Genomic DNA, 70,801 nt, shown 5'->3' with positions numbered 1-70,801 from the left:
TGAGGTGTTGTGGTTCCAGACAGTAGGACAGTTAGCCCAGTGAGGTGTTGTGGTTCCAGACAGTAGGACAGTCAGCCCAGTGAGGTGTTGTGGTTCCAGACAGTAGGACAGTTAGCCCAGTCAGGTGTTGTGGTTCCAGACAGTAGGACAGTTAGCCCAGTGAGGTGTTGTGGTTCCAGACAGTAGGACAGTCGGCCCAGTGGGCTGCAGTGAGGCGTTGTGGTTCCAGACAGCAGGACAGTCAGCCCAGTGAGGTGTTGTGGTTCCAGACAGTAGGACAGTTAGCCCAGTGAGGTGTTGTGGTTCCAGACAGTAGGACAGTTAGCCCAGTGAGGTGTTGTGGTTCCAGACAGTAGGACAGTCAGCCCAGTGGGCTGCAGTGAGGCGTTGTGGTTCCAGACAGTAGGACAGTCAGCCCAGTGAGGTGTTGTGGTTCCAGACAGTAGGACAGTTAGCCCAGTGAGGTGTTGTGGTTCCAGACAGTAGGACAGTTAGCCCAGTGAGGTGTTGTGGTTCCAGACAGTAGGACAGTCAGCCCAGTGGGCTGCAGTGAGGCGTTGTGGTTCCAGACAGTAGGACAGTCAGCCCAGTGAGGTGTTGTGGTTCCAGACAGTAGGACAGTCAGCCCAGTGAGGTGTTGTGGTTCCAGACAGTAGGACAGTCAGCCCAGTGAGGTGTTGTGGTTCCAGACAGTAGGACAGTCAGCCCAGTGAGGTGTTGTGGTTCCAGACAGTAGGACAGTTAGCCCAGTGAGGTGTTGTGGTTCGAGAGAGTAGGACAGTTAGCCCAGTGAGGCGTTGTGGTTCCAGACAGTAGGACAGTCAGCCCAGTGAGGTGTTGTGGTTCCAGACAGTAGGACAGTCAGCCCAGTGAGGTGTTGTGGTTCCAGACAGTAGGACAGTCAGCCCAGTGGGCTGCAGTGAGGTGTTGTGGTTCCAGACAGTAGGACAGTCAGCCCAGTGAGGTGTTGTGGTTCCAGACAGTAGGACAGTCAGCCCAGTGAGGTGTTGTGGTTCCAGACAGTAGGACAGTTAGCCCAGTGAGGCGTTGTGGTTCCAGACAGTAGGACAGTTAGCCCAGTGAGGCGTTGTGGTTCCAGACAGTAGGACAGTTAGCCCAGTGAGGTGTTGTGGTTCCAGACAGTAGGACAGTCAGCCCAGTGAGGTGTTGTGGTTCCAGACAGTAGGACAGTCAGCCCAGTGAGGTGTTGTGGTTCCAGACTGTAGGACAGTTAGCCCAGTGAGGTGTTGTGGTTCCAGACAGTAGGACAGTCAGCCCAGTGAGGTGTTGTGGTTCCAGACAGTAGGACAGTTAGCCCAGTGAGGTGTTGTGGGTCCAGACAGTAGGACAGTTAGCCCAGTGAGGTGTTGTGGGTCCAGACAGTAGGACAGTCAGCTCAGTGGGCTGCAGTGAGGTGTTGTGGTTCCAGACAGTAGGACAGTTAGCCCAGTGGGCTGCAGTGAGGTGTTGTGGTTCCAGACAGTAGGACAGTCAGCCCAGTGGGCTGCAGTGAGGCGTTGTGGTTCCAGACAGTAGGACAGTCAGCCCAGTGAGGTGTTGTGGTTCCAAACAGTAGGACAGTCAGCCCAGTGAGGTGTTGTGGTTCCAGACAGTAGGACAGTCAGCCCAGTGAGGTGTTGTGGTTCCAGACAGTAGGACAGTTAGCCCAGTGAGGTGTTGTGGGTCCAGACAGTAGGACAGTCAGCCCAGTGAGGTGTTGTGGTTCCAGACAGTAGGACAGTCAGCCCAGTGAGGTGTTGTGGTTCCAGACAGTAGGACAGTCAGCCCAGTGGGCTGCAGTGAGGTGTTGTGGTTCCAGACAGTAGGACAGTTAGCCCAGTGAGGTGTTGTGGTTCCAGACAGTAGGACAGTTAGCCCAGTGAGGTGTTGTGGTTCCAGAAAGTAGGACAGTCAGCCCAGTGAGGTGTTGTGGTTCCAGACAGTAGGACAGTTAGCCCAGTGAGGTGTTGTGGTTCCAGACAGTAGGACAGTCAGCCCAGTGGGCTGCAGTGAGGCGTTGTGGTTCCAGACAGTAGGACAGTCAGCCCAGTGAGGTGTTGTGGTTCCAGACAGTAGGACAGTTAGCCCAGTGAGGTGTTGTGGTTCCAGACAGTAGGACAGTCAGCCCAGTGAGGTGTTGTGGTTCCAGACAGTAGGACAGTTAGCCCAGTGAGGTGTTGTGGTTCCAGACAGTAGGACAGTTAGCCCAGTGAGGTGTTGTGGTTCCAGACAGTAGGACAGTCAGCCCAGTGAGGTGTTGTGGTTCCAGACAGTAGGACAGTCAGCCCAGTGGGCTGCAGTGAGGTGTTGTGGTTCCAGACAGTAGGACAGTCAGCCCAGTGAGGTGTTGTGGTTCCAGACAGTAGGACAGTTAGCCCAGTGAGGTGTTGTGGTTCCAGACAGTAGGACAGTCGGCCCAGTGGGCTGCAGTGAGGCGTTGTGGTTCCAGACAGTAGGACAGTCAGCCCAGTGAGGTGTTGTGGTTCCAGACAGTAGGACAGTTATCCCAGTGAGGTGTTGTGTTTCCAGACAGTAGGACAGTCAGCCCAGTGAGGTGTTGTGGTTCCAGACAGTAGGACAGTTAGCCCAGTGAGGTGTTGTGGTTCCAGACAGTAGGACAGTTAGCCCAGTGAGGTGTTGTGGTTCCAGACAGTAGGACAGTCAGCCCAGTGGGCTGCAGTGAGGCGTTGTGGTTCCAGACAGTAGGACAGTCAGCCCAGTGAGGTGTTGTGGTTCCAGACAGTAGGACAGTCAGCCCAGTGAGGTGTTGTGGTTCCAGACAGTAGGACAGTTAGCCCAGTGAGGTGTTGTGGTTCCAGACAGTAGGACAGTTAGCCCAGTGAGGCGTTGTGGTTCCAGACAGTAGGACAGTCAGCCCAGTGAGGTGTTGTGGTTCCAGACAGTAGGACAGTCAGCCCAGTGAGGTGTTGTGGTTCCAGACAGTAGGACAGTTAGCCCAGTGAGGTGTTGTGGTTCCAGAGAGTAGGACAGTTAGCCCAGTGAGGCGTTGTGGTTCCAGACAGTAGGACAGTCAGCCCAGTGAGGTGTTGTGGTTCCAGACAGTAGGACAGTCAGCCCAGTGAGGTGTTGTGGTTCCAGACAGTAGGACAGTCAGCCCAGTGGGCTGCAGTGAGGCGTTGTGGTTCCAGACAGTAGGACAGTCAGCCCAGTGAGGTGTTGTGGTTCCAGACAGTAGGACAGTCAGCCCAGTGAGGTGTTGTGGTTCCAGACAGTAAGACAGTCAGCTTAGTGAGGTGTTGTGGTTCCAGACAGTAGGACAGTTAGCCCAGTGAGGTGTTGTGGGTCCAGACAGTAGGACAGTCAGCCCAGTGAGGTGTTGTGGTTCCAGACAGTAGGACAGTCAGCCCAGTGAGGTGTTGTGGTTCCAGACAGTAGGACAGTCAGCCCAGTGGGCTGCAGTGAGGTGTTGTGGTTCCAGACCGTAGGACAGTTAGCCCAGTGAGGTGTTGTGGTTCCAGACAGTAGGACAGTTAGCCCAGTGAGGTGTTGTGGTTCCAGAAAGTAGGACAGTCAGCCCAGTGAGGTGTTGTGGTTCCAGACAGTAGGACAGTTAGCCCAGTGAGGTGTTGTGGTTCCAGACAGTAGGACAGTTAGGCCAGTGAGGTGTTGTGGTTCCAGACAGTAGGACAGTCAGCCCAGTGGGCTGCAGTGAGGCGTTGTGGTTCCAGACAGTAGGACAGTCAGCTCAGTGAGGTGTTGTGGTTCCAGACAGTAGGACAGTTAGCCCAGTGAGGTGTTGTGGTTCCAGACAGTAGGACAGTCAGCCCAGTGAGGTGTTGTGGTTCCAGACAGTAGGACAGTTAGCCCAGTGAGGTGTTGTGGTTCCAGACAGTAGGACAGTCAGCCCAGTGGGCTGCAATGAGGCGTTGTGGTTCCAGACAGTAGGACAGTCAGCCCAGTGAGGTGTTGTGGTTCCAGACAGTAGGACAGTCAGCCCAGTGAGGTGTTGTGGTTCCAGACAGTAGGACAGTCAGCCCAGTGAGGCGTTGTGGTTCCAGACAGTAGGACAGTCAGCCCAGTGAGGCGTTGTGGTTCCAGACAGTAGGAGAGTTAGCCCAGTGAGGTGTTGTGTTTCCAGACAGTAGGACAGTCAGCCCAGTGAGGCGTTGTGGTTCCAGACAGTAGGACAGTTAGCCCAGTGAGGTGTTGTGGTTCCAGACAATAGGACAGTTAGCCCAGTGAGGTGTTGTGGTTCCAGACAGTAGGACAGTTAGCCCAGTGAGGTGTTGTGGTTCCAGAAAGTAGGACAGTCAGCCCAGTGAGGTGTTGTGGTTCCAGACAGTAGGACAGTTAGCCCAGTGAGGTGTTGTGGTTCCAGACAGTAGGACAGTCAGCCCAGTGAGGTGTTGTGGTTCCAGACAGTAGGACAGTCAGCCCAGTGGGCTGCAGTGAGGCGTTGTGGTTCCAGACAGTAGGACAGTTAGCCCAGTGAGGCGTTGTGGTTCCAGACAGTAGGACAGTTAGCCCAGTGAGGCGTTGTGGTTCCAGACAGTAGGACAGTTAGCCCAGTGAGGTGTTGTGGTTCCAGACAGTAGGATAGTCAGCCCAGTGGGCTGCAGTGTGGCGTTGTGGTTCCAGACAGTAGGACAGTCAGCCCAGTGAGGTGTTGTGGTTCCAGACAGTAGGACAGTAAGCCCAGCGAGGTGTTGTGGTTCCAGACAGTAGGACAGTTAGCCCAGTGAGGGGTTGTGGTTCCAGACAGTAGGACAGTTAGCCCAGTGAGGCGTTGTGGTTCCAGACAGTAGGACAGTCAGCCCAGTGAGGTGTTGTGGTTCCAGACAGTAGGACAGTTAGCCCAGTGAGGTGTTGTGGTTCCAGAGAGTAGGACAGTTAGCCCAGTGAGGTGTTGTGGTTCCAGACAGTAGGACAGTCAGCCCAGTGAAGTGTTGTGGTTCCAGACAGTAGGACAGTTAGCCCAGTGAGGTGTTGTGGTTCTAGACAGTAGGACAGTCAGCCCAGTGAGGTGTTGTGGTTCCAGACATTAGGACAGTTAGCCCAGTGAGGTGTTGTGGTTCCAGACAGTAGGACAGTTAGCCCAGTGAGGTGTTGTGGTTCCAGACAGTAGGACAGTGAGCCCAGTGGGCTGCAGTGAGGCGTTGTGGTTCCAGACAGTAGGACAGTCAGCCCAGTGAGGTGTTGTGGTTCCAGACCGTAGGACAGTTAGCCCAGTGAGGTGTTGTGGTTCCAGACAGTAGGACAGTCAGCCCAGTGAGGTGTTGTGGTTCCAGACAGTAGGACAGTTAGCCCAGTGAGGTGTTGTGGTTCCAGACAGTAGGACAGTTAGCCAAGTGAGGTGTTGTGGTTCCAGACAGTAGGACAGTCAGCCCAGTGGGCTGCAGTGAGGCGTTGTGGTTCCAGACAGTAGGACAGTCAGCCCAGTGAGGTGTTGTGGTTCCAGACAGTAGGACAGTCAGCCCAGTGAGGTGTTGTGGTTCCAGACAGTAGGACAGTTAGCCCAGTGAGGTGTTGTGGTTCCAGACAGTAGGACAGTTAGCCCAGTGAGGCGTTGTGGTTCCAGACAGTAGGACAGTCAGCCCAGTGAGGTGTTGTGGTTCCAGACAGTAGGACAGTCAGCCCAGTGAGGTGTTGTGGTTCCAGACAGTAGGACAGTTAGCCCAGTGAGGTGTTGTGGTTCCAGACAGTAGGACAGTCAGCCCAGTGAGGCGTTGTGGTTCCAGACAGTAGGACAGTTAGCCCAGTGAGGTGTTGTGGTTCCAGACAGTAGGACAGTTAGCCCAGTGAGGCGTTGTGGTTCCAGACAGTAGGACAGTTAGCCCAGTGAGGTGTTGTGGTTCCAGACAGTAGGACAGTTAGCCCAGTGAGGCGTTGTGGTTCCAGACAGTAGGACAGTCAGCCCAGTGAGGTGTTGTGGTTCCAGACAGTAGGACAGTCAGCCCAGTGAGGTGTTGTGGTTCCAGACAGTAGGACAGTTAGCCCAGTGAGGTGTTGTGGTTCCAGAGAGTAGGACAGTTAGCCCAGTGAGGCGTTGTGGTTCCAGACAGTAGGACAGTCAGCCCAGTGAGGTGTTGTGGTTCCAGACAGTAGGACAGTCAGCCCAGTGAGGTGTTGTGGTTCCAGACAGTAGGACAGTCAGCCCAGTGGGCTGCAGTGAGGTGTTGTGGTTCCAGACAGTAGGACAGTCAGCCCAGTGAGGTGTTGTGGTTCCAGACAGTAGGACAGTCAGCCCAGTGAGGTGTTGTGGTTCCAGACAGTAGGACAGTTAGCCCAGTGAGGCGTTGTGGTTCCAGACAGTAGGACAGTTAGCCCAGTGAGGCGTTGTGGTTCCAGACAGTAGGACAGTTAGCCCAGTGAGGTGTTGTGGTTCCAGACAGTAGGACAGTTAGCCCAGTGAGGCGTTGTGGGTCCAGACAGTAGGACAGTCAGCCCAGTGAGGTGTTGTGGTTCCAGACAGTAGGACAGTTAGACCAGTGAGGTGTTGTGGTTCCAGACAGTAGGACAGTTAGACCAGTGAGGTGTTGTGGTTCCAGACAGTAGGACAGTCAGCCCAGTGGGCTGCAGTGAGGTGTTGTGGTTCCAGAGAGTAGGACAGTTAGCCCAGTGAGGCGTTGTGGTTCCAGACAGTAGGACAGTCAGCCCAGTGAGGTGTTGTGGTTCCAGACAGTAGGACAGTCAGCCCAGTGAGGTGTTGTGGTTCCAGACAGTAGGACAGTTAGCCCAGTGAGGCGTTGTGGTTCCAGACAGTAGGACAGTCAGCCCAGTGAGGTGTTGTGGTTCCAGACAGTAGGACAGTCAGCCCAGTGAGGTGTTGTGGCTCCAGACAGTAGGACAGTTAGCCCAGTGGGCTGCAGTGAGGTGTTGTGGTTCCAGACAGTAGGACAGTCAGCCCAGTGGGCTGCAGTGAGGTGTTGTGGTTCCAGACAGTAGGACAGTCAGCCCAGTGGGCTGCAGTGAGGCGTTGTGGTTCCAGACAGTAGGACAGTTAGCCCAGTGAGGTGTTGTGGTTCCAGACAGTAGGACAGTTAGCCCAGTGAGGCGTTGTGGGTCCAGACAGTAGGACAGTCAGCCCAGTGAGGCGTTGTGGTTCCAGACAGTAGGACAGTTAGCCCAGTGGGCTGCAGTGAGGCGTTGTGGCTCCAGACAGTAGGACAGTTAGCCCAGCGAGGCGTTGTGGTTCCAGACAGTAGGACAGTTAGACCAGTGAGGTGTTGTGGTTCCAGACAGTAGGACAGTCAGCCCAGTGGGCTGCAGTGAGGTGTTGTGGTTCCAGACAGTAGGACAGTCAGACCAGTGGGCTGCAGTGAGGTGTTGTGGCTCCAGACAGTAGGACAGTTAGCCCAGTGAGGTGTTGTGGCTCCAGACAGTAGGACAGTCAGCCCAGTGAGGTGTTGTGGTTCCAGACATTAGGACAGTCAGCCCAGTGAGGTGTTGTGGCTCTAGACAGTAGGACAGTTAGCCCAGTGGGCTGCAGTGAGGTGTTGTGGTTCCAGACAGTAGGACAGTCAGCCCAATGGGCTGCAGTGAGGTGTTGTGGCTCCAGACAGTAGGACAGTTAGCCCAGTGGGCTGCAGTGAGGTTTTGTGGTTCCAGACAGTAGGACAGTCAGCCCAGTGGGCTGCAGTGAGGCGTTGTGGTTCCAGACAGTAGGACAGTTAGCCCAGTGAGGTGTTGTGGTTCCAGACAGTTGGACAGTTAGCCCAGTGAGGTGTTGTGGTTCCAGACAGTAGGACAGTCAGCCCAGTGGGCTGCAGTGAGGTGTTGTGGTTTCAGACAGTAGGACAGTTAGCCCAGTGGGCTGCAGTGAGGTGTTGTGGTTCCAGACAGTAGGACAGTTAGCCCAGTGAGGTGTTGTGGTTCCAGACAGTAGGACAGTCAGCCCAGTGAGGTGTTGTGGTTCCAGACAGTAGGACAGTCAGCCCAGTGAGGTGTTGTGGTTCCAGACAGTAGGACAGTCAGCCCAGTGGGCTGCAGTGAGGTGTTGTGGTTTCAGACAGTAGGACAGTCAGCCCAGTGGGCTGCAGTGAGGTGTTGTGGTTCCAGACAGTAGGACAGTTAGCCCAGTGAGGTGTTGTGGTTCCAGACAGTAGGACAGTCAGCCCAGTGAGGCGTTGTGGCTCCAGACAGTAGGACAGTCAGCCCAGTGAGGCGTTGTGGTTCCAGACAGTAGGACAGTTAGCCCAGTGAGGTGTTGTGGTTCCAGACAGTAGGACAGTCAGCCCAATGGGCTGCAGTGAGGTGTTGTGGCTCCAGACAGTAGGACAGTTAGCCCAGTGGGCTGCAGTGAGGTTTTGTGGTTCCAGACAGTAGGACAGTCAGCCCAGTGGGCTGCAGTGAGGCGTTGTGGTTCCAGACAGTAGGACAGTTAGCCCAGTGAGGTGTTGTGGTTCCAGACAGTTGGACAGTTAGCCCAGTGAGGTGTTGTGGTTCCAGACAGTAGGACAGTCAGCCCAGTGGGCTGCAGTGAGGTGTTGTGGTTTCAGACAGTAGGACAGTTAGCCCAGTGGGCTGCAGTGAGGTGTTGTGGTTCCAGACAGTAGGACAGTTAGCCCAGTGAGGTGTTGTGGTTCCAGACAGTAGGACAGTCAGCCCAGTGAGGTGTTGTGGTTCCAGACAGTAGGACAGTCAGCCCAGTGAGGTGTTGTGGTTCCAGACAGTAGGACAGTCAGCCCAGTGGGCTGCAGTGAGGTGTTGTGGTTTCAGACAGTAGGACAGTCAGCCCAGTGGGCTGCAGTGAGGTGTTGTGGTTCCAGACAGTAGGACAGTTAGCCCAGTGAGGTGTTGTGGTTCCAGACAGTAGGACAGTCAGCCCAGTGAGGCGTTGTGGCTCCAGACAGTAGGACAGTCAGCCCAGTGAGGCGTTGTGGTTCCAGACAGTAGGACAGTTAGCCCAGTGAGGTGTTGTGGTTCCAGACAGTAGGACAGTCAGCCCAGTGGGCTGCAGTGAGGTGTTGTGGTTCCAGACAGTAGGACAGTTAGCCCAGTGAAGCGTTGTGGTTCCAGACAGTAGGACAGTCAGCCCAGTGGGCTGCAGTGAGGTGTTGTGGCTCCAGACAGTAGGACAGTTAGCCCAGTGAGGCGTTGTGGTTCCAGACAGTAGGACAGTTAGCCCAGTGAGGTGTTGTGGTTCCAGACAGTAGGACAGTCAGCCCAGTGAGGCGTTGTGGTTCCAGACAGTAGGACAGTCAGCCCAGTGAGGTGTTGTGGTTCCAGACAGTAGGACAGTCAGCCCAGTGGGCTGCAGTGAGGCGTTGTGGTTCCAGACAGTAGGACAGTCAGCCCAGTGAGGTGTTGTGGTTCCAGACAGTAGGACAGTCAGCCCAGTGAGGTGTTGTGGTTCCAGACAGTAGGACAGTCAGCCCAGTGAGGTGTTGTGGTTCCAGACAGTAGGACAGTTAGCCCAGTGAGGTGTTGTGGTTCCAGACAGTAGGACAGTTAGCCCAGTGAGGTGTTGTGGTTCCAGACAGTAGGACAGTCAGCCCAGTGAGGCGTAGTGGCTCCAGACAGTAGGACAGTCAGCCCAGTGAGGTGTTGTGGTTCCAGACAGTAGGACAGTCAGCCCAGTGAGGCGTAGTGGCTCCAGACAGTAGGACAGTTAGAAGGACACATATTCGCATCCCAAATTGCACCCTATTCCCTATGATGGGCCTTAGTCAAAATTAGTGCACTATATAGGGAATAGGGTGCAATTTGAGATGAGACCAAAACAAATGTCTGCCTAATGACCTGGCTAACTCTAGAATCTGAGGAAGTGTAGCCTAAAGCCATAGTGTCAATTCACATGCACTATGTAGCGTATGACAACTTAATGTCACGAGAATCCAAAAATAAACTGTTTTACTTGTTATGTTCACTATTTGTGAATTATTGTTGTGTGTTTCTTTTGACTCACCTTATATGTCCTACGGGAGCCACCATACCTACCTCCTGTTATATTGGCTCATGAATGTGAGAAGAGTTGTAGCTAATACAGCCGAGCAGTTTATAAACAATTTAGCTTGTCTTGTTCTTTCAACACAACAGTATTCTGTCTTGAACAGAGCACACTAAATTGACACTTTAACTATACATGTCACAATTCCAGACCTAACAATGCACAAGCAGTCTATTTTCTGGCAATTTATCCACTCACTTTACCAACATTGCTTCGCGCAAACGCAAGAGAAAAAAATAGACTTGCTTTCTAATTTGAAGCGCATGAAAGCGTTCACCGTGACTCCCAGCCAGTCTGTTTTCTCTCATTCACTGTCGTGCATTCTCATTCCAGCGTGTAGATGCGTTAAAAAAACTAACACTTTGTTTGATTTGGGCTTTACTCTCTCACCACATGGTCACATTTCTGGCCCTATCATCTCCTCACATCTCCTCACTCAATATTATAAATGTACACAAACACTTTGGACCTGAACAAATTGTTTAGGATTGAAATAAAGTAACCGACCTGGGGGCTAGTAACTCTGCCGAGTCACAGGTACGCAATGGCTTCAGAGAAAACACATTTTCCTAGATTTGTTTACTGTTTATACTTCTGTTTGATATTTTCAACATGAAATCAAATTGTCAATGTCACGTGATCCATAACCTTGTTGTTTCACTCCACTTACTGGTAGCCTTCCCTTAGCCATCTGATCTGCCCATCCCTGAATTTCTTCCAGTATCCCAAACAGCATCCTGTTCTCTATATAGTGCAGGGTCCATTGGGCTCTTGTCAAAAGTAATTTCTAAAGGGAATAGGGTGATATTTGGGACGCAGCCTGCGTTTCTGTCCGCAAACCCTCAGTGCATCGTTAGGGCACTGTTATCTCCAATCAGATCAGATCATCCGCCCATCAAACCAAATCAAACACTGTCTGTCTGTCTGTCTGTCTGTCTGTCTGTCTGTCTGTCTGTCTGTCTGTCTGTCTGTCTGTCTGTCTGTCTGTCTGTCTGTCTGTCTGTCTGTCTGTCTGTCTGTCTGTCTGTCTGTCTGTCTGTCTGTCTGTCTGTCTGTCTGTCTGTCTGTCTGTCTGTCTGTCTGTCTGTCTGTCTGTCTGTCTGTCTGTCTGTCTGTCTGTCTGTCTGTCTGTCTGTCTGTCTGTCTGTCTGTCTGTCTGTCTGTCTGTCTGTCTGTCTGTCTGTCTGTCTGTCTGTCTGTCTGTCTGTCTGTCTGTCTGTCTGTCTGTCTGTCTGTCTGTCTGTCTGTCTGTCTGTCTGTCTGTCTGTCTGTCTGTCTGTCTGTCTGTCTGTCTGTCTGTCTGTCTGTCTGTCTGTCTGTCTGTCTGTCTGTCTGTCTGTCTGTCTGTCTGTCTGTCTGTCTGTCTGTCTGTCTGTCTGTCTGTCTGTCTGTCTGTCTGTCTGTCTGTCTCTCTCTCTCTCTCTCTCTCTCTCTCTCTCTCTCTCTCTCTCTCTCTCTCTCTCTCTCTCTCTCTCTCTCTCTCTCTCTCTCTCTCTCTCTCTCTCTCTCTCTCTCTCTCTCTCTCTCTCTCTCTCTCTCTCTCTCTCTCTCTCTCTCTCTCTCTCTCTCTCTCTCTCTCTCTCTCTCTCTCTCTCTCTCTCTCTCTCTCTCTCTCTCCAGTAACGGAAATGGCGGAAAGCTTTTGGTTGGGAAGATGTTGTTCGTCTGCTAACGTCTGGGGACCACGTTTGGTCCGGTTTATTTTCCGCCTTTAAATGGGATGGAGGGATGAGAGATGGAGGGATGACAGAGTGGAGGGATGAGAGATGGAGGAATGAGGGAGTGGAGGGATGAGGGAGTGGAGAAAGCAGAGTGTGAGTCGGGGGGGGGATCCTTCCACTGAGGGCTCCAGGGAGAAACTGTAGAGAGAGAGAGAGAGGGGATGGAGAAAGAGGGGGGGAGAGAGAGAGATAGAGGGGATGGAGAAAGAGGGGGGGGAGAGAGAGACAGAGAGAGAGGATAGAGAGAGGGGATGGAGAAAGAGGGGGGAAGGAGAGAGAGAGAGAGAGAGAGAGGGGATGGAGAAAGAGGGGATGGAGAAAGAGGGGGGAAGGAGAGAGAGAGAGAGAGGGGATGGAGAAAGAGGGGGGGAGAGAGAGATAGAGAGGGGGTGGAGAAAGAGGGGGGGAGAGAGAGAGATAGAGGATAGAGAGAGGGCGGAGATAAAGAGAGGGGGGAGAGAGCGAGCGAGAGAAGGGAAAACACACATCTTCAGTTTACAGCCTAATGCTCCTCTGTTTTCTGAGAAGAGGGAGGAAGTATACTGTCCAATCATCCTCACAGGACAAATTAGAACACAGAGTATCGCCTCAAACATCTGACCTCATATTAATACAGAATATTCCTTTCCATCTTGTTCTTTCATTTCCAGGAAATACAGCAGATTCCTCCTTGTTTTGAACCATTACATAAAGTGTTTATCTGACTTTCATAAAACACCTCACAGGATTACAGGGAATCATGGGTAAAATAATCTCTCTTGAAAAGTTATTCAATAACTCTGTTTAACCTGAACAAACAGAGCAACTATACAGACTAACCTAATAGGATACCACACACACACACACACACACACACACACACACACACACACACACACACACACAGGAGCCAACATGATTTATATGGTAGGTCATAATTCCGAACATACTGACCCAAATATTCTGCTGGTTTACTTACTGATAAATTACAACTGAGTTAATAAATCCCCAAAGAAACAAAGAAGTTATTGTTGGGTTATTACTGTGTAATTACCGTAGAATTTACGGTATTATTATTTATTGCGGTGGATAAATCTGAAGCACTTTTCTCTGTTAAGAGGGAATATTGTGTTGATTTCGAAGGCGAGGGTCATAATTTCCTGAAGAAACCAAAATTGAAATGTCATTCCCGGCAAATATTTTTTGTATAGCTGGGGGCATAACAGAGCCAGGATGAAGGGCCACGCCTATGTAATGCTAGGTAGGAGAAACACTGTATTGTCAGTCACCTTACTATTGACCTCCCATTGATAAAGGCCATTGTGGATGCTGTCTACTACAGTGCCTTCATAAAGTATTCATAACCCTTGACTTATTCCACATTTTGTTGTGTTACAGCCTGAATTCCAAATGGATTCAATTGACCCCCCCCCCCCCCCCCCTCACCCATCTACACACAATACCCTATAATGACAAAGTGAAAACATGTCTTTTTGAAATTTTTGCAAATGTATTGAAAATGAAATACAGAAATCTCATCAATACATGTCCGAATCACCTTTGGCAGTGATTACAGCTGTGAGTCTTTCTGGGGAAGTCTCTTAAGAGCTTTGCACACCTGGATTGTAAAATATTTGCACACTATTCTTTTCAAAATTCTTCAAGCTCTGTCAAGTTGATTGTTGATCATTGCCTGACAGCCATTTTCAAGTCTTGCCATATATTTTCAAGATGATTTAAGTTAAAACTGTAACTCAGCCACTCAGGAACATTCACTATCTTCTTGGTAAACAACTCCAGTGTATATTTGGCCTTTTGTTTTAGGTTATTGTCCTGCTGAAAGATGAATTCATCTCCCATTGTCTGGTGGAAAGCAGACAACCAGGTTTTCCTCTAGGATTTTGCCTGTGCTTAGCTCCATTCTGGTAATTTCTTTTGACCTGAAAAACTCATCAGTCCTTAACGATTACAAGCATACCCATAACATGATGCAGCCACCACTATGCTTGAAAACATGGAGAGTGGTACTCAGTAATGTGTTATATTGGATTTGTCCCAAACATAACACTTTGCATTCAGGACAGAAAGTTATTCGCTTTGACACATTCTTTGGCAGGATTACTTTAATGCTTTTTTAACAAAAAGGAGGCATGTTTTGGAATATTTGTTATTCTGTACAGGCTGCCATCTTTTGACTCTGTCATTTAGGTTAGTGTTGTGGAGTAACTACAATGTAGTTGATCCATCCTCAGTTTTCTCCTATCTGTAACTGTTTTAAAGTCACCATTGACCTCATGGTGAAATCCCTGAGTGGTTTCCTTCCTCTCTGGCAACTGAGTTAGGAAGGAAGCCTGTATCTTTGTAGTGACTAGGTGTATTGATACAACATCCAAAGTGTAATTAATAACTTCACCATGCTCAAAGGGATTTCAATGTCTGCTTTTTTATTTATTTTTACCCATATACCAGTAGGTGCCCTTCTTAGCGAGGCATTGGAAAACATCCCTGGTCTTTGTGGTTGAATCTGTGTTTGAAATTCACTGCTAGACTGAGGGACCTTACATATGTGTGGGGTACAGAGTTGAGGTAGTCATTCAAAAATGTAGGCTTGCCATATCAAAGGGGTTGAATACTTATTGAGTCAAAACATTTAAGCTTTTTCATTTTTTATTAATTTGTAAACATTTCTAAAAACAGGATTCCACTAATTCAATTATGAGAGTAATTGTGTGTAGGCCAGTGATAAAAAAATAAAAAATACATCTCAATTTAACCCATTTTAAATTCAGAATGTAACACAACTAAATGTGGAAAAAGTCAAGGGGTATGAAAACGTTCTGAAGGCACTGTATCTGTCCAGAGTGAAACCAAAAGACAACATCTAGACCTAGTTTACTGTACTGGGAGCAAGCTAGGAACCATGCAATCATAGAGGTTAGAGAGGAACAGGATGGTATGGGAGGTGTGTTATAGCACCAGACATTACGATACATTGAGTAGTCTAATGGTGTGTTATAGCACCAGACATTACGATACATTGAGTAGTCTAATAGTGTGTTTTAGCACCAGACATTACGATACATTGAGTAGTCTAATGGTGTGTTATAGCACCAGACATTACGATACATTGAGTAGTCTAATGGTGTGTTATAGCACCAGGTATTACGATACATTGAGTAATCTAACAGCTGTTTTGTGTGTACTATTCTTCTTGACAGAAAAACAGTGTTTTGCTGTGAATTATGGTTGCAGTAGTGTGGAGGGAGGTTATAGCAGGCTCTGTATGTATGTTACGCTACCCGTCCCCGTCTGTGTACAATTCTGCCAGCCGGTATTCCACTCAGCTTGCTCAAACTGGGTCATGCCAGTTTCTCAGCAGCACATTGCCCTGTCCCATCATGTATGGTCATATGTGGGATCAATTTCTTTTCATGCATTGTGGTGTAATAAAATTGTGTATGATTTTGGAAACGTTTATGTTGTTTGTCCTGGGGATTTGTAAAGAATCTGGTGTCGTAGGGAGAGAGGAAGTTAGTGGGCATATTTACCATACTTACATGGTTAGTCAGTCCTTTCTCTCTCTCTGTCTTCTCTCTCCAAAATAAACTCAAATTAATACAGTAAACTACGGATGGGTTGCACCAACATGGATTAACTCTTAAACTGGATTAAATCAAGGTTTATCTATTAATCTTGTTGCACCAAAATTTTAAACCTGTTTTTAAATTAATCCTAGTTAAATGAAATCCTTCCTCTAACCTAAGTTTTCACTTTAAAATCTAGATTAATTGTAAGCCTGTTGCTCAATGAATTACAAATATATATATATTTAGATTGGAGATTAATTCTAAACTGCCACTTGAGGTGGTCTAACTGATAAAATGGCAGCATATCTACTGTGGAGAGACCAACATGAGTTCCTCAGAGAATAATTAGAAACCGGTTGAATCCTGTTGAGTTTTATGATAACTAACTCATTATTAGTAGGCTATTGACGTTCCCCATTTTGTACAACAATTGAATTGGGGCTTATGATTATGCCCAGCCTTGATACGAATGATGACGTTATGCAACGTGCTGTAACGGGCCTGATAACGGTAACGTTGTAGTGAAATAGCATTAACATTAGTTTTAACGTGCATTATACACATTGATATTTACCAGTTTATTTATGCTTGCTACATATTGGTGGGTTATTCAAGTTGTCCGTCGTCATCATAGGGGTTATGGAGAGGGGCAAACTGCTGGGGGATCATCTCGCATATCTTCTGGGTGATGGGATCAATTCCCTTGGATGGAGGCCCTCCTCTGGCTCCGGTCTGACGTCTGACGCATCTTTTTTGGGGATTTCGCTTTTTTTTTTAACGTTTTTTTCCCAGCACGCTTTCATCCGATTTGGGTCCCTTTTCTCTTTAATCCGTGTCTATCCATTTATATTTGTCACATAAAATGGCACAGGTGTCTTCCTTCTTTTTGACAGTCATGTTTTTTTTATACTTTTTTTTTTTTATCCTCCAGTACGCTACTAAATTCCTCCATCAGCTCCGACAATTTTTTATTTTTTTTCATTAGTGGAGAAATGTGTACTTCTTTGACGTGCCATGATCAGTTGGCTAGCGGACAAATAATAAATGGCAAAATAACTTTAAGTAATCACAATAATAAATAATATTGTACGCTAGCTAGCTTGGTTTATAAACTAGCTAACTACAGTAGCTAACGTTAGCTAACTAATTCGTTTTCTGTCTAGTACTGGTAAATAACGGATTTTATTTCAAATCAGCCAACCCATGAGAACCTTTACCCATGGAGTTACAGTAGTTATAACTTTACATTGTTATTATTTTATCAAGAAACAGCAACTTTATGGCCTCTTTTGTCAAGTAGGCTAGCTACTTCGTTTCAACTCACGAAATACCTCATGTATTGGTGTAACATGTCACTAATCATAGTTTAAAACCAGATTTAAAATGAAGTGGTGTAATACATTTCTGATTATTTATAAATCTATATTTACAAAATCTAGATTGATGTATTCAATTCCTAGATGTATTTAAACCATGTTGCAGCAACCCACCCAATGACTAAACTATTTAAATCCATAATAAACTGTAAACTTTCAGTAAATTTAACAAACTGATCTCAAATCCAGGCACTGCCAGTCTCTAGTCATATTGAGGATATCCCCTGTGCCAATAAGGAACGGATCCTCCAGACCCCTCTGCAGCGTTTAACTCCCATGGCGAGATCAACAACGTTTGGATGCATCCCAAATGGCCCCCAATTCACTTTATCCTGCATTAGGGCACTGGTCGAAAGTAGTGCACTATATAGGGAACCATTTTGGAGGGAACTATTTGTCTTGGCAGTAAAACCAGAGAGTCAGCAGAATTCCTGCCAGCCTCCATTACGAAATCAGTGGAGCGAGGTTTTTGGCTTGAGTGCTGTTCTCTTACCTTTGACATGGCCCCTGCTAAAGTAAATCACTCTACTCACTCACTTCCAGGTTGAAGCCTTTTTGGTTCCAGCGATATAGATATAGATATAGATATATATATATATATATATATATATATATATATATATATTTTTTTAGGGTTCCGTGTAGAACCCTATGTGGAAAGGAACCCAAAATGGTTCTACATGGAACAAGAAGGGTTCTTCAAAGGGTACCCCTATGGGGACAGCCAAAGAACCCTTTTAGCTTCTAGATATATTTCTTTCTTGAAGACAACATGTATGTAGTGGACAACAGTAGTGCACTATGTAGGGAATAGGGTTCCATTTGGGACACAGACAGCAGAGCTGATTAGAAGAAGTAGGAAGTGGAAAGCCATCCATCCCTATGACACCATCATCTCGTTATGGTGCAGCAAAAAAAAGTGAAGAATGTGCAGGATATTACAGAACACAACATAGGAACCCCAGTCCCATTCAAAATCATATTTTCCTTAACCCCTAACCCTTACCATAACCCTAACCTTAACCCTAACCCAAAAACCTAACCTTAACCCTAACCCCAGCTCCTAACCCTAAAACTAACCCTAGCTCCTAACCTTAACCCTAATTCTAACCTTAACCCTAAACCCACCTTGATCACATCTTTACTAATGCTGCAGAAATTTGCTTGAAAACATTACACAGAACCATTGGATGTGGTGATCACAATATAGTAGCCATATCTAGGAAAACCAAAGTTCCAAAGGTTGGGCCTAATATATTGTATAAGAGGTCATACAATACGTTTTTGTAGTGATTCCTATGTTGTTGATGTAAATAATATTTGCTGGTCTGTGGTGTATAATGAGGAGCAACCAGACACTGCACTTGACACATTTATGAAATTGCTTATTCCAGTTACTAATAAGCATGCACCCATTAAAAAAAGAGACTGTAAAAACTGTTAAATCCCCTTAGATTGATGAGGAATTTTAAAATTGTATGGTTCAGAGAGATGAGGCAAACGGAATGGCAAATAAGTCTGGCTGTGTGACCTCCTGACCATAGAGAGCTCTTATTTTCTATGGTAGAGTAGGTCAGGGCGTGACTGGGGGGGGGGGGGGGGGGTTTATCTAGTTTATTTAGTTCTATGTTGTTTTGGTTCTAGTTTCTATGTTGGGATTTTTGTATAATCCCCAATTAGAGGCAGCTGGTCATCGTTGTCTCTAATTGGGGATCATATTTAAGTAGTTGTTTTTCCCACCTGTGTTTGTGGGAGATTATTTTGAGTTAGTGCATGTTGCACCTCTGTCGTCACGGTTTGTTGTTTGTTTATAGTTTTTGTTTGTTTGGCTAAGTTTCACTATATAATAAAGATGTGGAACGATACGCACGCTGCGCCTTGGTCCGTTCCTACACACAAACGTGACAGGCTGCACAACCGATTGGCAAACGTATTGCAAATTAAGAAATCATGTGACTAAACTGAATAAAAAGAAAAAAACTACACTATGAAACAAAGATAAATGACAAAGAATTACAGTAAAAAGCTTTGGAGCACCTTAAATGACATTTTTGGGAAAAACACAATCTCTGCTCCATCATTCATTGAATCAGATGGCTCATTCATCACAGAACTAACTGATATTGCCAACTACTTTAATGATTTTTCCATTGGCAAGATTAGCAAACTTAGGCATGACATCTCAACAACAAACACTGACACTACACATCCAAGTATATCTGACCAAATTATGAAAGACAAGAATTGTATGAAGCCATGAAGTGCTTTGAAAGGCTGGTCATGGCTCACATCAACATCATCATGCCGGAAACCCTCCCTGATCCTTAACACTGGGGCCCCTCAGGGGTACGTGCTTAGTCCCCTCCTGTACTCCCTGCTCACCCACGACAGCGTGGCCAAGCATGACCCCAACACCATCATTAAGTTTGCTGATGACACAACAGTGGTAGGCCTGATCACCGACAATGATGAGACAGCCAATAAGGGAGGTCAGAGAACTGGCAGTGTGGTGCCAGGAAAACAATCTCTCCCTCAATGTGAGCAAGACGAAGGAACTGATCGTGGACTATAGGAAAAAGAGGGCCCAACAGGCCCCCATTAACATCGACGGGGCTGAAGCGGAGCAGGTCGAGAGTTTCAAGTTCTTTGGTGTCCACATCACCAACAAACTATCATGGTCCAAACATACCAAGACAGTTGTGAAGAGAATACAACAAAACCTATTCCCCCTCAGGAGACTGAAAACCTTTAACATGGGTCCCCAGATCCTCAAAAAGTTATACAGCTGTACCATCGAGAGCATCCTGACTGGTTGCATCACTGCCTGGTATGGCAACTGCTCGGCATCAGACCGTAAGGCGCTACAGAAGGTAGTGCGAACGGCCCAGTACATCACTGGGGCTAAGTTTCCTGACATCCAGAACCTATATACCAGGCGGTGTCAGAGGAAGGCCCAAAAAATTGTGAAAGACTCCAATCACCCAAGTCATAGACTGTTCTCTCTGCTACCGCACGGAAAGCGGCACCGGAGCACCAAGTCCAGGACCAAAAGGTTCCTTAACAGCTTGTACCCCCAAGCCATAAGACTGCTGAACAATTAATCAAATGGCCACCCAGACTATTTACATTGAAACCCCCCCCCCCTTTGTTTTTACACTGCTGCTACTCGCCGTTTATTATCTATGCATAGTCACTTTACCCCTACCTACATGTACAAATTACCTCAACAAACCTGTACCCCCTCACATTGACTCGGTACCGGTACCCCATATAGCCTCGTTATTGTTATGTCATTTTCTTGTATTACTGGTTTGATTTTATTTTGATGTATTTTTTTCACTTAGTTTATTTACTAAATATTTTCTTAACTCTATTTTTTGAACTGCATTGTTGGTTAAGGGCTTGTAAGTAATCATTTTATGGTAAGGTCTACACCTGTTGTATTTGGCACATGTAACAAATACAATTTTATTTGATGTGTAATTTTGAATTCTGTAGAGCGAGTGTGGAAGAGGTGAAAAAATAATTGTCTATCAACAATGATAAACCACCGGGGTTTGAACACTTGGATGGAAAATTACTGAGGATAATAGCGGACGATATTACCACTCCTACCTGCCAATTTTCAATATAAGCCTACTAGAAAAGCAATTCCTCAACCTAAGAATAGTAAAGCCCCCTTTACTGGCTCAAATAGCCGACCAATCAGACTGTTACCAACCCTTAGTAAAGTTTTGGGAAAAATGGTGTTTGACCAGAAACAATTCTATTTCACAGTAAACGAATTAACAACAGACTTTCAGCTTGCTTATAGGGAAGGACATTCAACAATGTATTTTAACTTAATATAATACATCAATAAAAATCTATTCAGTCTCAAATAAATAATGAAACATGTTCAATTTGGTTTAAACAATGTAAAAACACAGTGTTGGAGAAGAAAGTAAAAGTGCACTATGTGCCATGTAAAAAAGCTAACGTTTAAGTTCCTTGCTCAGAACATGAGAACATATGAAAGCTGGTGGTTCCTTTTAACATGAGTCTTCAATATTCCCAGGTAAGAAGTTTTAGCTTAGAGGAATTATAGGACTATTTCTCTCTATACCATTTGTATTTCAAATACCTTTGACTATTGGATGTTCTTATAGGCACTTTAGTATTGCCAGCCTAATCTCGGGAGTCATAAACAGCGCTGTGCTTCAAGCATTGCGAAGAGCTGCTGGCAAACGCAGGAAAGTCCTGTTTGAATGAATGCTTACGAGCCTGCTGCTGCCTACCACCGCTCAGTCAGACTGCTCTATCAAATCATAAACTTAATTATAATAAACACACAGAAATATGAGCCTTGGGTCATTAATATAGTAAAATCCAGAAACTAGCATTTTGAAAACAAAACGTTTATTCTTTCAGTGAAATACGGAACCGTTCCGTATTTTATCTAACGGTGGCATCCATAAGTCTAAATATTGCTGTTACATTGCACAACCTTCAACGTTATGTCATAATTATGTAAAATTCTGGCAAATGAATTACGGTCTTTGTTAGGAATAAATGGACTTCACACAGTTTGCAACGAACCAGGCGGCCCAAACTGCTGCATATACCCTGACTGCTTGCACAGAACGCAAGAGAAGTGACACAATTTCCCTAGTTAAAAGAAATTCATGTTATCAGCCAATATTAACTAAATATGCAGGTTTAAAAAAAATATACTTGTGTATTGATTTTAAGAAAGGCATTGATGTTTATGGATAGGTACATTTATGCAACAATTGTGCTTTTTCGCGAATGCGCTTGTTAAACCATCACCCGTTTGGCGAAGTAGGCTGTGATTCGATGATAAATTAACAGGCACTGCATTGATTATTTGCAACGCAGGACAAGCTAGTTAAACTAGTAATATCATCAGCCATGTGTAGTTAACTAGTGATTATGTTAAGATTGATTGTTTTTTATAAGATAAGTTCAATACTAGGTAGCAACTTACCTTGGCTCCTTGCTGCACTCGCGTAACAGGTAGTCAGCCTGCCACGCAGTCTTCTCATAGAGTGCAATGTAATCGGCCATAATCGGCGTCCAAAAATGCCGATTACCAATTGTTATGAAAACTTGAAATCGAGTTGCAGTTAGTTTCAGAGTGGGTAGCAAGGAATAATTTAGTCCTAAATATTTCTAAAACTAAAAGCATTGTATTTAGGACAAATCATTCACTAAACGCTAAACCGCAACTAAATCTTGTAATAAATAATTTGGAAATTGAGAAAGTTGAGGTGACTAAACTGCTTGGAGTAACCCTGGATTGTAAACTGTCTTGGTCAAAACATATGATACATATTGATACAACAGTAGCTAAGATGGGGAGAAGTATATACATAATAAAGTACTGCCCTACCTTCTTAACAGCACTGTCAACAAGGCAGGTCCTACAGGCCCTAGTTTTGTCACACCTGGACTACTGTTCAGTAGTGTGGTCAGGTGCCACAAAAAAGGCCTTAGGAAAATTGCAATTGGCTCAGAACAGAGCAGCACGGCTGGTCCTTGGATGTACACAGAGAGCTAATATTAATAATATGCATGTCAATCTCTCCTGGCTCAAAGTAGAGGAGAGATTGACTTCATCACTACTTGTTTTTGTAAGCAGTGTTGACATCCTGAATGCACTGAGCTGTCTGTTTAAACTACTAGCGCACAGCTCAGACACCCATCCATACCACACAAGACATGCCACCAGAGGTCTCTTCACAGTCCCCAAGTCCAGAACAGACTATGGGAGGCGAACAGGACTACATGGAACTCTATTCCACATCATGTAACTGATGCAAGCAGTAAAATGTGTTTTAAAAAACAGATAAAATTACACCACATGTACCAGCGGGGACTGTGAAGCAACACAAACATAGGCACAGACACAAACACACAATAGCATACGCACTATACACACACTTAGATGTTGTACTGTAGATATGTGGTAGTGCTGGAGTAGGAACCTGAGGGTACACAGTGTGTTGTGAAATCAGTCAATGTATTGTAATGTTTTTTTTTAAATTGTATAAACTGCCTTAATTTTTCTGGACCCAAGGAAGCAGAAGCTAATGGGGATCCATAATAAATATAAATACACACACACACACACACACACACACACACACACACACACACGACGGGTTAAAATACAAATGAGCTATTTAAAACCGATGCTGTTGCTGAGAACAGACCATTTACAGACTCTAATAAGCATAAGTCATTGGCTGTCGTGTCAGTCTCTCATAATAAACCATAGGCAAGGCCATTAACTCCCTCTTGTCAAAATGCTTTTAAAACTCACATTATCGTATTTCAAATGACATCTAAAGTTAGGGGTGTCCTGCCTCTATACATGCCTACTGTATAACGTGGAGGTTGTTTTGTTTATAGGCCAACGTGAACACACCTTGAACGTGGCTGCGTGTGACAGCTGAAAAGGTGTGCGGTGATATCACCCCAGAGAAGATCTTACTGTACACTGCAGTTATGTAATAAAGCAAAACACGTGGCACAGTGCACATGGAAATATGATACAGTAGAGACTGTTAGTCTACCTACATTATTAACCAGGCAGAGCTACAGTGCTAATATTAAACATACATGGTTTGCCATTACAAACTCACCGATTAACATAATAGAACATGTATTAAACTAAATCAAGAAACTCTAATCATTTTGATAAACAATATTGTTATTCTGACTGAGTGAATCATTCCGTTCTCCATTGACATTTTTTTTTTTTTATGTGGCTATAGTAGACCTATACCGGTTGTGCACTAGCTTCCATGATGCTCTACTGTAAAGTGACAGAATGACAGATGGGTTATTACGTAACAAGACCAACAGTCCAGAAACTGTTTGCTCCTTTTTTTAAATGGCACGACAAAAACTGTTCAGGTCGACTAAGGCATAGCCTGTTGTTAAACTGCTTCCAACTCTGCTATTTTATCAGAGCTTTAGGGATAGATAGATAGATAGATAGATAGATAGATAGATAGATAGATAGATAGATAGATAGATAGATAGATAGATAGATAGATAGATAGATAGATAGATAGATAGATAGATAGATAGATAGATAGATAGATAGATAGATAGATAGATAGAGTTGGGTTAAAATATGTTTGCCCCTTTAACTGTTGAGGTTAGTAAAATAGCGTAGGCTTTTTTTTGTGTGCCATTCATTCTCAAGGCTTAGGGATAGGGAGTTATAGACTATAGATGTTTTAAATAGCTTGCTCTCCATGAGAAAGCAACAGCTCAGGTAGGTAGGCAACAAACTATGAACGCTGTGACACTTGTTAACCGAATAGGCTACCGAAAGCTGTTGCTATGCAATCACTGGCTAACCGAAGGTCAGTTTTCAACACAACGTAGGCATCTGCCCTGGGGAGCAGACCATGACACCCTAGCTATTAAATAGTGCACATAATTATCCATACACGGGACAGTGCACATCAGCAATGCGGGTTTTGATGACATGTCTTCAGGACCGCCTGCGAGCCGCGACACACGTCCCATGCCCCCGCGCAGGCCACGTCTCCCCTTTCTCCAAGCAGACATTAATCACTGATTCCCAGTCTAATCAAATGTCGTGGTCCATTTTTGATGGGCTACAATCATTCGTAGCCTGGAAAGTATCGTATATTATTTAATGTCAGATTATATGCCAATTATGTTGTTTTTTGGGGGGGAGAAACGTGAAAACTTATTTAGAAACCCTTTGAGGCGCATCGAATGACAGGCCTACAATATTGCACCATTCAAAGGCTCGTTTTCTAAACACCGTATCATCACACCGCCTATCTATTATTAACAAGGGGTCTGACCAGCGCACCAGCACTGCAGGGAGTGGCAAGGTTACTACGTAATCCACCTAATTCATAATAAACTAAAGAAATACGTTACATTCATCCCGTTCTACGTCATAAGTCGTTCGAAACGAGTGACAATTCACATTACGCAAATAACTATTATATTTATATTGATTATAGCGGCACCTTACCTCTCTCTCCAGCATGTTGTATTTCAAGTCCAGAATGAACAACTAGCTCCTCCTCCCCTGGAACAGCAGACCAGCACCAAACGCCTCGCACTGTTCTAAAACATATCTGACCATCAAAGCTTAGCTACAATGAGTCGCAAGATCCCACGGTTCGAGAAATGGTTTTACGAATGACGTTGCGGAGGACATCCCCGTTGTAGAGCGCGCTTCCCGGTTATTCCAGTAGCAGCAGGCGTGTTGGTGGAGGGAGGGAGGGAGGGAGGGGTGCAACGATCCGCCTGCCTGCAGGAGGCACACTGCAGTGACATTGACCAATGGGATAACGCAGAAAAGGGTCCCTCTCCGATTCGTAAATATCCCAGCCTCATTCATTCAGATTCAAATGGGATAAACATTTGAGATGAAGTAATCCACAATTTCAGAAATGTAGCCTAACATTCTGCAATCAACCCGACAGGCTATATAGGCTTAAAAAATATATTTTAATTTATTCAACTAGGGAAGTCAGGAAAGTTATTATTATAAATGTACATATTTATGTAAGTTTAAGGCTTGTGCAACATTGGTGATCTTAATACATTTCTCAACACAGACATTTTAAAGGTAACCTTCACAACTAGACACTATTTGGAGTGTTTTCCCAGTCTCCCTAAATACTTATGAGTGATGAGAGGTATTTTGGATTTTGTTTTTGTACTGGGTGTGTTCCAACCATGACGTCAATGGTTGGTCTCTGCATCAATCATTCCCCCCCCCCCCCCAGCAGTAAGATTGTAGCAAGTTACTTCTAAATAAATTTCTTGAATATCACAATGAATGAACCCAGAATTTGGAAGTCAACACTATTGGTTTCTGCTGCAGCTCAAATCAACAACACAGTTGTGGGTGTACTAGGTATTCTACATTATACTACAACATCAGTACAACAATGTAGATGTTTTGTTGGCTGAATGTTCCAGGCAGGTTCCGGAATGTTCTTCAGCTGGGGAATGTCATCTTGTGTAGGGGCAATGGCAGCTGGTCTGGCAGAACTTCATGAGCTGCATGACCTTGGACTCAGAATGAACACTTTGGCTCTTGTCAGCCTCATGCAGTCCTTTTTCCTCATCCAAGTCAGATGATGTTAATAAGCTTGTTCCCGGCTGATAGTTTTCATCCAATGGGTCTACGGGATCTGTACTACTAAAACTGGTGTCAAGGTCAGCAGCAGGATTTGTCTGTATAGGACACACGCTAGTCAGTGATTAGCCAACATTTTACTACTTTGTCCCCATCAATAAAACACTCAAACAAAAAAGGTACTATATCCAGGCAGTCCCTTCATGTCAATTGATCATAACCTTCACACACACACACACACACACACACACACACACACACACACACACACACACACACACACTACCAACCCCCAACAGACAATCACCCATACCATCCCCTCCGTACTAAGGGACAGACATTTACTGAGGGGGGGTGGTCCAACTCAAGTTTATATATAAAAATAAATTACAAAAATGCACCCCCCCCTCCCAAACCTAAAAAATATTAAATAGTAATGTACTGTAAGTTTATAGCGTTATAAAGTAGCGTTATTACGTCAACTAATGTCTGTCTCTAGTCAGTGAGCGGCAGGCGGAGCGGGGCGGTGCGGAGCGGGGCGGGGCGGAGCGGGGCGGAGCGGAGCCTAGTCGCTAGGCAACTCACAGGCTTCAGGCTGCATGGAGCAGTGGGAGAGAGAGAGGAGCAGCTTTATTAACAACCAAATATTGTTTCAGTCTTTCGCTCCTGTTCTACTTTGTCCAGAAGCCAAAAGGCACCATCCTAGTCATATTAAAACAACACATCGTATTTGTTGAATGTTTACAATTTCCGTCTTTCTAAGTTTCATGAAATGGCTCGCATTGTGCAGCCAAAGGCACCATGCTAGTCATATTAAAACAACCCATCGTATTTATTGCATATTTACATTTTCCGTCTTTCTAAAGTTTCATGAAATGGCTCGCATTGTGCGTCATTTAGATGAGGGTTTTCCCGCAAATTGCATTTTGGCAAATGTTAAATGATCTATTCCATTATCTTCTTCATTACAGTAGATGAGGAATTGTGTCTAGGATGGAAGAAATTATACACTGAGTGGACAAAACATTAAGAACACCTGCTCTTTCCATGACATAGATTGACCAGGTGAAAGCTATGATCCCTTATTATTTTCACTTGTTAAATCCACTTCAATCAGTAAAGATGAAATGGAGGAGACATGGTTAAAGAAGGATTTTTAAGCCTTGAGACATGGATTGTGTGTGTGCCATTCAGAGGGTGATTGGGCAAGACAAGATTTAAGTGCCTTTGAACGGGGTATGGTAGTAGGTGCCAGGCACACCAGTTTGACTATGTCAAGAACTGCAACGCTGCTGGGTTTTTCACACTCAACAGTCTCCTGTGTGTATCAAGAATGGTCCACCACCAAACTGTGGAAAGTATTGGAGTCAATATGGGCCAGCATCCCTGTGGAATGCTTGGCACCTCTTTAAGCACGTACTGTTGAAACTGTCACTTCATATTTTTTTCTTAAAGTCTACAAACACTCTACATTTATTCACTCTGTGATAGGGTTGGATCCTATATGCTACTTTTAATATTCTCCTGTAAATGGCTCAGTGCCTATAATTTAGGCTGTGTGTAGAATGGGGCATAAAGGAAATGACCTCTACTAGATTATAGTGATAAGGAAATCAGCATACAAATTTGGCCTGGGTATTCATTTGCCTATAAACTAATCAGAATTCCATTATGTTTACATAAAAAAAAGAGAATACTTCAAAATGAGAAGATCCTGCCATGGAAAATACGACTGGGTGTCCACCCAGTGGAAAGAAGGGGAAATAACTCCCACCATGCAGCAGGACACCTTCTGCTGCGTGGTCTATGTAATGCAGGTTTGATAGGTATATTTTCTATAATGAATGGTTAGCTGTTATGTGACAATTAGGTCAAAAACTCTATTTTATTTTTTTGGTGTAGATGGCCAAGGAAATTGCACAGAACTTCCCCAACACCCCCTCCCAAATTGATATAGAACCTTCACAAAAACACATGGGGCAACTGTGAAAAGAAATGGCTGAGGATATACTAAAAATGTCTGGTATGTAATGACATTTAATTCAAAGTAAATGTAAATTCTTTATTTTGATGTAGTTGTGTGGGACAGCCATATGTTCAGTTCATGCCTATGATTTCAGAGTTCAACAAAACCAACAACTGTTTCATGTGTGCCACTGATAAAGAACCTGGATGTGGCCCAAAGACTGACTGGGTTAGTAACTTTATTTAAACATGTTTATAATCTTTTGACAACAGTGACGGCATGTAAGACAATTTATGATATAACACAATTGATGGCTAATTCGTCATTCGTCATACTGCATTGATATTTGATATTATTTATAACGTGTTACGCTTTGTTTTGTTTTAGATCGAATGTTTTGCATGCCAACGGTGGTTCCATGTGCTGTGCCTAGGAATGAAGACAAAAGGGTTCAACAGAGTAAAGAACACAAACTGGAAGTGCAGTCTTTGTTGTTTAAAATGTAAAATACCCCATTTAAAATACCCCATCCACACTGAAGAGGCTCTGACATGTACATCAACCAGGGATAAAGAGAAAGTTAACACTCTGAAATGTTTCGTACTAATTTGAAGTAAAGTGTCTGTTGACATGATGGAAAAGATTAAAGGTCTACAATTTCTGTTTAATTTGTCAATATTAAATGTTTCTTCATTGATTTTCTGGCCACCATTACTGTGGTTACATGTTCAGTATATGTATTGACCAGTAAATCCACTGCAGCCTACCTCACCAGCTCACTCTCCATCCCTGCTTTGGACAATTAATAACATGATTCTCGTACTTTGCCTTTTTCCTTTATGGTTGATATTATTAACTATGAAAGGAGATATTATCTGTCTCTCTCCTATTGTGTACCGCTGTTAAATACTATGGAACATTTTTTTTAAACTGGGAAAATAAGTACTTAGAACTACCAATTATTATAGATAAATATGAAAGAAAAGGGTAAACACAACACTGGACTGAACCCTCTAATTGTCAAACTAATATTGATGTACAACAATATAGAAGATACATGACTAGAGGTTATGCAATATGGGTGTATATCCACTGTACGCTTCTTAGGTGTCTAATTGACATGACCAAGGAGCTATTGAAATGTAAAACAATGAAAAATGTACGTTATGTGCGTGATTTTACAGTACACAAACAAGAGTGTGCAATATAAGGCTAGTCCGTGGACATTCTGAAGTGTGTTTGAGTCCAGTAGGTCACATGACCAAGGAGCTATTGAAATTAGAAAGTTTGAAAAATTATTGTTAAAACGTGTGAGATGAAAATGAACAAACCAAAGGGTGTGCAATATAGAAGGGTAGTCAGTGGACATTCTGAACCTTGTTTGAGTCAAGTAGGTCCCATGACCAAGGAGCTATTGAAATTCGAATGTAAAAAAAGTTTGTACTTTGTTTACGCTCCCTAACTAATTCATCTATGAATACAAAATACTGCTCACATTTCCACATGTTTATTAGCTTTGGAAAGCGAATTAATGTCCAAATCGTAAAAATATGACCTGTGCAATGTTGTGTGCAATTTTTCCAACATCATGACACTTATTTGGAGTCAGTGGCTCAAGTGGTTTGAAAGTGCGAATATCAGTCGAATATCCAACTTCAAACTGTCTTTACCTCGGTAGTTCTGAGACATTTTTTACAACTCATTGAAACTCTAAAAATAAATGCATGGGCAAATGTTACCAAACATGATAATACTAGGCCTGCATTACGGTAGGCAGCTAATTGTTAAATTATACTTTCCATCCTTACCTTGGAAGGCCACTGTCTCTGCTCTGATCGCCTCTCTGAGTAATGGGTGTAGTTTTGGCTTAACTGCGTGGGGAAAAAAGAAAGGTTCGTATTTGCTCGTAGTGAGGAAACTCGTAGTGAGGAAACGAGTAACTCTTTACAACACATATTACATTTTATTGACATATTAATGGCCATATACAGGGAAAGAGTAGCAGTGAAATGTCCCTTTTAAATAGGTTGCAAATGGCTGAAATTATTTTTTTAATTAACAGAAAGGCACTCCAAAAATAAAAACTACATGTACCACGAAACAGTCGACCGGAAATGTATTTAGGATGCGGAAACACGTGTAACAGCGGAAGAGAATGTATACAATGGAAATAATTTAAAAAAAAATCAATTAAGTTATGAAAAACACCATTAATTGTCTTTCTTTGTCGCAGGTGCACATAAAAAAAATGGCGGATATCTAGACACAGTCATTTAGATCTCGTTTATGCACGGTTACATGGAGGGTGAAAACGGCTACAATCGAGAGGTTTATTTATGATATTTAGGTAAGTTAGCTTGACGTTAAGTCGGCTAATTTCGCACATACTTGTTTTTTTCTTCTTCTAGAGCTAAGGTTACCTAGCTAACGTTACGGATCTTAATCGTTTTCTACATCCTGTCATTAACTAGCAAGTACACTTTATTTTTTTTAAATATAACAAACTGCACTTAAATTTGAAGCAGTAGTTAGCTAGCTAATATATTTTTCTACTTTTTTGGCCTTTCAGTCATTGATGCTAACATGATTATCTAGATATTTAACATAATTAGATAGCTAGCTGTCTACAAAGGATCATTAAGGGCCGGGAGCAAGTGAGCAAGCTGCTGCAACAACATCCACCGGACAGAGCGATTTGATCTGGCCGCATCCCTTTTTACTCAGCAAGGCTTGCTAATGTTATCTATAATGTTAACAAGGCATTTTAAATCATGGATGTACAGCCGTTACCTAGGTCCGTGTCACGCAGTTGCTAGTTAGCTGTGCCTTTTACCAGAGCTATGTAGCTAGGTGCAATTATGCCCGAATTGCTTAAATGCTTTGGCATATCTGATTGATTTTTATATGTATCTGTGTCTAGAACTACTGGAGAAGCAGAGTTTCCTGGAAAGCAGCATGACCTGATCGTTCCAGAGGTCTTTCAGAAGAGGTGGCAGAAGAGAGAGGTTGACCGGAAGATGCCAAGAAGAAAACAACAGAATCCTCAATCTGTCAAGTGTAAGGGATCAAACTTTCACACTCTTTTTATAGCACAAACAGACTGGTACCCAGGCTATGTATCATTCTATGTTTGGCATATGACAAAGAATACAAAAAGTGGAATGTTATAAAAAAAATAATAAAAAAAACAGGTTTGGATATCAGGCCAACTGCTATATGAATTGGCCCTGTATAGAACAGCGACAGGTTGCTTTTATTCTGTATGCGGAAACAAGCATTATAATGCCATTGTTAATCTTTGTAGTCTTGTCTTACAATATGTCCTGTCTGTGTACACCGACCACCTGATCGTCACATTTGAAATACAGGAACAACCGCATTCATTCACAACATAATTTGTTTACTGGAACGTTTGTAGGGTGTAAACTAATTTGCTAATGTTAACCAACATTACATTTTAGTAATTTAGCAGACGCTCTTATCCAGAGCGACTTACAGTAGTGAATGCATACATTTCATACATTTTCATGTCGTGCATTTTTTTGTTTTTGTACTGGCCCCCCGTGGGAATCGAACCCACAACCCTGGCGTTGCACACACCATGCTGGCGTTGCACACACACACCATGCTCTACCAACTGAGCCAGAGGGAAGACTCGGTACATGGTGAAATGGACATACTGTGTGATTAAAAACCCATCCTACCCCAATAGGCATTTCACGTGATAATCTTTGATGTCCAAAAATGATAAGAAACCATAGTTAGATGAAGCTAATGGTCTACAGGAAATGACTTGAATGTTATTCGATAGCTTATACAAGTCATTTCCCATAGGCTATGCCATCAAATTAAGCTTTACTTATATAGCACATTTAATACATGGAATGCAACAGAATGTGCTTCACAGGACAAAATGAATAACATCTATGAAAATAAAAGCTGAAATATTTACTACACAAACATAAGAGGATTAAAAACAAAAAGCATAACAATAAAAACTGAATGACTAAAAAGCCTCCTGAGGAAAAGCAAAGCTAAAAAGGTGTGTTTTTAAGATCTCATTTTAAATATGTCAAACAGTTTCAGCCCCCTCAGGTTCTCTGGCAGGCTATTCCAGAGGCTGGGGGCATAGTAACGAAAGGCTGCCTCTCCATGCCTTTTGGTCCTAGGCTTTGGGATAGTTAAGGCTAGTGCCAGGGGACCTACTGGGTACATAACTTAAAAGCATGTCTGACATGCAGTACCAGTCAAATGTTTGGACACATTGAAGGGTTTTTTGTTACTTTTACTATTTTTCTACATTGTAGAATAGTAGTGAATACATCAACATGATTAAATAACACATATGGAATCATGTAGTAACAAAGTGTTAAACAAATGAAAATGTATTTTAGATTCTTCCAAGTAGCCACCCTTTGGCTTGATAACAGCTTTACACACTCTTGGCATTCTCTCAACCAGCTTCATGAGGTAGTCACCTGGAATGCATTTAAATTAACAGGTGTGCCTTGTTAAAAGTTAATTTGTGGAATTTCTTTCCTTCTTAATGCGTTTGAGCCAATCAGTTGTGTTGTGACAAGGTATACAGAATATGGTATTTTACCAAATAGGGCTAAGTCCATATTATGGCAAGAACAGCTCAAATAAGCAAAAGAGAAACGACAGTCCATCATTACTTTAAGACATGAAGGTCAGTCAGTCTGGAAAATTTTAACAACTTTGAAAGTTTCTTCAAGTGCTGTGATGAAACTGGCTCATGAGGACCGCCACAGGAAAGGATGACCCAGAGTTACCTCTGCTGCAGAGGATAAGTTTATTAGCGTTACCAACACCTCCGATTGCAGCAGAAATAAATGATTCAGAGTTCAAGTAACAGACACATCAACTGTTCAGAGGAGACTGAGTGAATCAGGCCTTCATGTTCGAATTGCTGCAAAGAAACCATTACTAAAGGAAATCAATAAGAAGAGACTTGTTTGGGCCAAGAAACACGAGCAATGGACATTAGACTGGTGGAAATCTGTCCTTTGGTCTGGAGTCCAAATGTGCTATTTTTGGTTCCAACCGCTCTGTCTTTGAGATGCAGAGTAGGTGAACGGATGATCTCTGCATGTGTGGTTCCCACCGTGAAGCATGGAGGAGGAGATGTGGGGATGCTTTCTTGGTGACACTGTCAGGGATCTTTTTAGAATTCAAGGCACACTTAACCAGCATGGCTACCACAGCATTCTGCAGTGATACACCATCCCATATGATTTGGGCTTAGTGGGACTATCATGTGTTTTTCAACAGGACAATGACCCAACACACCTCCAGGCTGTGTAAGGGCTATTTGACCAAGAAGGAGAGTGCTGGAGTGCTGCATCAGATGACCTGGCCTCCACAATCACCTGACCTCAACCCAATTGAGATGGTTTGGGATGAGGTTGACCGCAGAGTGACGGAAAAGCAGCCAACAAGTGCTCAGAATATATGGGAACTCCTCCAAGACTGTTGGAAAAGCGTTCCAGGTGAAGCTGGTTGAGAGAATGCCAAGAGTGTGCAAAGCTGTCATCAAGGCAAAGGGTGGCTATTTTGAAGATTCTCAAATATAAAATATATTTTGATTTGTTTAACACTTCCTTGGTTACTACAGTACATGATTCCATATGTGTTATTTCACTGTAGAATAATAATATAGAACATAGTAAAAATAAATAAAAACCCTTGAATGAGTAGGTGTGTCAACTTTTGACTGGTACTGTATATTGGGGTGCACAATCGTGGATTGATTTACAAACCAATAGAAGAATCTTAAAATGAATTCTAAAACTCACAGGCAGCCAGTGCAGAGACCTTAAAAGCGGTGTAGTGTTTGCTCTCCATCTGGTCTTGGTCAGTACCCACGCTGCAGAATTCTGTATGTTTTGCAGTTGACCAATTTGCTTTCTCGGGTAGACCAGACAGGAAAGCATTACAGTAGTCAAGCCTGCTTGTAATAAAAGCATGGAGTATCAGCCTGAGAGCGAACAGCCACACCTTGGCAATGTTCCTCAGGTGGTAGAAAGCTATTTTGGTCACATTGCTAATGTGTGATTCAGAGTTTAAAATAACACCTAGGTTTTTTTTTACTTGGTGTTTTATCTTTATTGCCTGTGAATTAAAATGTGCATACAGATTCTCGCGCTGTGCTTTGGTTCCAACAATAAGTACATCGGTCTTGACTTGATTTAGCTGGAGGACGTTTGAGCCATCCAAGTATTTAAATCACTAATAGTCTAATTTATCCGTGTAGCTAAAATCCACTGACACAGAAATGTAAAGTTGTGTATCGTCTGCGTAGCAGTGAAAATCAATGCTGTGCTTTTCTGATAACGTCAAAGACACAGGGAGAATCTCAATTGCATTGCTTTGATTCCTCTCGCCTCCTCAAATCCCGTTGGATGAGAAGGTCAGAGGGGAAGGAGAAAGGATGTGAGGAATCAAGGAAATGCAATTGAGATTCTCCAACAGGAAATGACTTTAATATGGTCTCTTTTTCTCAAATGGTACCCTATTCCCTTCATAGTGCCCTGTGTTTGACCAGGCCCCCATAGGGCTTTGGTCTAAAGTAGTGCACTATATAAGGAACAGGTTGTAATTTGAGACGCATTCATGGTAAAATGCAGGAAGTATCTTGAATATGATAAATGGGGTACATTTCCTGTATCTTATGTCAAACACTTTACCAGGATTTTTTTTTTTTTTTTTTTGTCGATGGCAGCAGATGGGATCTTGTCATTAACATGGACTTGTGCCTTAACCACAGTCCTCATCACCCTCCTACATTAATTTAGCTCGATGACGATTCCCTTTAGTGCAGGGGTCTCCAACCTTTTTCTAGCATGAGAGCTACTTTTTTAAAAAAACGAAACATTTCTGGAGCATTTAAAAAAATATATATATATATAATTATAGCTTTCAAATAGGCACATTCTTCTCTTCAACTCTTCCCATGGTCCTTAGTGTACAATAGAAAGTAGTGCACTGTGTTCTGTCAATAGACCAGGTAAAATAATGATTAATGAGAAACTCTAAAAGGGCCCCTTAAAATTAGACACCCCCCCCCCCCCACACACACACACACATACACACACACACACATACACATACACATACACACACACACATATATACACATACACACACACATACACATACATACATACACACACACACACACACATACACACATGCACACACACACACATGCACACACACACATACATACACACATACACACATACACACACACACATACACACACACATACATACACACACACACACATACATACACATACACACACAAATTCTGTTTTTTTTTGTTTACCCACAACTAAATTGTATGTTCTGAATTCATGTCAATGCTTTAATCACATCAGAAGGTCAACTAAATTGTATGTTCTGAATTCATGTCAATGCTTTAATCACATCAGAAGACACATTTCTTGTGTTTAATTTCCCTTTAATTGTCCATCTGGCCCATTTTTGATTTGTTTATGACAGTGTGTTGGAACACATGAAAATTGCATCTACTTTCAGAATTGTTTGTCAAGCTACTCATAGGTGGGCTGCCAGCTACTGGTAGTGAAAGCTGGGGTTAAAGTTATCTGCGATGGATTTCCATCATATGGATTCTAGAGATCAGTGTAAATCCGCAATAAAAATCTCAGGGGGAATATAGTTGAGCAAGCCAATACTAACTAGCGTTAGCATTCACCTCTTGACTTCAAGTCAATGCGCTAACGCTAATTAGCAATTACGCTAGAGCCAGTTAGCGACTTCCCTTCAAAACCGCACGCACAGACATATAAAAATGGTATCCGCGAGTTCCTCTGACTCTGGGGGAGTAGATAAAGAAGTAGGCCTCGAAATCCTGAAGTATCCCTTTTTTAAACGGTCTAATGAGTGGCGGCGCTCAACTCAACCAGCGGTGTATTACACATACAGGATGCTATGTTACAGTGCTACTAATTCTGTTCAAAGTAAATCAGACTAGCCCCATAGTAGAATAGTTGGACCTATTTGAACTAGTCTGCTTGTTGTTGCATGGTGTATGTGAGGGAGAGAAACCGTATTCTGACAAGCAGTCAATGCACAACTATTCTTAATGTAATTGCGGAAAACACTTTTTAATTTTATTTTTTAAAGCAGATTTGGAAAATGTATTTTACAATTTTTATTTTATTTTGGCTTTTGTTAATGAGTGGGGTCCCAGTTTTTCATCTCTACCTTTAAAAAAATATATATATAAAAAAAAAAAATTATCCGTCAATTTGTGGGTTTGGTATCATTTAACAACTTCAGTTTCAATCATGGTTTAAAAGGCGCTTCGTGGTCAATCTGACGTCTGCATTAGCCGTGTAGCATTTACGTTGTTACGGCCTCTGCAGAAGTCAGGGCATTCACACTTCTTGCGCTTCGCGGAGCAGAGCTGTTGCACAGAACTGTTGTGAAGAAAGTTTTGAAGGAAGTGAGTTTGTTTTATACAGGACCTCCCGTCCTCACCTACCTTCAACCAATCATGCCAATGCGGAGCTATATGGAGACCTCCGAGTTGTTACAAAATTTGAGAGGCGCACGGCAATGCGGAACAGAGCTCAATTTGGTCTCTGCATGCCTCCGGAGGCTTGGCAATTGCGTCACACCCTAAATACGGAGCCTCCGACCACATTTTTCAGAATAGAGCATAAATTGTCTTTTAGGAGCAGCTGCGCAACAAATAGTGACGAGTCGTTCGGCAATGAACGGCTCTATTTGGGGAACGTCGGGAAAAGAATCACACATGTCAAAAGAGCGGTTCATTTGGCTCCCGATTTTTCATACGGTTACTATTGCTTTTTTTTTTGTTGAGCTCCAGACAAAAACATTCTGTGTTTATCTGCAGAACGGCTCTTGATGTGTGTGGTTTGGTTGCATGAAGATGGTAATTCCTCAGTGCAGGAACAACATACAGAACCTTACTGGTCCACGCTCATTTTTTTTTTCTTTTTCGGTACGCAATATTTGTTTTGCAGCCACCTAATACTTTAGTCAGGTAAAAATCTATTTAAACTCGCATAATATATATATATATATATTTTTTTTTTTTTTTTTGGCTTTCAATTAGAGATTTACTGAAGCCTTACTGAATAAAGAGCCATTTTGGAAGCCAAATGGACGTCTTTTTTGTTTTAGATGAACGGAGCCAAATGATCCGGCTCACAAAGACTCAGAACGCCCATCGCTAAGCAACAGAACTCGAAGGGCACAATGGCGTCTGAAAATGGAAATGACATACTTTGTAATAGAAACAAAAAAAACAAAAAAAAACATACTTTTAAACAAAAAAAAACATACTTTTTCGAGTGAATGATAATTTGTAAAAATGTATATTCATAATAAAATAATGATTTATAATATTAATCTGGATGTGCCCAATGGGGTAAATGCAGATGGACAAACCCCATGCTTCAGTTTATGTACATTTTATGGCCACTATGCGTCAGTTGGACGACAGGGGATAATGCTTATTGGTCATAGCACATCTGGGCTCCTGAGTGGCGCAGCGGTCTAAGGCACTGCATCTCAGTGCTGGAGGCGTCACTACAGGCACCCTGGTTTGAATCCAGGCTGTATCACAACCGGCCGTGATTGGGAGTCCCGTAGGGCGGCGCACAATTGCCCAACCCAGACGATGTAGCATACAGATACCTTTAAACCCCTGTGGGAAACGCTGTAGCATACAGATACCTTTAAACCCCTGTGAGAAACGCTGTAGCGCACAGATACCTTTAAACCCCTGTGGGAAACGCTGTAGCGCACAGATACCTTTAAACCCCTGTGGGAAACGCTGTAGCGCACAGATACCTTTAAACCCCTGTGAGAAACGCTGTAGCATACAGATACCTTTAAACCCCTGTGAGAAACGCTGTAGCGCACAGATACCTTTAACCTCTTACATCTAGACGTTCCGCTAGCGGAACACCTGCTCCAATATCCAATGATAGGCGTGGCGCGAATTACAAATTCCTAAAAAATACAAAAACTTCAATTTTTCAAACATATGACTATTTCACAGCATTTTAAAGACAAGACTCTCGTTAATCTAACCACACTGTCCGATTTCAAAAAGGCTTTACAACGAAAGCAAAACATTAGATTATGTCAGCAGATTACCAAGCCAGAAATAATCAGACGCCCATTTTTCAAGCTAGCATATAATGTCACAAAAACCCAGAAGACAGCTAAATGCAGCACTAACCTTTGATGATCTTCATCAGATGACACACCTAGGACATTATGTTATACAATACATGCATGTTTTGTTCAATCAAGTTCATATTTATATAAAAAAACTGCTTTTTACATTAGCATGTGACGTTCAGAACTAGCATACCCCCCGCAAACTTCCGGGAATTTGCTAACAATTTACTAAATTACTCACGATAAACGTTCACAAAAAGCATAACAATTATTTTAAGAATTATAGATACAGAACTCCTCTATGCACTCGATATGTCCGATTTTAAAATAGCTTTTTGGTGAAAGAATATTGCAAAATGTGCTAAGTACATAGCCCAGCCATCACGGGCTAGCTATTTAGACACCCGGCAAGTTTAGCCTTCACCAAAATCAGATTTACTATTATAAAAGTTTGATTACCTTTTGTTGTCTTCGTCAGAATGCACTCCCAGGACTGCTACTTCAATAACAAATGTTGGTTTGGTCCAAAATAATCCATCGTTATATCCGAATAGCGGCGTTTTGTTCGTGCGTTCCAGACACTATCCGAAATGGTAAATCAGGGTCGTGCGCATGGCGCAATTCGTGACAAAAAAATTCTAAATATTCCATTACCGTACTTCGAAGCATGTCAACCGCTGTTTAAAATCCATTTTTATGCAATTTATCTCGTAAAAAAAAGGATAATATTCCGACCGGGAATCTCCTTTTCGGCAAACAGAGGAAAAATCACAAAGACGGCCAGGGCACGCGCCTAAGCCCACAGTCCCTTGATCGGCCACTTGAGAAAGGCGATAATGTGTTTCAGCCTGGGGCTGGGATGACGACATTCAGGTTTTTCCCGGGCTCTGAGCGCCCATGGACGACGTAGGAAGTGTCACTTTAGAGCAGAGATCCTTTGTAAAAGATAGAGATGGCAAAGAAGTTCAAGAAATGGTCAGACAGGCCACTTCCTGTAAAGGAATCTCTCAGGTTTTGACCTGCCATTTGAGTTCTGTTATACTCACAGACACCATTCAAACAGTTTTAGAAACTTTGGAGTGTTTTCTATCCAAAGCCAATAATTATATGCATTTTCTAGTTACTGGGCAGGAGTAGTAACCAGATTAAATCGGGTACGTTTTTTATCCAGCCGTGAAAATACTGCCCCCTAGCCATAACAGGTTAAACCCCTGTGGGAAACGCTGTAGCGCACAGATACCTTTAAACCCCTGTGAGAAACGCTGTAGCGCACAGATACCTTTAAACCCCTGTGAGAAACGCTGTAGCGCACAGATACCTTTAAACCCCTGTGAGAAACGCTGTAGCATACAGATACCTTTAAACCCCTGTGAGAAACGCTGTAGCGCACAGATACCTTTAAACCCCTGTGAGAAACGCTGTAGCATACAGATACCTTTAAACCCCTGTGAGAAACGCTGTAGCGCACAGATACCTTTAAACCCCTGTGAGAAACGCTGTAGCATACAGATACCTTTAAACCCCTGTGAGAAACGCTGTAGTACACAGATACCTTTAAACCCCTGTGAGAAACGCTGTAGCGCACAGATACCTTTAAACCCCTGTGAGAAACGCTGTAGCGCACAGATACCTTTAAACCCCTGTGAGAAACGCTGTAGCGCACAGATACCTTTAAACCCCTGTGGAAAAACAAGGAAACCCACATCTACCGTAGCCAAATCGAACCCTGTTTCCTAGATGGTGCACTACCTTTGACCATTGCCCCATATGCCTCTGGTCAGAAGTAGTGTACAAAACATTAAGAACACCTGCTCTTAACATGCCATAGACTGACCAGGTGAAAGCTATGATCCCTTATTGATGTCACTTGTTAAATTCACTTCAGTCAGTGTAGATAAAGGGGAGGAGACCGGTTAAAGAAGGATTTTTATTTTTTTAAAGCCTCGAGACAATTGAGACATGGATTGTGTATGCGTGCCATTCAGAGGGTGAATGGGCAAGACAAAATATTTAAGTGTCTTTGAACGGGGTAATGGTGGTAAGTGCCAGGCGCACCGGTTTGAGCGTGCCAAGAAACGCAATGCTGATGGGTTTTTCACATTCAACAGTTTCCCGTGTGTATCAAAGAATGGGTAGACATGCAGCCAATTTGACACAACTGTGGGAAGCATTGGAGTCAACATGGACCAGCATCCCTGTGGAACGCTGTCAACACCTTGTGGAGTCCACGACCCTGACATTGATTCTGTTTCTGAAGGCATAACGGGGTGCAACTCAAGATTAGGAAGGTGTTGTTAATGTTTTGTACACTCTGTGCATAGGGCACAGGTCAGATCTCCAGGAATTCAGCTAGGAAATCTGTTCACGAAGTATTCCCACGAATAAAGCCATAACAATCTCATTTTGGAGTATAGCTGTAGTCAATTTGTAGTGTACAAATGATAATTATGCCCAGACAAGAACCGTCCCGCAGCTTAATCTATTTGCTTTGGGAGTCGGTGCCGTTTTGAGACACACCCAGAGGTGTACTGTCATGCATCACTTTCTCCACTAGAGGGCGGGCAGCACTAGAGGGCGGGCAGCACTAGAGGGCGGGCAGCACTAGAGGGCGGGCAGCACTAGAGGGCGGGCAGCACTAGAGGGCGGGCAGCACTAGAGGGCGGGCAGCACTAGAGGGCAGCACTAGAGGGCAGCACTAGAGGGCAGCACTAGAGGGGAGGGCAGCACTAGAGGGCAGCAGAGTTAACTCGGGTCTCTGTGACAGACTGAAAACTACAGGCAGCTGGTGTCATTGACTGCTGGATATTCATTGCTGTGTATATCCATGGTGTTTTTTATTTTTAACATGAACTTTGACAAGTTTGAATTTCTGTCAATTAAGGCAAGCAAAACATGGCTTGATTCATATGAAATGGCTTTCTAACATCGAGTTAAAGGTTAATTTTACATGACACCTTACCTGACACCGTCGACCCCCTCCAATTTGCAAACCGCCCCAATAGATCCACAGACGATGCCATCGCACTGCACACTGCCCTATCCCATCTGGACAAGAGGAATACCTATGTAAGAATGCTGTTCATTGACTACAGCTCAGCGTTCAACACTTTAGTACCCTCCAAGCTCATCATAAAGCTCGGGAACCTGGGTCTGAACCCCGCCCTGTGCAACTGGGTCCTGGACTTCCTGACGGGCCGCCCCCAGGTGGTGAAGGTAGGTAACAACACCTCTACTTCACTGATCCTCAACACAGGGGTCCCACAAGGGTGCACGCTCAGCCCCCTCCTGTACTCCCTGTTCACCCATGACTGCGTGGCCACACGCGTCCAACTCAATCATCAAGTTTGCAGACGACACAACAGTAGTAGGCCTGATTATCAACAATGACTAGACAGCCTACAGGGAGGAGGTGAGAGCCTTGGCAGAGTGGTGCCAGGAAAATAACCTCTCCCTCGACGTCAAACAAAACGAAGGAGATCATGGACTTCAGGAGACAGCAGAGGGAGCATGCCCCCATCCACAACGAGGGGAGAGGGTCAAAAGCTTCAAGTACCTCGGTGTACACAACCTGATTTAATATAAAGAAGGAAATACAATTACTAGGATGTTTTGTTACTTTTCAGGGCATTTAACATTATACAATTCTCTTATATAATGATCGTCTACTGAACAAAAATAGAAACGTAACGTGCAACAATTTCAAAGATTTTACTGCGTTACAGTTCATGTGAGGAAATTCGTCAATTTGAAATATATTCACATGACTGAGAATACAGATATTGCATTTGTTGGTCACAGACCAAAAGAATGTTGAACATCTTATTCCAAAATCATAGGCATTAGTATGGATTTGGTCCCTTCCTTTTGCTCCACTCTTCTGGGAAGGCTTTCCACTAGATGTTGGAACATTGCTGCTATAACAGCCTCCACTCTTCTGGGAAGGCTTTCCACTAGATGTTGGAACATTGCTGCTATAACAGCCTCCACTCTTCTGGGAAGGCTTTCCACTAGATGTTGGAACATTGCTGCTATAACAGCCTCCACTCTTCTGGGAAGGCTTTCCACTAGATGTTGGAACATTGCTGCTATAACAGCCTCCACTCTTCTGGGAAGGCTTTCCACTAGATGTCGGAACATTGCTGCTATAACAGCCTCCACTCTTCTGGGAAGGCTTTCCACTAGATGTTGGAACATTGCTTCGGGGACTTGCTTCCATTCAGGCACAAGAGCATTAGTGAGGTCTGGACACTGATGTTGGGCGATTAGGCCTGGCTCGCAGTTGGCGTTCCAATTCATCCCATAGGCATTCAATGGGGTTGAGGTCAGAGCTCTGTGCAGGCCAGTCAAGTTCTTCCACACTGATTTTTGACAAACAATTTCTGTATGGACCTTGCTTTGTGCACAGGGGCATTGTCATGCTGAAACAGGAAAGGGCCCTTCCAAAACTGTTGCCACAAAGTTGGAAGCACAGAATCGTCTAAAATGTCATTGTATGCTGTAGCATTAAGATTCTCCTTCACTGAAACAACTAAGGGGCTTAGCCTGAACCATGAAAAACAGCCCCAGACCATTATTCCTTCTCAACCAAACTTTTACAGTTGGCACTCTAGAGAACGCGTATCCACTCCAGAGTCCAATGGGGGCGAGCTTTACACCACTCCAGCTTTACACCACTCCAGCTTTACACCACTCCAGCTTTACACCACTCCAGCCGACGTCCATGGAAACCCATTTCGAACAGTTCTTGTTCTGACGTTGCTTCCAGAGGCAGTTGGAACTCGGCAGTTAGTGTTGCAATCGAGGACAGACGATTTTTATGTGCTTCAGCACTTGCCGGTCCCGTTCTGGGAGCTTGTGTGGCCTACCACTTTGCGGTTGAGCCGTTGTTGCTCTTAGGCGTTGCCAATTCACAATAACAGCACTTAGTTGACCCTGGCAGCTCTAGCAGGGCAGAAATGTAACAAACTGACTTGTTGGAAAGGTGGCATCCTATGACGGTGCCACGTTGAAAGTCAGAGCTTTTCAGTAAGGCCATTTCTACTGCCAATGTTTGTCTGAGATTGCATGGCTGTGTGCTTGATTTTTATATATACCTGTTTTATTTATTTTTATTTTATTTGACCAGGTAGGCCAGTTGAGAACAAGTTCTCATTTACAACTGCGACCTGGCCAAGATAAAGCAAAGCAGTGTGACAAAAACACAGTTACACAAACGTACAGTCAATAACACAATAGAAAAATCAATGTACAGTGTGTGCAAATGTAGTAAGATTAGGGAGGTAAGGCAATAAATAAATAGGCCATAGTGGCAAAATAATTACAATTTAGCATTAACACTGGAGTGATAGATGTGCAGATGATGATGTGCAAGTAGAGATGCTGTGGTGCAAAAGAACAAGAGGATAAATAACAGTATGGGGATAGGTAGTTGGGTGTGCTATTTACAGATTTGCTATGGACAGGTACAGTGATCGTTAAAGTTAGAGGGAGATATAAGACTCCAGCTTCAGTGCTTTTTGCAATTCGTTCCAGTCATTGGCAGCAGGGAACTGTAAGGAAAACCTGTCAGTAACGGGTTTGGCTGAATCCACTAATTTGAAGGGGTGTCCACATACTTTTGTGTCTGTGTGTATATATATATATAGTGTTCCTTAAAGGTACGGGTGTGGATCAGAAAACCACTCAGTATCTGGTGTGATCCAACATTTGCCTCATGCAGCACGACACATCTCCTTCACATAGAGTTGATCAGGCTGTTGATTGTGGCCTGTGGAATGTTGTCCCACTCCTATTCCGTGGCTGTGTGAAGTTTCTGGATATTGGCAGGAGCTGGAACACACAAACGTACACTCCGATCCAGAGCATCCCAAACCTGCTCAATGGGTGACATGTCTGGTGAGGATGCAGGCCATGGAAGAACAGTTGCATTCTCCCACACGACACCATTCACCTGGTTGTGAGGCCAGTTGGACGGACTGCTAAATTCTCTAAAATGACGTTGGAGGCTGCTTATAGTAGAGAAAGTAACATTCAATTCTCTGGCAACAGTTCTGGTGGATATTCCTGCAGTCAGCATGCCAATTGCACGCTCCCTCAACTTGAGACATCTGTGACATTGTGTTGTGACACAACTGCACATTTTAGAGTGGCCTTTTATTGTCCCCAGCACAAGGTGCACCTGTGTAATGATCATGCTGTTTTAAATCAGCTTCTTGATATGCCACACCAGTCAGGTGGATCGATTTTTATCTTGGCAGTATAAAGTATAAAATGGCCACTAACAGGGATGTAAATACATTTTATGCAATGAGATAAATACGTTTTATTGTGATTTGTGGAAAATGTTTGGGATCTTTTCTTTCAGCTCATGATTCATGGGACCATCACTTTTTTTACATGTTTAATATTTTTGTTTAGTTATCGATAACGTATGCTAGATGGGGTTGTTGCTCTGTGTTGCAGTGGATTCTGAAGATGGTGTAGTAACCATTGGAGCTCCAGGAATCCTCACCTTGGAGGCAGATTTCCTTCTGGGACACGACCTTGAGTTTTGTGACTCGGACCATGACAAGATCCTAGGCCTGGACGACAAGTACTCAGGTTGGTACTTTTGTAAAATGTATTAAAGCTTTATTTGCCCAGCTTAGTCACAATTAGGTAAAATCTCTCTGGTGTGATGGAAACCTGGGCCTGAATTTATAAAGTCTCTCTGAGGAGAGTCCTGCTGTCCTGGAATCAGTTTAGCACTTCTAATGTGGTGCTTTATTATAGTCGCGTCAAACCGGTATGTTTAAATAAAAAATATCCCTACCACCATACTGTTATCTGACACCAAAGTCGATGACAATTTGGCAAATCAACTTGATTGGAAGTGCACAGCACACTGCCCGCCTCTCGTCATGATCCGTCCTGCCACCCCACCGAGAACTACTCTACCGGATGTTTGACAGGGTCGTTAGCATTAGGGTCATCAGTTATTTATTTTCTCCAGCTCTTGTGTTTTTTTTTTATCCTCTTATGTTTGTGTAGTAAATATTTGCGTTTTTTTTTTTTCTTCCTGTCGAGCACATTGTTGCATTCCATGTCTAAATAAAACTTGATTTGATCTGACAATTTGTTGTTCAGACGTCAGATTAAAACAAGGCCACAGTGTCCATAAAGTGACAATTTGATTTAGATCATTTGGACTGAGTACGTTTGTAGCCGCAACGGTTTAGATTACATTTACAGCTCTCACGTACACATTTCTGCCCAATAAACAATGTGCTTAATTTTTTTGTAGCATTTTTGTAGCAGTGCAATTCAGTTGCTTTGCAACAGGAGCTAGCTCGCTAGTAGGAGGCTGGCTGGCTAGCTCGCTAGTAGGAGGCTGGCTGGCTGGCTCGCTAGAAGGAGGCTGGCTGGCTGGCTCGCTAGTAGGAGGCTGGCTGGCTAGCTCGCTAGTAGGAGGCTGGCTGGCTGGCTCGCTAGTAGGAGGCTGGCTGGCTGGCTCGCTAGTAGGAGGCTGGCTAGCTGGCTCGCTAGTAGGAGGCTGGCTGGCTGGCTCGCTAGTAGGAGGCTGGCTGGCTGGCTCGCTAGCAGGAGGCTGGCTGGCTGGCTGGCTCGCTAGCAGGAGGCTGGCTGGCTGGCTGGCTCGCTAGCAGGAGGCTGGCTGGCTGGCTGGCTCGCTAGCAGGAGGCTGGCTGGCTGGCTGGCTCGCTAGCAGGAGGCTGGCTCGCTAGCAGGAGGCTGGCTGGCTGGCTGGCTCGCTAGCAGGAGGCTGGCTGGCTGGCTGGCTCGCTAGCAGGAGGCTGGCTGGCTGGCTGGCTCGCTAGCAGGAGGCTGGCTGGCTGGCTGGCTCGCTAGCAGGAGGCTGGCTGGCTGGCTGGCTCGCTAGCAGGAGGCTGGCTGGCTGGCTGGCTCGCTAGCAGGAGGCTGGCTGGCTGGCTAGCAGGAGGCTGGCTGGCTAGCAGGAGGCTGGCTGGCTGGCTGGCTGGCTGGCTCGCTAGCAGGAGGCTGGCTGGCTGGCTAGAAGTAGGAGGCTGGCTGGCTGGCTAGCTCGCTAGTAGGAGGCTGGCTAGCTCGCTAGTAGTAGTAGGAGGCTGGCTGGCTGGCTCGCTAGTAGTAGTAGGAGGCTGGCTGGCTGGCTGGCTGGCTCGCTAGTAGTAGTAGGAGGCTGGCTGGCTGGCTGGCTGGCTGGCTCGCTAGTAGTAGTAGGAGGCTGGCTGGCTGGCTGGCTAGCTCGCTAGTAGTAGTAGGGAGGCTGGCTGGCTGGCTCGCTAGTAGTAGTAGTAGGAGGCTGGCTGGCTGGCTCGCTAGTAGTAGTAGTAGGAGGCTGGCTGGCTGGCTCGCTAGTAGGAGGCTGGCTGGCTGGCTCGCTAGTAGAAGGCTGGCTGGCTGGCTCGCTAGTAGTAGTAGTAGGAGGCTGGCTGGCTGGCTAGCTCGCTAGTAGTAGTAGGAGGCTGGCTGGCTGGCTAGCTGGCTGGCTAGCTCGCTAGTAGTAGTAGGAGGCTGGCTGGCTGGCTAGCGAGCTCGCTAGTAGTAGTAGGAGGCTGGCTGGCTGGCTGGCTAGCTCGCTAGTAGTTGAAGGCTTGCTGGCTGGCTAGCTTGCTAGTAGTAGGAGGCTGGCTGGCTGGCTAGCTCGCTAGTAGTAGTAGGAGGCTGGCTGGCTGGCTAGCTCGCTAGTAGTAGTAGGAGGCTGGCTGGCTGGCTAGCTCGCTAGTAGTAGGAGGCTGGCTGGCTGGCTGGCTACCTCGCTAGTAGTAGTAGGAGGCTGGCTGGCTGGCTACCTCGCTAGTAGTAGTAGGAGGCTGGCTGGCTGGCTACCTCGCTAGTAGTAGTAGGAGGCTGGCTGGCTGGCTACCTCGCTAGTAGTAGTAGGAGGCTGGCTGGCTGGCTACCTCGCTAGTAGTAGTAGGAGGCTGGCTGGCTGGCTAGCTCGCTAGTAGTAGTAGGAGGCTGGCTGGCTGGCTAGCTCGCTAGTAGTAGGAGGCTGGCTGGCTGGCTAGCTCGCTAGTAGTAGGAGGCTGGCTGGCTGGCTAGCTCGCTAGTAGTAGGAGGCTGGCTGGCTGGCTAGCTCGCTAGTAGTAGGAGGCTGGCTGGCTGGCTAGCTCGCTAGTAGTAGGAGGCTGGCTGGCTGGCTGGCTAGCTCGCTAGTAGTAGGAGGCTGGCTGGCTGGCTGGCTAGCTCGCTAGTAGTAGGAGGCTGGCTGGCTGGCTGGCTAGCTCGCTAGTAGTAGGAGGCTGGCTGGCTGGCTAGCTCGCTAGTAGTAGGAGGCTGGCTGGCTGGCTCGCTAGTAGTAGGAGGCTGGCTGGCTGGCTCGCTAGTAGTAGGAGGCTGGCTGGCTGGCTCGCTAGTAGTAGGAGGCTGGCTGGTTGGCTCGCTAGTAGTAGGAGGCTGGCTGGCTGGCTAGCTCGCTAGTAGTAGTAGGGAGGCTGGCTCGCTAGTAGGAGGCTGGCTGGCTAGCTCGCTAGTAGGAGGCTGGCTGGCTAGCTCGCTAGTAGGAGGCTGGCTGGCTAGCTCGCTAGTAGGAGGCTGGCTGGCTAGCTCGCTAGTAGGAGGCTGGCTGGCTAGCTCGCTAGTAGGAGGCTGGCTGGCTAGCTCGCTAGTAGGAGGCTGGCTGGCTAGCTCGCTAGTAGGAGGCTGGCTGGCTAGCTCGCTAGTAGGAGGCTGGCTGGCTAGCTCGCTAGTAGGAGGCTGGCTGGCTAGCTCGCTAGTAGGAGGCTGGCTGGCTAGCTCGCTAGTAGTAGTAGGAGGCTGGCTGGCTAGCTCGCTAGTAGGAGGCTGGCTGGCTAGCTCGCTAGTAGGAGGCTGGCTGGCTAGCTCGCTAGTAGGAGGCTGGCTGGCTAGCTCGCTAGTAGGAGGCTGGCTGGCTAGCTCGCTAGTAGGAGGCTGGCTGGCTAGCTCGCTAGTAGGAGGCTGGCTGGCTAGCTCGCTAGTAGTAGTAGGAGGCTGGCTAGCTCGCGAGTAGTAGTAGGAGGCTGGCTAGCTCGCGAGTAGTAGTAGGAGGCTGGCTCGCTAGTAGTAGTAGGAGGCTGGCTCGCTAGTAGTAGTAGGAGGCTGGCTCGCTAGTAGTAGTAGGAGGCTGGCTCGCTAGTAGTAGTAGGAGGCTGGCTCGCTAGTAGTAGTAGGAGGCTGGCTGGCTAGCTCGCTAGTAGTAGTAGGAGGCTGGCTCGCTAGTAGTAGTAGGAGGCTGGCTGGCTGGCTCGCTAGTAGTAGTAGTAGGAGGCTGGCTGGCTGGCTCGCTAGTAGTAGTAGTAGGAGGCTGGCTGGCTGGCTCGCTAGTAGTAGTAGTAGGAGGCTGGCTGGCTGGCTCGCTAGTAGTAGTAGTAGGAGGCTGGCTGGCTGGCTCGCTAGTAGTAGTAGTAGGAGGCTGGCTGGCTGGCTCGCTAGTAGTAGTAGTAGGAGGCTGGCTGGCTGGCTCGCTAGTAGTAGTAGTAGGAGGCTGGCTGGCTGGCTCGCTAGTAGTAGGGAGGCTGGCTGGCTGGCTAGCTCGCTAGTAGTAGTAGGGAGGCTGGCTGGCTGGCTAGCTCGCTAGTAGTAGTAGTACGAGGCTGGCTGGCTGGCTGGCTCGCTAGTAGTAGTAGTAGGAGGCTGGCTGGCTGGCTGGCTAGTAGTAGTAGTAGTAGTAGTAGTAGGAGGCTGGCTGGCTGGCTCGCTAGTTGGATGCTGGCTGGCTGGCTCGCTAGTAGTAGTAGTAGGAGGCTGGCTAGCTCGCTAGTAGTAGGAGGCTGGCTGGCTGGCTAGCTCGCTAGTAGTAGGAGGCTGGCTGGCTGGCTAGCTCGCTAGTAGTAGTAGGAGGCTGGCTGGCTGGCTAGCTGGCTGGCTAGCTCGCTAGTAGTAGGAGGCTGGCTGGCTGGCTAGCGAGCTCGCTAGTAGTAGGAGGCTGGCTGGCTCGCTAGTAGTAGGAGGCTGGCTGGCTCGCTAGTAGTAGGAGGCTGGCTGGCTGGCTAGCTCGCTAGAAGTAGGAGGCTGGCTGGCTGGCTGGCTGGCTAGCTCGCTAGTAGTAGTAGGAGGCTGGCTGGCTGGCTAGCTCGCTAGTAGTAGGAGGCTGGCTGGCTGGCTGGCTAGCTCGCTAGTAGTAGGAGGCTGGCTGGCTAGCTCGCTAGTAGTAGGAGGCTGGCTGGCTAGCTCGCTAGTAGTAGGAGGCTGGCTGGCTAGCTCGCTAGTAGTAGGAGGCTGGCTGGCTGGCTCGCTAGTAGTAGGAGGCTGGCTGGCTGGCTCGCTAGTAGTAGGAGGCTGGCTGGCTGGCTCGCTAGTAGTAGGAGGCTGGCTGGCTGGCTCGCTAGTAGTAGGAGGCTGGCTGGCTGGCTCGCTAGTAGTAGGAGGCTGGCTGGCTGGCTCGCTAGTAGTAGGAGGCTGGCTGGCTGGCTCGCTAGTAGTAGTAGGAGGCTGGCTGGCTGGCTCGCTAGTAGTAGTAGGAGGCTGGCTGGCTGGCTCGCTAGTAGTAGTAGGAGGCTGGCTGGCTGGCTCGCTAGTAGTAGTAGGAGGCTGGCTGGCTGGCTCGCTAGTAGTAGTAGGAGGCTGGCTGGCTGGCTCGCTAGTAGTAGTAGGAGGCTGGCTGGCTGGCTCGCTAGTAGTAGTAGGAGGCTGGCTGGCTGGCTCGCTAGTAGTAGTAGGAGGCTGGCTGGCTGGCTCGCTAGTAGTAGTAGGAGGCTGGCTGGCTGGCTCGCTAGTAGTAGTAGGAGGCTGGCTGGCTGGCTCGCTAGTAGTAGTAGGAGGCTGGCTGGCTGGCTCGCTAGTAGTAGTAGGAGGCTGGCTGGCTGGCTCGCTAGTAGTAGTAGGAGGCTGGCTGGCTGGCTCGCTAGTAGTAGTAGGAGGCTGGCTGGCTGGCTCGCTAGTAGTAGTAGTAGGAGGCTGGCTGGCTGGCTCGCTCGCTAGTAGTAGTAGTAGGAGGCTGGCTGGCTGGCTCGCTAGTAGTAGTAGTAGGAGGCTGGCTGGCTGGCTCGCTAGTAGTAGGAGGCTGGCTGGCTAGCTCGCTAGTAGTAGGAGGCTGGCTGGCTAGCTCGCTAGTAGTAGGAGGCTGGCTGGCTAGCTCGCTAGTAGTAGGTGGCTGGCTGGCTAGCTCGCTAGTAGGAGGCTGGCTAGCTAGCTCGCTAGTAGGAGGCTGGCTGGCTAGCTCGCTAGTAGGAGGCTGGCTGGCTCGCTAGTAGTAGTAGGAGGCTGGCTCGCTAGTAGTAGGAGGCTGGCTGGCTGGCTGGCTGGCTGGCTGGCTCGCTAGTAGTAGGAGGCTGGCTGGCTGGCTAGCTCGCTAGTAGTAGTAGGGAGGCTGGCTGGCTGGCTCGCTAGTAGTAGTAGGAGGCTGGCTGGCTGGCTCGCTAGTAGGAGGCTGGCTGGCTCGCTAGTAGTAGTAGTAGTAGGAGGCTGGCTAGCTCGCTAGTAGTAGTAGGAGGCTGGCTCGCTAGTAGTAGTAGGAGGCTGGCTCGCTAGTAGTAGTAGGAGGCTAGCTCGCTAGTAGTAGTAGGAGGCTGGCTGGCTAGCTCGCTAGTAGTAGTAGGAGGCTGGCTGGCTGGCTCGCTAGTAGTAGTAGGAGGCTGGCTGGCTGGCTCGCTAGTAGTAGTAGGAGGCTGGCTGGCTGGCTCGCTAGTAGTAGTAGTAGGAGGCTGGCTGGCTGGCTCGCTAGTAGTAGGAGGCTGGCTGGCTGGCTAGCTCGCTAGTAGTAGTAGGGAGGCTGGCTGGCTGGCTCGCTAGTAGTAGTAGTACGAGGCTGGCTGGCTGGCTGGCTCGCTAGTAGTAGTAGTAGGAGGCTGGCTGGCTGGCTGGCTAGTAGTAGTAGTAGTAGTAGTAGGAGGCTGGCTGGCTGGCTCGCTAGTTGGATGCTGGCTGGCTGGCTCGCTAGTAGTAGTAGTAGGAGGCTGGCTAGCTCGCTAGTAGTAGGAGGCTGGCTGGCTGGCTAGCTCGCTAGTAGTAGGAGGCTGGCTGGCTGGCTAGCTCGCTAGTAGTAGTAGGAGGCTGGCTGGCTGGCTAGCTGGCTGGCTAGCTCGCTAGTAGTAGGAGGCTGGCTGGCTGGCTAGCGAGCTCGCTAGTAGTAGGAGGCTGGCTGGCTCGCTAGTAGTAGGAGGCTGGCTGGCTCGCTAGTAGTAGGAGGCTGGCTGGCTGGCTAGCTCGCTAGAAGTAGGAGGCTGGCTGGCTGGCTGGCTGGCTAGCTCGCTAGTAGTAGTAGGAGGCTGGCTGGCTGGCTAGCTCGCTAGTAGTAGGAGGCTGGCTGGCTGGCTAGCTCGCTAGTAGTAGGAGGCTGGCTGGCTAGCTCGCTAGTAGTAGGAGGCTGGCTGGCTAGCTCGCTAGTAGTAGGAGGCTGGCTGGCTGGCTGGCTCGCTAGTAGTAGGAGGCTGGCTGGCTGGCTCGCTAGTAGTAGGAGGCTGGCTGGCTGGCTCGCTAGTAGTAGGAGGCTGGCTGGCTGGCTCGCTAGTAGTAGGAGGCTGGCTGGCTGGCTCGCTAGTAGTAGGAGGCTGGCTGGCTGGCTCGCTAGTAGTAGGAGGCTGGCTGGCTGGCTCGCTAGTAGTAGGAGGCTGGCTGGCTGGCTCGCTAGTAGTAGTAGGAGGCTGGCTGGCTGGCTCGCTAGTAGTAGTAGGAGGCTGGCTGGCTGGCTCGCTAGTAGTAGTAGGAGGCTGGCTGGCTGGCTCGCTAGTAGTAGTAGGAGGCTGGCTGGCTGGCTCGCTAGTAGTAGTAGGAGGCTGGCTGGCTGGCTCGCTAGTAGTAGTAGGAGGCTGGCTGGCTGGCTCGCTAGTAGTAGTAGGAGGCTGGCTGGCTGGCTCGCTAGTAGTAGTAGGAGGCTGGCTGGCTGGCTCGCTAGTAGTAGTAGGAGGCTGGCTGGCTGGCTCGCTAGTAGTAGTAGGAGGCTGGCTGGCTGGCTCGCTAGTAGTAGTAGGAGGCTGGCTGGCTGGCTCGCTAGTAGTAGTAGGAGGCTGGCTGGCTGGCTCGCTCGCTAGTAGTAGTAGGAGGCTGGCTGGCTGGCTCGCTCGCTAGTAGTAGTAGTAGGAGGCTGGCTGGCTGGCTCGCTAGTAGTAGTAGTAGGAGGCTGGCTGGCTAGCTCGCTAGTAGTAGGAGGCTGGCTGGCTAGCTCGCTAGTAGTAGGTGGCTGGCTGGCTAGCTCGCTAGTAGGAGGCTGGCTGGCTAGCTCGCTAGTAGGAGGCTGGCTAGCTAGCTCGCTAGTAGGAGGCTGGCTGGCTAGCTCGCTAGTAGGAGGCTGGCTGGCTCGCTAGTAGTAGTAGGAGGCTGGCTCGCTAGTAGTAGGAGGCTGGCTGGCTGGCTGGCTGGCTGGCTGGCTCGCTAGTAGTAGGAGGCTGGCTGGCTGGCTAGCTCGCTAGTAGTAGTAGGGAGGCTGGCTGGCTGGCTCGCTAGTAGTAGTAGGAGGCTGGCTGGCTGGCTCGCTAGTAGGAGGCTGGCTGGCTCGCTAGTAGTAGTAGTAGTAGGAGGCTGGCTAGCTCGCTAGTAGTAGTAGGAGGCTGGCTGGCTGGCTGGCTGGCTAGCTCGCTAGTAGTAGGAGGCTGGCTGGCTGGCTGGCTGGCTAGCTCGCTAGTAGTAGTAGGAGGCTGGCTGGCTGGCTGGCTGGCTGGCTGGCTAGCTCGCTAGTAGTAGGAGGCTGGCTGGCTGGCTGGCTAGCTCGCTAGTAGTAGGAGGCTGGCTGGCTGGCTGGCTAGCTCGCTAGTAGTAGGAGGCTGGCTGGCTGGCTGGCTAGCTCGCTAGTAGTAGGAGGCTGGCTGGCTGGCTGGCTGGCTGGCTGGCTGGCTGGCTAGCTCGCTAGTAGTAGGAGGCTGGCTGGCTGGCTGGCTGGCTAGCTCGCTAGTAGTAGGAGGCTGGCTGGCTGGCTAGCTCGCTAGTAGTAGGAGGCTGGCTGGCTGGCTAGCTCGCAGGCTGGCTGGCTGGCTAGCTCGCTAGTAGTAGGAGGCTGGCTAGCTCGCTAGTAGTAGGAGGCTGGCTGGCTGGCTGGCTCGCTAGTAGTAGTAGTAGTAGCTGGCTGGCTGGCTGGCTGGCTCGCTAGTAGTAGGAGGCTGGCTGGCTGGCTGGCTCGCTAGTAGTAGGAGGCTGGCTGGCTGGCTAGCTCGCTAGTAGTAGTAGGAGGCTGGCTGGCTCGCTAGTAGTAGGAGGCTGGCTAGCTCGCTAGTAGTAGGATGCTGGCTGGCTGGCTGGCTAGCTCGCTAGTAGTACCCAAACAAGGGCACTGCGTTCATCCACCACTGGCCTGCTGGCCCCCCTACCTCTGAGGAAGCACAGTTCCCGCTCAGCCCAGTCAAAACTGTTCGCTGCTCTGGCACCCCAATGGTGGAACATGCTCCCTCACGACGCCAGGACAGCGGAGTCAATCACTACCTTCCGGAGACACCTGAAACCCCACCTCTTTAAGGAATACCTAGGATAGGATAAAGTAATCCTTCTAACCCCTCCCCCCCCCCCCCCCCCTTAAAAGATTTAGATGCACTATTGTACAGTGGTTGTTCCACTGGATATCATAAGGTGAATGCACCATTTTGTAAGTCGCTCTGGATAAGAGCGTCTGCTAAATGACTTAAATGTAAATGTAGTAGTAGGAGGCTGGATGGCTGGCTAGCTCGCTAGTAGTAGGAGGCTGGCTGGCTGGCTAGCTCGCTAGTAGTAGTAGTAGGAGGCTGGCTGGCTGGCTAGCTCGCAGGCTGGCTGGCTGGCTAGCTCGCTAGTAGTAGGAGGCTGGCTAGCTCGCTAGTAGTAGTAGTAGGAGGCTGGCTGGCTGGCTGGATCGCTAGTAGTAGTAGTAGTAGGAGGCTGGCTGGCTGGCTCGCTAGTAGTAGTAGTAGCTGGCTGGCTGGCTGGCTGGCTCGCTAGTAGTAGTAGGAGGCTGGCTGGCTGGCTGGCTGGGTAGTAGTAGTAGGAGGAGGAGGAGGAGGAGGAGGAGGCTGGCTGGCTGGCTGGCTGGCTGGCTGGCTCGCTAGTAGTAGGAGGCTGGCTGGCTGGCTGGCTCGCTAGTAGGAGGCTGGCTGGCTGGCTGGCTCGCTAGTAGGAGGCTGGCTGGCTGGCTGGCTCGCTAGTAGTAGTAGGAGGCTGGCTGGCTGGCTCGCTAGTAGTAGTAGTAGTAGGAGGCTGGCTGGCTCGCTAGTAGTAGTAGTAGTAGTAGTAGGAGGCTGGCTCGCTCGCTAGTAGTAGTAGGAGGCTGGCTGGCTCGCTAGTAGTAGTAGTAGTAGTAGGAGGCTGGCTGGCTCGCTAGTAGTAGTAGTAGGAGGCTGGCTGGCTCGCTAGTAGTAGTAGTAGGAGGCTGGCTGGCTGGCTCGCTAGTAGTAGTAGTAGGAGGCTGGCTGGCTCGCTAGTAGTAGTAGTAGGAGGCTGGCTGGCTGGCTCGCTAGTAGTAGTAGTAGGAGGCTGGCTCGCTAGTAGTAGTAGTAGTAGGAGGCTGGCTGGCTGGCTCGCTAGTAGTAGTAGTAGGAGGCTGGCTCGCTAGTAGTAGTAGTAGTAGTAGGAGGAGGAGGCTGGCTGGCTGGCTGGCTGGCTCGCTAGTAGTAGTAGGAGGCTGGCTCGCTAGTAGTAGTAGGAGGCTGGCTGGCTAGCTCGCTAGTAGTAGGAGGCTGGCTGGCTAGCTCGCTAGTAGTAGGAGGCTGGCTGGCTAGCTCGCTAGTAGTAGTAGTAGTAGGAGGCTGGCTGGCTAGCTCGCTAGTAGTAGGAGGCTGGCTGGCTAGCTCGCTAGTAGTAGTAGTAGTAGTAGGAGGCTGGCTGGCTGGCTCGCTAGTAGTAGTAGTAGTAGTAGTAGTAGTAGTAGTAGTAGTAGTAGGAGGCTGGCTGGCTCGCTAGTAGTAGTAGTAGTAGGAGGAGGAGGCTGGCTGGCTGGCTGGCTGGCTCGCTAGTAGTAGTAGTAGTAGGAGGCTGGCTCGCTAGTAGTAGGAGGCTGGCTGGCTAGCTCGCTAGTAGTAGGAGGCTGGCTGGCTAGCTCGCTAGTAGTAGTAGTAGTAGTAGTAGGAGGCTGGCTGGCTGGCTCGCTAGTAGTAGTAGTAGTAGTAGTAGTAGGAGGCTGGCTGGCTGGCTCGCTAGTAGTAGTAGTAGTAGTAGGAGGAGGCTGGCTGGCTGGCTGGCTGGCTGGCTGGCTGGCTGGCTGGCTCGGTAGTAGTAGTAGTAGGAGGCTGGCTCGCTAGTAGTAGGAGGCTGGCTGGCTAGCTCGCTAGTAGTAGGAGGCTGGCTGGCTAGCTCGCTAGTAGTAGGAGGCTGGCTGGCTAGCTCGCTAGTAGTAGGAGGATGGCTGGCTAGCTCGCTAGTAGTAATAGTAGTAGTAGTAGGAGGCTGGCTGGCTGGCTCGCTAGTAGTAGTAGTAGTAGTAGGAGGCTGGCTGGCTGGCTCGCTAGTAGTAGTAGTAGTAGGAGGAGGCTGGCTGGCTGGCTGGCTGGCTGGCTCGCTAGTAGTAGTAGTAGGAGGCTGGCTCGCTAGTAGTAGGAGGCTGGCTGGCTAGCTCGCTAGTAGTAGTAGTAGGAGGCTGGCTGGCTGGCTAGCTCGCTAGTAGTAGTAGTAGGAGGCTGGCTGGCTAGCTCGCTAGTAGTAGTAGTAGGAGGCTGGCTGGCTAGCTCGCTAGTAGTAGGAGGCTGGCTGGCTAGCTCGCTAGTAGTAGGAGGCTGGCTGGCTAGCTCGCTAGTAGTAGGAGGCTGGCTGGCTAGCTCGCTAGTAGTAGGAGGCTGGCTGGCTAGCTCGCTAGTAGTAGGAGGCTGGCTGGCTAGCTCGCTAGTAGTAGGAGGCTGGCTGGCTAGCTCGCTCGCTAGTAGTAGTAGGAGGCTGGCTCGCTAGTAGTAGGAGGCTGGCTGGCTGGCTGTGTGGCTGGCTAGCTCGCTAGTAGTAGGAGGCTGGCTGGCTGGCTGGCTGGCTAGCTCGCTAGTAGTAGGAGGCTGGCTGGCTGGCTGGCTGGCTAGCTCGCTAGTAGTAGGAGGCTGGCTGGCTGGCTAGCTCGCTAGTAGTAGGAGGCTGGCTGGCTAGCTATCTAGTAGTAGGAGGCTGGCTGGCTAGCTATCTAGTAGTAGGAGGCTGGCTGGCTAGCTCGCTAGTAGTAGTAGGAGGCTGGCTGGCTAGCTCGCTAGTAGTAGTAGGAGGCTGGCTGGCTAGCTCGCTAGTAGTAGTAGGAGGCTGGCTGGCTGGCTGGCTAGCTCGCTAGTAGTAGTAGGAGGCTGGCTGGCTGGCTAGCTCGCTAGTAGTAGGAGGCTGGCTGGCTGGCTGGCTAGCTCGCTAGTAGTAGTAGTAGTAGTAGGAGGCTGGCTGGCTGGCTGGCTCGCTAGTAGTAGGAGGCTGGCTCGCTAGTAGTAGTAGTAGGAGGCTGGCTGGCTGGCTCGCTAGTAGTAGGAGGAGGCTGGCTGGCTGGCTGGCTCGCTAGTAGTAGTAGTAGGAGGAGGAGGCGGCTGGCTGGCTAGTAGGAGGAGGCTGGCTGGCTGGCTCGCTAGTAGGAGGAGGCTGGCTGGCTCGCTAGTAGGAGGAGGCTGGCTGGCTCGCTAGTAGGAGGCTGGCTGGCTAGTAGGAAGCTGGCTGGCTGGCTCGCTAGTAGCTGGCTGGCTAGTAGGTGGCTAGCTGGCTAGTAGGTGGCTGGCTGGCTCGCTAGCAGGAGGCTGGCTGGCTCGCTAGCAGGAGGCTGGCTGGCTGGCTCGCTAGCAGCAGGAGGCTGGCTGGCTGGCTCGCTAGCAGCAGGAGGCTGGCTGGCTGGCTCGCTAGCAGCAGGAGGCTGGCTGGCTGGCTCGCTAGCAGCAGGAGGCTGGCTGGCTGGCTCGCTAGCAGGAGGCTGGCTGGCTGGCTGGCTTGCAGGAGGCTGGCTAACGCCAGTTGGATGAGATGCAAAATGAAAGAAGCTAGCTAGGTATATTTAGCTATGGAAGGGTTTTCATATGGCTGAAGTCATCTGTGTAATTCGAGCACAAGCATAAGTTGGCGACCCTCCTTGGCTGCTGTTATAGCCAGCTCTGGGAAAACAGCCATGCTGCTAATTTATAATACATGCACACACCAGAATGTTGCTGTTAAAAGATCCAGAGAGCAAATTCTAGCCCTTTATGTATTGATTCAGTACGCTCCCTCCCTTCTCAATGACATTTTCTTATTGTCAATATAATCCAAACGTGCTCTGACTGATCCACACAGGTTCCCGAAAACCTGAAGTTGCCATCAACAAGTAAAAAGTAGCAGGGGTACATACGAGTTGTCCACGAAGCATCCAAGTGAAACAACAACATGATAATTCCTTGCTTGCTGGACCTGTGTGTAGTATAACGAAAATATCATGCTTGCTAACTTGGTTAGATGTGTTGAAAACTTTCATTTTAGCACATATCAACTGTTTTTTTTTTTTTTTACAAAAACATTTTTACCAAGCAAGATAATGAAACGTTCAATTGGTACTGAGTTAATTAACAAACATTTTGGAGCGAACTTGTGTCCATTTTTTTTTTTAATAGTACATTTTACTTAACAGGGATCGTAGCTTACCTGGGACTTGAAGATCCTGGGTTTGCCTACCGGAGGGGACATTTTGACCATTCTCTTTCCTGTATAGTTTTTGACACCCTCCTTCCTTCCTTTCCCGGCACACAAGCGCTGTGTGTGTGTGTGTGTGTGTGTGTGTGTGTGTGTGTGTGTGTGTGTGTGTGTGTGTGGTGTGTGTGTGTGTGTGTGTGGTGTGTGTGTGTGTGTGTGTGTGTGTGTGTGTATTTTCATTAATTAGGTGTCTCTCTTTAAAGAGCCTTTTGGGTTCGTTGGGCATCGTTGAGTTGCAGGGACAGGGAGTGTGACGACGCATACTAGTCAGCACTAGTCAGGGAAGAGACCAGTTCCCAAACTCTCAAGGAAGACGGTACAAATGCATCTCGTTCAGGCACCACTTTGTCATTTTGAGAAGCTAAGAAATTTGTCGAGCTGACAAACAGCTATTTGAGAAGGTTTGACTCCTAAGCAACCTGCCTACACATTGTTGGGAGTACAATAGACCAACATAGCTACTGCAGAAGGTCAAAGCTGTGTACTGGGGAAAGTATGGGTGAAGTAGGCATAGGTACTCATGAATTTCCTTTTCCAGTTTCAGACCAATGCCTACTTCTCAATTTAAAAAGTCGTTTTTTTGTTTTTAATTAACAACGGTCCACGGTCCATGATAGCATCATGTCATGGAGGTCCAAAAGTTACTGTACGCTCTCGTTGTCTGGCCCTCGCTTCATACTTGTCGCCAAACCCACTGGCTCCAGGTCATCTACAAGACCCTGCTAGGTAAAGTCCCGCCTTATCTCTGCTCGCTGGTCACCATAGCTGCACCCACCTGTAGCACGCGTTCCAACAGGTATATCTCACTGGTCACCCTCAAAGCCGACTCCTCCTTTGGCCGCCTCTCCTTCCAGTTCTCTGCTGCCAATGACTGGAACGAACTACAAAAATCTCTGAAACTGGAAACACTTATCTCCCTCACTAGCTTTAAGCACCAGCTGTCAGAGCAGCTCACAGATCACTGCACCTGTACATAGCCCATCTATAAATAGCCCAAACAACTACCTCTTCCCCTACTGTATTTATTTATTTTGCTTCTTTGCACCCCAGTATTTCTACTTTGCACACTCATCTACTGTCAAATCTACCATTCCAGTGTTTTACTTGCTATATTGTATTTACTTCGCCACCATGGCCTATTTATTGCCTTTACCTCCCTTATCTCACCTCATTTGCTCACATTGTATATAGACGTATTTTTGTACTGTATTATTGACTGTATGTTTGTTTTACTCCATGTGTAACTCTGTGTTGTTGTGTGTGTCGAACTGCTTTGCTTTATCTTGGCCAGGTCGCAATTGTAAATGAGAACTTGTTCTCAACTAGCCTACCTGGTTAAATAAAGGTGAAATAAAAAATAAAATAAAACTACTGAATTCAGACCCATTTGAAATGTGCCAGAGACCACCAAACCTAGAATGGCTGGGGTCAAAGGGCTTGAGGCTATGCCTGAGTTATCTGCATCACCTGCATGTTAGCTTAGTTGGGTTTTGGACTGATGCCTTATCTCCTTTCAGGGATGGCCATGAGTATGAGTACTGGAATGGATTTCAAAGGCTCAATCTTTTTTTTTTTTTTTTCAAATACTGTAAAACTATTTGGTGGAATGTGCTTTGTGGTTGCCCGAATGAGCAAGTCAAATTATGTTAATTTACTTCGACTCTAGTGTTTTTTTTCTTTGTGGGGCACAACAAAAAAGAAACCAAGCCAAGCATCACACCGTTCTTCTCCCAAAATTCCCCATCTCCTCCGTGTCACAGACTGTACACCCTCGGTCCCGATGAGCCATGTAATGCCTCTAGCACTGCATGCGTTGCAGTGCCTTAGACCTCTGCGTCACTCGGGAGGACTGAATAAATGAATGTTAAATGGCACTTGCTTTTCTATTGACTGATATATATATATATATACACACTGCTCAAAAAAATAAAGGGAACACTAAAATAACACATCCTAGATCTGAATGAATGAAATAATCTTATTAAATACTTTTTTATTTACATAGTTGAATGTGCTGACAACAAAATCACACAAAAATAATCAATGGAAATCCAATTTATCAACCCATGGTGGTCTGGATTTGTAGTCACACTCAAAATTAAAGTGGAAAACCACACTACAGGCTGATCCAACTTTGATGTAATGTCCTTAAAACAAGTCAAAATGAGGCTCAGTAGTGTGTGTGGCCTCCACGTGCCTGTATGACCTCCCTACAACGCCTGGGCATGCTCCTGATGAGGTGGCGGATGGTCTCCTGAGGGATCTCCTCCCAGACCTGGACTAAAGCAGCTGCCAACTCCTGGACATGATGTGCTCAATTGGATTCAGGTCTGGGGAACGGGCGGGCCAGTCCATAGCATCAATGCCTTCCTCTTGCAGGAACTGCTGACACACTCCAGCCACATGAGGTCTAGCACTGTCTTGCATTAGGAGGAACCCAGGGCCAACCAGCATATGGTCTCACAAGGGGTCTGAGGATCTCATCTCGGTACCTAATGGCAGTCAGGCTACCTCTGGCGAGCACATGGAGGGCTGTGCGGCCCCCCAAAGAAATGCCACCCTCACCATGACTGACCCACCGCCAAACCGGTCATGCTGGAGGATGTTGCAGGCAGCAGAACGTTCTCCACGGCGTCTCCAGACTCTGTCACGTCTGTCACATGTGCTCAGTGTGAACCTGCTTTCGTCTGTGAAGAGCACAGGGCGCCAGTGGCGAATTTGCCAATCTTGGTGTTCTCTGGCAAATGCCAAACGTCCTGCACGGTGTTGGGCTGTAAGCACAATCCCCACCTGTGGACGTCGGGCCCTCATACCACCCTCATGGAGTCTGTTTCTGACCGTTTGAGCAGACAATAGCACATTTGTGGCCTGCTGGAGGTCATTTTGCAGGGCTCTGGCAGTGCTCCTCCTTGCACAAAGGCGGAGGTAGCGGTCCTGCTGCTGGGTTGTTGCCCTCCTACGGCCTCCTCCACGTCTCCTGATGTACTGGCCTGTCTCCTGGTAGCGCCTCCATGCTCTGGACACTACGCTGACAGACACCGCAAACCTTCTTCTTGATGAGCTGCACTACCTGAGCCACTTGTGTGGGTTGTAGACTCCGTCTCATGCTACCACTAGAGTGAAAGCACCGCCAGCATTCAAAAGTGACCAAAACATCAGCCAGGAAGCATAGGACCTGAGAAGTGGTCTGTGGTCCCCACCTGCAGAACCACTCCTTTATTGGGGGTGTCTTGCTAATTGCCTATAATTTCCACCTGTTGTCTATTCCATTTGCACAACAGCATGTGAAATTTATTGTCAATCAGTGTTGCTTCCTAAGTGGACAGTTTGATTTCACAGAAGTGTGATTGACTTGGAGTTACATTGTGTTGTTTAAGTGTTCCCTTTATTTTTATGAGCTGTGTGTGTGTGTATATATATATATATATATATATCATAAAAATAAAGGGAACACTTATATATATGGGGAAATTATTTCTAATGGTTATGATAAAATGCGATCTGTTGGCATATAAGATAAATGCCAAATTCCCATCTCTAGCTCCACCCATCCTTCCCCCATCACCCCTCTCTCCCTCCCTCCCTCTCCCACACCTTGTAGAGTCCATGTCCTGATAAATTGATGGGGATGCAACTCAATATGAGGAAGGTGTTCCTATTGTTTGGCCTGTTCCTCATACTGCTGTTTTCTCCTCCTGTAGACTCTGTAGCAGCTGAGATCTCTGTGTACCCTCTGGGTGATGAGGAGAGTTGTGCCTTCAGCAGTCTCAGTATGGCGAGGCAGTGTGACCAGGAGCAGGGCCCTGAGTCCCAGCCTGACCACGAACCCCCCTACCTGTCCTGCCGGGGCTGTGGCCTGGACCTAGTGGGACCCTACTGTCACCGCTGCTGCAAGGGAGAAAGGGGGGAATTCAGAGGCTTTCGCTCCGGTTCGCCATCACAAGCGGACGATAGCGAGGAGGGAGGCGGGATGGACGGCGCTGATGGAACGGACGATAACTCCATAATGGGTGACGACGGTCCTTCCTCCAAGCGCCACTCCTGCCAGTTGTGTGGGTTCTCCTCACGCTATGCCAACCACGTCAAGAGGCACATGAAGACTCACAACGGGGAGAAGCCGTACCGCTGTCCCCTGTGTACCTACGCTTCCGCCCAGCTGGTCAATCTGCAGAGACACCTGAGGATTCACACTGGGGAGAAACCATACAGCTGTGACTCCTGCTCCTTCGCCTGCAGTTCCCTAGGCAACCTGAAAAGGCATCAGAGGATGCATGTGGTGGGACAGGAAGCAGTCAGACCTGCTAGTGGACCTCCTATTGGTCCCTCTGCAGGTGGGTATGGTCTGAAGAGGCACCGGGAGGAGGAGCCTAGTGCTCCAGCTGAAGGTAGTGTTGAGGCTTTTCCATGTCATTTAATTTGATTGAAAAACGTGAACTAAAGATTCAGACCTGGACAATTCCTCAAGTTAGACCATTTGGAATAGTTTTTAAAGATGTGTTCATGTATATTTTCCTTAACTTATTGTCTGTTTTTACATATTTTAGGCAATAATTATATTTTTAGTTGAACTTGCTTGTTTCTCCCACGTCTGATCTCGTTCCAGAAGCCCTAAGGCCTGACCTGAACCTCCATGTAGGAGGCCATAACAGAGACTACTTGTCATGCTCTGATGGACTGAGGGTTCCCCCACCAACACCAGAACTCCCTGAGCACCAGCCCTCAAGACTTCTGGAGGCGCCTGGCTGTGGACCTGGGGCTGAGTCCGGGGGTAGGGTTGGGGCTGTGGTGGGAGTGAAGTCCGAGGACAGAGATTCGCTCCCTCTCCCTTTCCTCTTCACCTGTCGTCTCTGTGGTATCCCCATTGAGGACGAGGACGGCTCCACCACCCAGATCTGTGCCAAGTGCACCCTGGACATGCTGAACAAGGACTCATCTGGCCCCAACAGCCCCGGGGAGCGTGGGGACAAGGTCTACACCTGCAGCGCCTGTCCCTTCCTCACCCACTACCCCAACCACCTGGCGCGACACATGAAGACGCACAGCGGAGAGAAGCCGTACAAGTGCCCTCAGTGCGACTACGCCTCCGCCCACTTCGACAACCTGAAACGCCACCACCGCGTGCACACGGGCGAGAAGCCGTACAAGTGCCACCTGTGTGACTACGCCTGTGGGAACCTGGCTAACTTAAAACGCCACCAGCGGGTCCACTCGGGCGCCAAGCCGTTCCAGTGCACAGTGTGTAGCTACAGCTGTAATCAGAGTATGAATCTGAAGAGACACATGCTGAGACACACGGGAGAGAAGCCTTATAAGTGCCAGCAGTGTGGATACACCACGGGACACTGGGACAACTACAAACGACACCAGAAGAAACACGGCCTCGCCACCGACGGATGGGTCAAAGTTCAGATGCCAGGTGCCCATGAGGAGGAGGAAGAAGAGAGGGAGGTGGGACAGCCACAGAGTAAAGAAGGAGAGTTGGTGATGCAGTATATGTCCAGATGAGGAAGAGCTGGGCCGTACATTAACATACAGTATATGTCCAGATAAGGAGAGGGAGAGCTGGGACATACATTAACATGTAAATAAAAGATAAATCCTAGATTGTTTTGTTATTTTGTCAACGATCTTCGGCGGCTGCTATGTAGAATCATGCAAAATATAAAATGATTGATTATTCTTATGTTTCTATTCCTTTGGACACAGAGTTGGATGGAGGAAGCTATTTAGATTGTTGCCAGACAAATGGACTAGGGAGGAATGTTCTACTTTAACGTTCCCCTAAAGCCCAAAACGCTGCCTGCATTCTCCATCATATGCTGTTTTCTTACACACACCAACTGTGCCCTACAGCGCCTCCAAACATCATTGCACATTATGACTTACAACCACTATTTGACCTCTTCTTACAGATGTAGGACCTTCATTTGAACCAGTTTTGCTACAGCAGGAAAATAATCCTGCTGCAACAGGAAATGTTGATTATAATGAATGGACATTTTTCTAGGGGTTTATACATTTTTCTTCAGGGCAAATCAAGTCTGAAATTAAACTTTAGAAGCTTTAAAAAAAAAAAAATCATACACTACAAATTAGCTTGGAAAATTGTCAGCAACAAAAGTAATCAAATTAAGATCCTACATCTGTACCAGTCTAGTCTGCTATTCCAACCTCTCTACTGTCCACTTCATCTTCCATAGCTCCTCCCTGCTCTCCTCCTCAACCCCTTATCCTTATATCTCCATTACAACCTGGGGCGTGTTCAGCAGGACACAGCGTTTTGGAACGTTCAGATAGAAATATGCTATGTAGAACAATTTAATGTCTGCTCTTTTCATGGTATTTCTATCTGCTACGTTTCAAAACATCTGGCTACTGAACCTGGCCTCGTTGAGAAAGGCCCTCGGACGGAGAGTGTATGCACTTAGCCTGATCCCAGATCTGTTCCTACTCTCTTGCTGACCAACTGCTGTCAATGACCATAGGTGTTGGCAAGACTGTACAAACAGATCTGGGACCAGAGGGGTATACTATAAAGTAGGATCAACGAGTTAGCCAGAGAACTAAACTTAGATATACTACATGACCAAAAGTATGTGGACACCTGCTCGTTGAACATCTCATTCCCAAATCATGGGCATTAATATGGAGTTGGTCCCCTCCCCTTTGCTGCTGTAACAGCCTCCACGCTTCTGAGAAGGCTTTCCACTAGATGTTGCTGCGGGGACTTGCTTCCATTCAGCCACAAGAGCATTAGTGAGGTCGGGCACTGATGTTGGGCGATTAGGCCTGGCTCGTAGTCGGCGTTCCAATTCATCCCAAAGGTGTTCGATAGGGTTGAGGTCAGGGCTCTGTGCAGGCCAGTCAAGTTCTTCCACATCGATCTCAACAAACTATTTCTGTATGGACCTCGCTTTGTGCACTGGGGGCATTGTCATGCTGAAACAGGAAAGGGCATTCCCCAAACTGTCACAAAGATGGAAGCACGGAATCGTGTAGAATGTCATTGTATGCTGTAGCATTAAGATTTCCCTTCACTGGAACTAAGGGGCCCGAACCATGAAAAACAGCCCCAGACCATTATTCCTCCTCCACCAAACTTTACATTAGGGCAGGTAGCGTTCTCCTGGCATCCACCAAACCCAGATTTGTCCTTCGGACTGCCAGATGGTGAAGCGTGATTCGTCACCCCCAGAGAACGCATTTCCACTGCTCCTGAGTCCACTCCTGACGAAGCTTGGCATTGCGCATAGTGATCTTAGGCTTGTGCGTGGCTGCTTGGCTATGGAAACCCATTTCATGAAGCTCCCAATGAACAGTTATTGTGCTGACGTTGCTTCCAGAGGAAGTTTGGAACTCGGTAGTGAATGTTGCAACCGTGGACAGATGATGTTTAAGCGCCTCGCCACTCGGCGGTCCTGTTTTGTGAGCATGTGTGGCCTACCACTTTGCGGCTGAGCCGTTGCTGATCCAAAACGTTTCTGGTTCACAATAACAGCACTTACAGTTGACCGGGACAGCTCTAGCAGGGCAAAAATTTGAACTGACTTGTTGGAAAGGTGGCATCCTATGACAGTGCCACGTTGAAAGTCACTGAGCTCTTCAGTACAGGTCATTCTACTGCCACGGTTTGTCTATGGAGATTGCATGGCTGTGTGCTTGATTTTATACAGCTGTCAGCAACAGCGTGGCTGAAATAGCCAAATCCACTCATTTGAAGGAGTGTCCACATACTTTGTGTATATATGTATGTATGTATGTATATATATATGTATGTGTGTGTATGTGTGTGTGTATATATATATATATATATATATTTTTTTTTTTTTGGGTTGTTGAGTCAGAGTAGACTATTCCCATTTCAAGTTGAACTTTCCAAAAAAATACAAATACACAATTTTCAGAATATTTAAGCAAAGTTGTAGTATACCCCTCAGGCTAGTGTAGTGTATTGCTGTGGAAACGCTCACTGTGTTCATATTAACTGTGAAGCCCATTTGTTATGTCTTTCTGTTTGTTTCTACTTGAAGAAGCAAGTATGCTTCCCAAATGCACCCTATTTCCTATGGGCCCTGGTCTAAAGTAGTGCACTACATAAGGAATAGGGTGCCATAGGGCCCTAGTCTAAAGTAGTGCCCTATAACTGGAATAGGGTGCCAAAGGGGATGTAAAACCCAAGACGACGTGAGGTAAAGTGTCAACTGAATATATATATATATATATATATATATATATATATATATAGCGTTTATTTTGTTTATGTGACTATCCTCAATAGAAGTGCATTCTTATTTTTTTTATAACTTTATTTCCCCCCTTTATCTTGAACCATGTGTGACGTGCCATTAAGCTTGTTATACGGGAGAAATATACACAAAATGACCATGAACTTTACGTCTTATCAAGTCAATTTGTTACTATATGCAGTAAAACAAATATCAGGTTGTAACGAAATGGATAATCTGAAATGCATTGATTAGTCTAGCCTGGAGTGCCCCACATTTCGTGTGATGGGTTTGGGGTCCATTTCAGTCATTTCGGAAGTAAACGGATTCAAAGGGATAACTGGAATTTCACTTTCAATTTGAAATGGAATTCATCCCAACCCTGGCAGAATGTCTTTTTCTTTCTCACTGTGTGTGAGACGTCTTGTATGGAAGCTTTAAGACAGGCGTGTGTGTGGCGCGCTTAAGGCTATGTCCAGCCCTACCCATCTACGGTCCAAGTGTAACTCTCTTGTTCTGATGGTTTCATAATTGCCTTAAGTATTTTGAAATAAACACTTTGTGTTCACTCAGTGGGAGATCAGACTGCATTCTTTGTTTCTATGTATTTTCAGTACATTTATCTTAAGCCATCACTTTAAATTTGGTCAACAGACTATACGGAGAGAACAGTTCAGAATATTAGTCCCCGTTTCACCAACTGGTAGATTTATTTAGGGTTAGGAAAGTATATAACATATTTGAAGAGCCTTTTATGCATGAAATAACTGGTTTTATTCATTCTATAAATATGCCACATTCAATTCTGCAACCCATGATATGCTGAAAAGGTTAGTGTATCATAAGGAGAGTAGTAGGCTATAACCTCATCTATTGCCTGCACTAACCATGGAACTGTGTGACAACAGTCAAGTATGGCGCCATGAGTCAGGTTCAATCGGTTATGGCTTGGTCTGCATTCTGCTTCATAATAAGTATTTTATATATTAAAAGGTTACTAATGAACCTCGGCAACAACCACATGGCTGTGACTGTTTAGAGGAAGCAAATGAAGGTAAATAAATGGAATGACAATGTAGACGATACCAACAGTAAATTGGCAGTATGTTTATTAGGCCTACTGTCTGTCAATACTTAACATGATAGAAACAGGAAGTCAGGGTAGCCTATAATTAAGACAGAGTGCCTATCCCTGCAAGTTAAAAGGTCATACAATTTAAATTCTGTATAATGGCACATTTCATAAACTTTAACTTTGTTTGCTGCCATATGACTGGTTTCAGATTCATCTCTAGCGATAAGGTCTTATATTTACAATTCACTTATACAAACTGTTAAGGAACTCACTTACCTAAACATGTAAATTACAGTGCATGGAGAACGGTGTTATTTCTATCAGAATAAAGTAGATCCTTTTCCCACCTTGGAACAGGAAGGTTCCCTAGACCTTATTTATACATTTTAGTCATTTAGCAGACGCTCTTATCCAGAGCGACTTACAGTAGTGAATGCATACATTTCATACATTTTTTTTTTTCCTGTGCTGGCCCCCCGTGGGAATCGAACCCTGGCGTTGCAAACACCATGCTCTACCAACTGAGCTACAGGGAAGGCTGTTATAGTTTCCTCTCACATAAAGGTGGTGGAATTAAGTCAAGGTCAGAATACGGTATATCTGTAGACACACCTTCATTTCTATAGTCTCCCGGAACAAATAGCAGGTGAAGAGCATGTTATTAATCATGCTTAAAAGGTCAAGGCCAGTATATGCAGAGAAGAGTGCATTAAAAGGGAATTCCATTCCGTTGAAACACGCTCAACTCGGGATGGAATCAGGCCTTTTTTTAGATTTGTTTTTGATATATTACAATAGCTATTCTCTTTATGAAGGAGTTCGGCTGGGGGTGATTTCTGGACAGGGCTGTGGATTAATGAGACAAGGATCACTTTAGGTTTGAGATGCAGCCAATCAGAAATCCTTCCATTTGAAGTAAAGAGACTTTTCCCCATCTGACACACAGGCCCTTCACTAGTTTATACCAGTAGAATGAGAAAGTGTTACATTTTGTTGTCCATCCAGGCTAATACAAAATACAGACTCAAGATTGTTGGTATAATTTGGCACCTATAAATTTATTTAAATCCATTTATTAGTTTAACAGTATAATACGGCGATGGAAAAAAACAAAACAGAATCATCCTGATAGGCTTTATATTTACACCATTCAGAGTATCTTGTGGTACCCTATTTCCCATAGGGCTCTGGTCAAAAGTAGTGCACTACATAGGAGTGCCATTAGGTCCTAATAAAAATGAGTGCACTACATGGGGAATAGGGCACCATTTGACAGATCCAGAGTATCTAAGCCTCTGATTGTTACTTTTCTCTTGAAGTGTTCTCAAACTGCATCTTTCATGGCACCCTACACCCTATATATAGTGGCCGTCTATGGGCTCCGGTCAAAAAGTTGTGCACTATATAGGGAATACTGTAGGGTACCATTTTGGACGATACCGATGCAAACAACATTCTCTACAGAAAACATCCATTCTAGCTGACTAATAAGAGCACAGTCAATGGGTTTGCATTTCCTTGACTTGCCATGGTGCTACATATGATCAAAACAGCTATGCTGGTAGAGATAACATTCATGAATCTGCTTCCTCCTCATAGCCTGGTCCCAGATCTGTTTGTGCTGTATAGCTCAATATCCATAGCCTGGGTACTAGTCTGTTTAGCTAGCATGCCACTCATTGTATTCTGAGTGATGCGTGGAATGCTAGCTAAACAGAGACTGGTACTCAGGCTACTACAATGACCGTAGGCTAGACAACACAGATCTTGGACCACAAGGCTATCCTCCTATAGCTTTCTCCGTGTCTCGTGTTACCATATCTTGAATACTAAGTATTGTTCATCAGCGAGGAAAAAGCCTGGAATCCAGGTTACATTGATGCTAACAAAATGGGAATGTTTTGAATAAACTGGATTCCACGGGAGTTTAACAAAATGGTGTAAATGAATTTTTCCATACAGACTTTCATCTGTGTCCTGACATGAGATCACAGATTAAATATGTCTGTTTTCAATTAAGCACGTCGAGATGATTGTCACATTGTTTATTCAAGAACAAATGTTACAAACCCCCAAAACTGTGTTTGCTAAACTAACACAATCAAAATCAGACATGGAATTTGAATTGCACTTTTCATTCCAACTAAAAAATAATTCTGTAAACAATTGATTACATTTGATCTGTTTTTGATTACAAACTATTGACTACACAGATGTTACTAAATTGTTCAGAATATTTTACTTGCATGTACATCTATAAGTCATTTTATACCATGATTTAAAAAAAAAATGTTTGTTGTGCAAAATGCTTTAGTAAACTATAATTTTGGCATTTATGAAAAACCACAACAAAAAAATAAAATAAAAATCGGTGAAAAAAAAAAGAAATTATGGATTTTCAGAACCTCTTGGAAATATTCCATGGCACCCTGTTCCCTATGTAGTGCACTATATAGGGAATAGGGTTCTATAGTGCCCTGGTCTAAAGTAGTGCACTATATAGGGAATAGGGTGCCATTTGGGAAGCAGCCCATTGTTTTTCATGCTCCACATTACTTAATAAATATCTGTCTCCATCTGTAATACTGTGCAAAATTATGGGTTCAGGAAGTGCAAGCAGTTCAGCCGACCAATCAAACAACATCTCCTCCTGCAAGATTCTAGCTGGTGAGGTCGCATTAGCTAAGGCTGATACTTGGTTGGTGGGTTTTGTGTTTCGACCTATGGCAACCCACAGTGGACCACAGGACCAGAAGTTGAAGTGTTCGAATCATCTTTCAGGCAATATTAATAACAACCACACTACCAAGTCTGAAACCTGTACTTGGAGATTCACATTAAAACTCACACTAATCATCATTAAAACAGCACTGTTGTGAATGATGGGGAAGATCAATAACACCCTACAAAGGAAGTTATTGTGAAAAACATTTTGGCATATTGGCAACATTAACACTTACATTCCGCGTATAAGTAACCCATTTCAAAAGCTAGAATTGACACCCTTGTTACAACGTACCTTGGATTTCTGTGACAGAATTACAGGCTAAAAGAAACTGATGAAGACAAAGACACAAGGCCCCTTTTAGAATGAAGGAATGTCAGGATGCTCTATGGTAGAATGAAGGAATGTCAGGATGCTCTATGGTAGAATGAAGGAATGTCAGAATGAAGGAATGTCAGGATGCTCTATGGTAGAATGAAGGAATGTCAGGATGCTCTATGGTAGAATGAAGGAATGTCAGGATGCTCTATGGTAGAATGAAGGAATGTCAGGATGCTCTATGGTAGAATGAAGGAATGTCAGAATGAAGGAATGTCAAGATGCTCTATGGTAGAATGAAGGAATGTCAGGATGCTCTATGGTAGAATGAAGGAATGTCAGGATGCTCTATGGTAGAATGAAGGAATGTCAGAATGAAGGAATGTCAGGATGCTCTATGGTAGAATGAAGGAATGTCAGAATGAAGGAATGTCAGGATGCTCTATGGTAGAATGAAGGAAGGTGAGGATGCTCTATGGTAGAATGAAGGAATGTCAGGATGCTCTATGGTAGAATGAAGGAATGTCAGAATGAAGGAATGTCAGGATGCTCTATGGTAGAATGAAGGAATGTCAGGATGCTCTATGGTAGAATGAAGGAATGTCAGGATGCTCTATGGTAGAATGAAGGAATGTCAGAATGAAGGAATGTCAGGATGCTCTATGGTAGAATGAAGGAATGTCAGGATGCTCTATGGTAGAATGAAGGAATGTCAGAATGAAGGAATGTCAGGATGCTCTATGGTAGAATGAAGGAATGTCAGGATGCTCTATGGTAGAATGAAGGAATGTCAGAATGAAGGAATGTCAGGATGCTCTATGGTAGAATGAAGGAATGTCGGGATGCTCTATGGTAGAATGAAGGAATGTCGGGATGCTCTATGGTAGAATGAAGGAATGTCGGGATGCTCTATGGTAGAATGAAGGAATGTCAGGATGCTCTATGGTAGAATGAAGGAATGTCAGGATGCTCTATGGTAGAATGAAGGAATGTCAGGATGCTCTATGGTAGAATGAAGGAATGTCAGAATGAAGGAATGTCAGGATGCTCTATGGTAGAATGAAGGAATGTCAGGATGCTCTATGGTAGAATGAAGGAATGTCAGAATGAAGGAATGTCAGGATGCTCT

The 70,801-nt window shown here is 46.5% G+C and overlaps 3 protein-coding genes across 8 annotated transcripts in view; 1 reads left to right on the top strand and 2 right to left on the bottom strand.

Annotated features, from left to right (window-relative positions):
• The window catches only part of LOC106608328 (E3 ubiquitin-protein ligase RNF19A), a 79,493-nt gene extending 54,661 nt beyond the window's left edge, over positions 1-24,832 (bottom strand). For 2 of the 3 annotated variants that reach the window (XM_082977093.1, XM_014206213.3), the window contains exon 1: positions 24,603-24,830. The gene's annotated coding sequence lies outside the window, so the exon portion shown is untranslated. Of the gene's footprint in view, positions 1-24,602 lie in introns of all 3 variants that reach the window. The other variant, XM_014206215.3, reaches the window with a different exon arrangement.
• A 4,976-nt stretch (positions 24,833-29,808) lies between these two features.
• LOC106608329 (zinc finger protein 513) lies at positions 29,809-66,127 on the top strand. 2 transcript variants are annotated; one of them, XM_082977092.1, is made up of 5 exons: positions 29,809-30,034; positions 30,608-30,744; positions 44,355-44,492; positions 61,031-61,660; positions 61,933-66,127. In XM_082977092.1, exons 1-5 carry the CDS (start codon positions 30,024-30,026, stop codon positions 62,832-62,834), a joined length of 1,818 nt encoding a protein of 605 aa, XP_082833218.1. In that variant the 5' UTR covers positions 29,809-30,023; the 3' UTR covers positions 62,835-66,127. The 2 variants fall into 2 exon arrangements, with proteins under 2 accessions (XP_082833218.1, XP_014061692.1); XM_014206217.3 differs by having other exon boundaries at positions 29,810-30,034; positions 61,031-61,714.
• Positions 66,128-67,659: 1,532 nt separating this feature from the next.
• Positions 67,660-70,801, bottom strand: part of snx17 (sorting nexin 17) — a 79,162-nt gene continuing 76,020 nt past the window's right edge. For all 3 annotated transcript variants that reach the window (XR_014392762.1, XM_045721179.2, XM_045721180.2), the window contains one exon: positions 67,660-70,801. This exon is cut by the window's right edge. The gene's annotated coding sequence lies outside the window, so the exon portion shown is untranslated.

Source organism: Salmo salar, chromosome 06 (assembly GCF_965601325.2).
Source record: "Salmo salar chromosome 06, fSalSal1, whole genome shotgun sequence".
Classification (NCBI taxonomy): domain Eukaryota; kingdom Metazoa; phylum Chordata; class Actinopteri; order Salmoniformes; family Salmonidae; genus Salmo; species Salmo salar.
This window is presented reverse-complemented; position numbering and strand designations above follow the sequence as displayed.

Coding starts and splice junctions, on each gene's coding strand:
- LOC106608329 (XM_014206217.3), top strand. Junction 44,493..61,030: donor CCTGGACGACAAGTACTCAG/GTTGGTACTTTT, acceptor CTCCTCCTGTAG/ACTCTGTAGCAGCTGAGATC. Junction 61,715..61,932: donor GCCTAGTGCTCCAGCTGAAG/GTAGTGTTGAGG, acceptor ATCTCGTTCCAG/AAGCCCTAAGGCCTGACCTG.